The 72,089-nt window shown below is 47.3% G+C and overlaps 2 protein-coding genes and 1 long non-coding RNA gene across 4 annotated transcripts; all 3 read right to left on the bottom strand.

Moving 5' to 3' along the window:
- Window positions 1-4,426: 4,426 nt before the first annotated feature.
- LOC136538245 (hydroxyproline O-galactosyltransferase GALT5-like) lies at window positions 4,427-9,034 on the bottom strand. The gene is made up of 7 exons (XM_066530233.1): window positions 8,277-9,034; window positions 6,625-6,857; window positions 6,230-6,514; window positions 6,022-6,150; window positions 5,735-5,908; window positions 5,129-5,236; window positions 4,427-4,801 (listed from the first exon to the last, which is right to left on the bottom strand). Exons 1-7 carry the CDS (start codon window positions 8,971-8,973, stop codon window positions 4,586-4,588), a joined length of 1,842 nt encoding a protein of 613 aa, XP_066386330.1. The 5' UTR covers window positions 8,974-9,034; the 3' UTR covers window positions 4,427-4,585.
- Window positions 9,035-45,171: 36,137 nt separating this feature from the next.
- LOC136538244 (uncharacterized) lies at window positions 45,172-54,881 on the bottom strand. Of its 2 annotated transcripts, none has more exons than XR_010779241.1 (5): window positions 54,689-54,881; window positions 54,300-54,562; window positions 49,059-49,141; window positions 48,658-48,735; window positions 45,172-45,745 (listed from the first exon to the last, which is right to left on the bottom strand). It is a non-coding gene; the product is annotated as an uncharacterized lncRNA (long non-coding RNA). The 2 variants fall into 2 exon arrangements; XR_010779242.1 differs by having other exon boundaries at window positions 48,664-48,735.
- Window positions 54,882-55,407: 526 nt separating this feature from the next.
- LOC136538243 (uncharacterized protein At5g01610-like) lies at window positions 55,408-60,359 on the bottom strand. The gene is made up of 2 exons (XM_066530232.1): window positions 59,786-60,359; window positions 55,408-55,690 (listed from the first exon to the last, which is right to left on the bottom strand). Exons 1-2 carry the CDS (start codon window positions 60,290-60,292, stop codon window positions 55,685-55,687), a joined length of 513 nt encoding a protein of 170 aa, XP_066386329.1. The 5' UTR covers window positions 60,293-60,359; the 3' UTR covers window positions 55,408-55,684.
- Between the last annotated feature and the right edge of the window lie 11,730 nt (window positions 60,360-72,089).

The following is a 72,089-nucleotide window of genomic DNA, read 5'->3' as shown; positions in this document are numbered from 1 at the left end:
ACAGCTCAACCAAACAGGGCCTAAGAGCTTTAGCACACCCGTAAGCCGGAAATTCAGGCCTGGAGTTTCAGTAGTTAAACGCCATGATATAGCAAATACTCCATCCGTTCTTTAATATAAGCCATATAGATTTCTAAATTTTTTTCCAAAATATAAGTACATATCAGCTCCCACGCCGATTAGTTTGGAAATATTCCCACCGTACATAGCACATGTCCCAACCAATCTCTTTTTATTAGATAAATTTAATCAAATTTGAGATGCTTTGACTCACAAAAAAAATTAGAATAACTTATGATTTGGGATGAATAGAGTACTTAGAGAAAAAGAATATAGAGTAAAACGCATAGCCGGTCCTAAAAATGCATGGATGTATTATGCCAATTCTTATACTCGTGTTCTTTCGATACTTAATCTTTGTTCGTGTCCCAGTAACCATTTAAACGGGTCCGAGCTACCATGTCAGTTCCAATCTCTCCTTTCCCAATTCTCTCGTGGACATCACCAACTGCCCATGCACTTGCCGCTCGTAGGGTACCATGCCAACATCGCCTTGTGCTGTTGTGCACCCACCCCTACCGCAGCGCCACCATGAAATTGTAGTCGCCTCACCTCTGCCACTCGCGATGCGCCGACTCGACAAACACCCTGCCTTATGCGTCGTCTCACCCTCTCCACCCTATCGTTGCTGTCATCGTGGCCCTACGGCCGCTGCTAGCATGTCTTCCTCGTCGCTGCACGCTGCTTGGTGGTCTCCAGACAGCCGTCGTAGTAGCAGGATCCGAACAAAGATATTACATTTGAATAAGGACACCCACAACAGTTACCATCTTTAAGCCAACTTATTCAATAGTGCTAACTTTTAGCACGTAGCTTTTAATATGGATAACCTTACACGAGATTCTTACATTACCTTGAAATGTGTACAAAAGTTTAACTCTTGATTAAGAGGTATCTTTTTCCTCTGTTCTATTAAAATATGAGAAAAATACTTAGAACTAGCTTAAAAACCAATTCTTAGAGCTGCCCTAAATACTGGGATCCAAACAGAGCACATATCGTAATGATATAATTGATTAGTACGAGGGTCCGGTGACAAACCCACAGCCACACGAAGTCACCTACAACGGTGACTCTGGCCCTATTCGCTTCTCTTATAATCCGTACTCTTCAGCTTGTTTTTTCAGTTGGAATCGTGTTTTTCTCTCACGACAAATCAGCTGGAACAGTGTTTCGGCTTGTTTTTTTGAGCGAAACGAACGGGGCCTCTATGAACTAGTTGTAAGCATATTATTTTATTTTTTATTAGAAGAGAGAGAAGATTATCTCTTGATCAAGAGTTAGTCTCATATTCGCATTCAAAGATCATGTGATGTTGTTACTTAGGGTTATTCATATTAAAAAATTATGTGCTAAGAGTTAATATTATTAAAAATATATATTAAAGCTAGTAGCCAGTATCTCGTACTGTTAGGATGCCCGGGCTGGGGATTTTAATTTTGCGAGCAGCTTTCCTTTACCATCTCTGACCGAGATTCCATCATTGGAGCAGGAAATCTTCAAAACAGGGCCCTGGCCGCTGTGGCTGTGGCCTGGCGGAGTATCTGAGACTATGGGTCCATGGGCAAGCCCTGCTAGCCAATAAAATCAAGGACTATTTGCCCTTTGCCTTGGTCCACAAAAAAGTCAAAACAATAGCCATAGGAAACTGCTCCATTTCGACAGGTGTCAAATGCTACAATATACTGGCGCCACGTTCAAAAAAACAATATACTAGCGCCGCACAACATCACATACCATACTTCAACCCTTTCCTTCCATATATTTTGGATCGACCAATGACCCAAAGAAAGTTTGGTTCGTCTACTAGCTACTAAATTTAGTAGCTTTTAGTTACTTTAGTAATTTTTTAACCAAACACTATAACTAAAAGCTACTAAAAGGGCTTTAGTCCTCTCTAGTAACTCTGGAGTTACTAAAAATGACTAAACCGTTTAGTAGCTACTAAAGTTTAGTAACTCAAACCAAACACCCCCTAAACTCAGCATCCCTAGTAAAACGGTAACCACGGTTCTGTGTGTTCACAAAATCTGTAGGATTCGTCGTGGAAAACACCGTTCATTCGCTGAAAAGTAGTGTTGAAAAACATGGCCTATATATACTTCGTATGGATTGATGTATAATGCATGAACCTAACATGCATGAAATGATTCTCAAATCTCCCAGTGGCATGTAAGCATGCGAAGTCGAATTGATGGAACACTTAGATTTTTTACTGTCGTCCCTAAAGCTGTCAATTTACCATGATAAAATGAGAGATGTTTCAGCGAATATACTTGAAATTTTGGATCACAAAAATAGGAAAAGCATGCATTAAGTTTTTTTTTTTTGCTTCATGCCTTGAAAGACAACGTTTGGCTAGGCAGATGATCCTAACCCCAGGCGTCTGAAATGAAGATGTTGCTTAGACCAAACAATTTTACCATGCGCTCAACTAAATAGCCCCAACTACCCAATACTCCTACCTATCCATACCAATACCTAAACAAAACTTGTTTTTGCTGATCCGAGGTTTTATAAGTACTCCAACTATCCTACTCACTCCGTTTCAAATTATAAGTCGTTTTAACTTTTTTGGTACATCCATTTTGCTATGCATCTAGGTATAATATAATATGTCTAAATACATACAAAATGGATGAACTAAAAAGTCAAAGCAACTTATAATTTGAAACAGATTGAGTAAAATATAATGATTCAAGTGTTTGAAATTTATCTCCGATTACAAGGGATTTCATTTTCGTTAATTAGCATGTCCCTTCTTTCCCAAACCACATAGGACAATCAAAGAGTGCAATGCGCTTTAGTAATGATTTATATATGACAACCCCCCATCCCCCCCCCCCCCCCCAAAAAAAAAATCCTAGGATCCGTTCAATTTGGGTACTAAGGTAGAAGTGTAATATAATTACTCTCTCCATCCTAAATTATAAGTCACTCCAACTTTCTTAGAGAATTAAAGCATCTCAAGTTTGATTAAATTTATATAATAAAATAATAACATTTATGACACCAAACAAGTATCATTAGATTGGATGGGGGGGTCGGTTAATGCTGCTAAAGTTTAGCTACTATCACATTGGATGGGGGGTTGGTTAATGCTGCTAAAGTTTAGCTACTATCACATTGGATGTTTGACACATACATGGAGTATTAAATATAGACTAATTACGAAACTAAATGCATAGATTGAGACTAATTTACGAGACAAAAATTTTAAGCATAATTAGTCTATGATTTGACAATGTGTTGCTACAGTAAACATATGCAAATGACGGTTATTTATGCTTACTTAATTCGTCTCGCAGAGTATGACGGAATCTGTAATTTGTTTTTTTATTAGTATACGAATACCGCGTACGACACCCTATGATGTGAACTTTAGTCCCTGTACCAACGTCCAACGTCGCTTCCATGTTTAAAGATAGAAGCAGCAGTGGTTAGTACCGGACTTCGAGTACAAGAACAACAGCCAATGCTCTTGGCAACATTTCTTGCAAAGCACAGCTAGTAATTAAAGCCTGACCATAAATGTCAGGATATGAGCCCCTCATACATAAATAAATATAAAGAGATCTTTTCCTGTTTAAATGTTAAAAAAAAGCTGAATAATCGGTTATTGTCTTAGAAAAAACTCAGCCTGGCCTCCTAGGTTGCCACCAACTAGAATATACTCGTGTCCATACTCCATATTACTATATCACTATATGCCATGTGTATAATAACACAGTAAACAGGGTCTACACAACTGTTGATTTTTTTTTACAAAACATGCCACTGATCAGACATGGATAACCTTGCAGATGCACGCGTCTCAATAAAGCGTCCAGGAGGCAGCAACCAGTCTCAGCAAAGTGCCTAGTTACTTGAGAACGGGAAGGTTAACCACGCGTCTAACCCAAGTCACCCTGGGATTAGCTACTGAGCACGTACCTCAGTAGGAGGGCACGGCCACTAGACAGTGACGGGTTACGGCTGAGGAAGCCAGGAACACAGACGCGGACAGGACGTCGAGCAAACGAGGAGTCCAGGACAGGAACGCATGTTAGTAGGGTCGGCACCGGCACGGCCGGACCGACCAGGCCAGGCCACCAGTAGCCGTGCTCTCCGTCGCGGCGTGTCGCTGACAAAAGACCGATCGTCCGATTGCACGTCTGCATACCCTTGTCTAATAGTGATGGCCTGCAGACATTCCGATCTGGAGTTGAGCATGAGCCCCATGCCGCGAACTGTTCGGCTGGGCATTCTTTTGGGCTAGCACCGCGGGAGTACACTACTACAATATGTATACCGTTGATTATTATACTCTGGTACCGTTGATTTATGTTACAGATATGATGTGTAAACTACCCATCCTTCCAGACGTATTTTGTGTCCATTCGCTGCTTCCAATCAGTAGAAACACGAACCTCTGTATAACTCTATGTACCCTCTAATGTACAGGCATCTGTGGTTTGTTACCTTATCCCATTCCCATCCCAGCTGAAGTGAGCTCCCAGGGGCAGAGCCCCAGAGGTACGGACGGTCACCTTGCGTTGCAGCACTGCGTGTTGCCTCGCCGTAGCTTGTCCCAGAGGCACACCATCTGCGCCGGCGACTGGTAGTGCGCGGTGAGGTAGCCATCAACGCAGCCGGACTGGCAGAAACCGGCGCTGTGGACGTACGCCACGGTGTTCCCCGTCCCTGAGCGGTTGAATTGCCCCACCCACATCCCCATGCTCACATCCTCCATCTTGAACATCTGAGGAAACGCAATCATTTGTTGTTGTTTATTCCCTTGAAGACTCAGTATATGTAATCATTTGTTAAGCACCCGTGCACACAGCCACTGATTGCATGGCGATGGGCACGGCTTTTGACTTTTGGTAAATCTTTTCAGGGTCAGGCATGATTGGGTGGGTTCATGTTTTTTCTGTTTTCAACAAGAGTGGTATCATCCACGGGAACCAAAGTTAAAGCAGGTGGTTCTTGAGTGCTAGTGTGGATCCCATTTGGATTGCAGGTTGCATGCAGCTAATATATCCTCTGCTACCTGATACGAAAGGAGTGGAGTGGAGAGAGATCTTACATTTAGTCGACCATTCTCCATTTCAGATGCGATGAAGTTTGCAATGTCAGAAGAAACGACATAGCCTGCACCATCAGCATAAGGCGGGTACTCTTCTCTGGGCCACTCCTGGAATTTGAAACAACATTACAAAAGAGTTCAATTGATACACCTCAATCATGCGTGCTGCAGTGAGAGACAATTAGCCTACATGATTACATGAGACAATAATGTATTCACGTGGACATCTTGTGATGCTCATGAAGTGACAGCCAGTTACATGCTTAACAAATGTCTTTCAAACCATTTGTTCAGTCAAACTCAGTGCTGTAGCACTTCTGAAGGATACCGCATCCATAGGGTAGTGACAAGGTGTAAATGTAAATGGCAGATCTTCCACTTTAGCAATTGGAAAATACGACAGTACAATTATTTCACGACATTGAAGTTTCATGCAACTACCCTATACTAGTTACAAAACAGATAGTTTGATTTGTCATTCTGACAGAGACTCTCTGTTGTGTTTGTACCATGAATGTTTCACTACTTCTCATATCTAAAGCCATATAACTGGAGTAATAATCAATCTGTGTATCTTAAAAATAAGCCATGGAGATGACATTTTACCTCGTATGAGACAGCCCATTTTCCCTCCCGCAGTGGCCTGTGGTAGTAGTTCATGTTCCCCAAATAGAAGCTTTTGCCATCTTGGATTTTTTTAACTTCAGCCATTACTGAATCAAGTCTAACAAAGGTATCATCATCACACTTCATGACATACTTCGCCGGAACAACACGAGCCTTCGAAGTTCAAACAACAACATGAAAAAATGGGAGAGCATGTGCATACAAATTGTCAGAAAATGCACTTGAAATACTCCTATAATGTGTTTATACACCCTTGTGCTACATACCACATAGTCACAAATGGCAACAGTCTTCAGAACAACCAGATCATAGCTATCTGCAAAAGGGACAATGACAATGTCCCTGAAGAAATCTGCTTCTTTTATCAAATCTTCATTTGCTTCCTTTCTGCCGTTCTGCCCTAAAACATGTTCCAGTTATTTATGTTCCTATCAAGACAAAAACAGAGGAAGACAATTTTTTTCGAGGTATTACCAATGCAACAAAAAAACGTGTCACTATGCTTGATGAATTTCGCACCAAAGACATCCAAGATCTCCTCACGGCCATACGCTCAGTGAAATGGCTCCCCGCTGAAAGAACGCCTATGAACAGCTCAACATTCTCTTTGCCAAGAGGAGGGGTTTTTAGTTCTGTCAGCAACTCCAGATTTCTTTGTACAATGCTTGGATGAGCCGTTGGTAAAGAACCAGCTACTATTGATTTGATGTCAATATTACCATTCACAGAAAAGATTTTGGCATCCTCAAGAACAAAGCCCTTGAAATAATAAAAAAATTGCACCAACAGATTAGAACATTTTACCAATTAAGAAACAAGAACACATAAACTAAATCAAGTAAATGGTTTAGAAAGGAAGCTCAACTTACAACACGGTAAGGAAAGGATGTGACATGCTTCCCATCAACATGAAAATGGTAGCCTTCTAAACCAGCACTTAGTGTTAGAACAAACAATTCTTCCTCCAAGAATGGATATGGCCAATGTATCCAATTTCTGTTATTCTTTCCAGCAACACGGTTCTGCAACCACGATCTCTTCAACTCCTCTGATGCACCACCAATGTTTCCAGACCATTCCTCACATATCACTAATCCATCAACTGTGCCACGGGTTAGCAATATAAGAGATCTGACATCAATAATCTGCCAAATTTTTTTCATGATGTCAACAGTTCTCATTACAAACAATTTATGTAGAATACCATCCTGTTGTCAGGCAGGTATCCTCTAGGAATCAGTTATACATTTTAACTATGGAGATGTTGGGCAACATTTTGTAGAAACTAGAAAGGATGGTGTCCACCATCTCTATGGTCTATAATATCTACACGGGTGCATCAACATAAACATTTCGTACAATGTATATAGATTATGTAAGACAAAGAGACAGAAATCCTTTTTTTTAAAAGGAAAACAAAAAAGATATAGTATCCACAGCTATTCTGTATTGTTTATGATTGCACAACTGAGCGCTCAGGTACAAATGCTTGATGGGAGGTTCAGTTATACTGGGTTTCATGTGTTGCTGAGCTAGGAGGCTAGGAATAGCAACAACTAACAGACACACTACATCAGAAAATCAGAATATGTGCACTACCACTACAGCTAACAGATATGCTACAACAGGAAATGGTAACACGAATACTGTCATGTTAAAGGAAAAGAAACAAACCATGAATTGTTTCTACCACATGTGCCAACAGCTCTAGTAAAAATGGTGGCAGAGGATGAGAGGACTCCACTATGTATAAGCTGCTTGCATGGCATTGCTATTCTCGACAAGGAGGCATGTCTCCTTTTATAGAAGCATCAACTAAACGAAGGAAACTTATTGTTGGGAAGGACCAGAACGGGTTGTGCAGCAACATATTCTTGGGCTCATCCAGTTTGTCAAAGATCAACTAAACTGTCTTGCTGCCCTCATCAAAAGAACAATCACTACAGTACTCTTAGAACGACATTTTCATATCTACACTTCGTTAGGAGTTTCCCAATGTTGGAATGACATACCATTCCATCAATAAAAGTACGCTATGGCTATCAGTATCTTAAGTACTAGTAGGAATTGAGCAACACAGCCGGATGCAGCAATTTTCTCTTTGAATAGTTCCCTAGGATCCACTGGTACAGTCAGATTGCAAATCAATAACCCCATATGTCAAAAGCTACAATGCTAATTAATCGAACATCCCAAAAGAGCCGAGAGGCGGAGACTTTTGTGCACCAACCGTCCAACCGTACGATCAAAACTACAATCATAGTAACACCTACCCTGAAGGCGCGAACCACAGCTCTCTTAATGCAAAGTAACATCCTAATTTACTCTGTTGAGTACCATCACGTTTTTTCCCTACTATATAAACTGGTTCCTCACGGACATGGACCACCATTGATGATTAATCCTCCAGTTTATTTAACAGTATCACTATCACCGTGCAATCATGAAGAAGATGTTGACGGTAAAAAGTACCACTGGTACTGTCACAGCAAGCAAGGAAGAGACAGGGCCACCGACGCACCGGTCTCCTCGTCGGGGCGCGACCGACGGCCGTCGCACCGGAGCGCGGGTCCCCATTGTCCGCGGAAGCGCGTGTTCAGCTCGATCACCGGGCGGCGGCTCCAGTCCCCGCTGAGCCGCGGGTTGAAGTGCAGTATCCTCGGCGCCGCGTCCCCGTCGCCTTCCCCGCGCAGCTCCACCGCAAACTGCGCCACGCCAGCGGCGCCTCCACCGCCCCGCGGCGCGCCGACCAGCGTGACGTGTGACCCCAGCGCCAGCCCGCAGGGCAGGGGCAGCAGGACGCCGCCGCCGTCAGCATGGCGGAGACGGAGATACGCGCCCGACCGCGTGATCGAGGCCTGGCACCGCGTCGCGCCGCCGACACCCACGGCCGCGGGCGGCGGCGCGGGGGCAGATGACGAGGGGGAGGAGGAGGAGAGGACGTCGCGGAGGAGGCGCCCGCCGGACCGGAAGGCGCGCGCGGCGGCCGCGTGGAGCGGCGGGGCGGCGGCGTTGACCGCGCGCACGTCGAGGGTGGAGATGGGCAACCGATGCTGCTGGTGCCGGGACGGCGAAGCGGCCTGCTGCGCCGTGTCAGAGCTGGGGAGGAGGCGGTCGGCGGAGTGTAGGGAGAAGGTTGCGACCGAAACGAGCGCGGCGAAGGGGAGTAGCAGCAGCACTGGGCGGAGGCCGCCGCCGGTGCGGCGTTGCCGGCGCATGGGCGGCGCCGGCACGTGTTGGATTTTCTGGATGGTGGTGAGCGGTGACGACAGGAGGGAAACGGTGCGTTCGAGCCGAGCTTTGGAAAATTCGCGAGGTTTAAGGTGCAGGACAGCAGGAGAAGGGCGTGTCGTTTTTTTACTTAGGCCCTGTTCGTTTGGTACATAAACGGTTGATTTTAGCGGATTCAATAATATTTTGTGAGAAAAAATAAACTAAAATAAATTAACCCAGCTGAAAAATAGTTCAAATAAACAGGGCCTTACTTTTTTCTTTGCGTGCACGTCCTTTCAGAGTTTGTTAATTGCGGTTTTTTTTTTTTTGCTCTCGGGTAGTTTGTTTGCACTCAAAATGTTGCCATTCGCTTGAGATAAAGGATACAGTACCCGGGTACTATACAACTATCAAATTAGTTAAAGAAAATGTACAATTATCAACATGGTCAGTCATGGAACATGTGTTGTACTATCATCATAAAGACCTAAACCGGCTCTTTAACATTAGCAAAGGTAAGGGCAAGACTTGGCGGATTAGTTCTGGATTCATAAAAACTAGTTTTTCTTTTAGTTTCTAAAATCTTAATTTTAAGCGAAAAAAATTAATGGGGGTGTTTGAATCCCTTAGTTTTTAAAAATCTTGACTTCATTTATTGCTCTATGGGTCACACAAAACTGACAAAAGCTGGATATCATCAACTTCCTGATTTTTAAGAATCTGACAATATCTGGAAGCAAAAAATGGCCTGTTTGGATTCTATCCAGTTACCAAAAGTCAGATTCTTAAGAACCGACAAAAACTGGAGGAGTCCAAATAGGACCATAGTCGTCTCCGGTTTATAAATAATAACTACTCCCCTGTTCTAAATTATAAGACGTTTTGGCTTTTCTAAATTTATGGCTTTTGATATTCACTTAGATATACACTATGTCTAGATGCATATGAAAGCAATATATCTAAAAAAATCAAAACGTCTTATTTTGAGATGGAGTTAATAGTAAATATATCAGTGTTTTACTACCGAGTAACAATCTTACGTTAATAACTAGCAAACATATCCGTTTGAGTACTTGGTTGATGCACAACCTTTTTAAAAGCTAAATTTTAGGTCAATTTAGCTCACTTTTATAGTCTAATGAACTAATTCTATTTTTTAAGATTAGCTAAACTTTAGACACAACCTTGAACCACATGTTTAGAGCTTTAAAGAGTTCAAGTGGTTTAAAGTTTAGTGGCTCAACTTTAGACCATGAGATCTAAATAAAGACAGATATATTACTGCTCCCTCCTATGAAAGAATGTAATTCTAACGCGGTGTCATGGTTTTGTATCTTAAGTTTAATCAATTATGGATAAAAGTATCAATATTTATGATATCAAATAAATATCATTAGATTAATTACGAAATATATTTTTATAATAAATTATTTTGGAGTTGTAAATGTGAATAAAATTTACTAGAAATTTGATTAAACGTGAACTATTTTTGCTGACGCGGAACAGGTAGTTGCATTCTTTTGGGAGTACATGTCGGCAGCCTTAAATAGTTAAATATCATCTCATAAAATATCACATAGGATGTACCAAAACAGCAGCTGAGGCGCAGCGGGGTAGGCACGTGTGCTCCTACGCCTACGCCTACGCCACGTGTGCGACGGGCCTAGCAGGCGCGTGGTGGCGGCGGTCGATTATCACGGCGCCCTCGCTCCACCATCCGGCCCGCATGCTCGTCACACTCGAGAGTTCGAGCCGAGTCGCTCACGTCGCTCGAGCTGGCCCTCGAGGCGTGGACTGATGACGTAAACTTCAAATCTCATTTGTGAATTGTGATGTGTTTAACCCGCGTGGGTCTATTCCTTTTCAGGCCATGGTATGACTAGATTTTATACTAGTTTGGATTGAAATAAGGCTCCATTACTGAAAAGGAATAAATTTGTTCCATAAAGTGCTAGGAGAGGCGTATTGATTTAGATGCATCGTGACCACTAGGAGAACCGCATGAATCACTACATTTCGATCGTGGGTTTTAGTTAGGCTTATTTAATCAGTTAACAGTGTTTTTCTCTCACAAAAAATTAGCACCAGTCAATTCAAACCAACACCAGCACCAACCAGCAAACAAAATGATTGTATAAATCAAACGCTGACAAATTTTCGCAAAAAAAAAACACTGACAAATGACCTATAACTAGATAAGAAACTAACAGTTGACGGCTTGATGCTTATTTGAATAGAATATTGTAGAAATTAAGAATATGAATTTTTAAACAGCAGCTGAGGTAGAATAAAAACTTCCACTTTTAGCTTTGGGTTAGATCTGTCGTCGTCGTCTTCACTGGACAAAATACTCGTGGCTCGTTTACTTGCTCGACTCGTGTCTGGCTCGTCTCGTTTTAACTTTTTCACGAGTTGAGCTGGAAGTCTAGCTCGCTGTTTTAACGAGCCAACTTGCGAGCTACTCACGAGCTCAAATGAGCTGAGGCCTATCAGCCCACGACCATGTGTTCAGAAGATGATGATGCTGATATAGAAGTGAACACATATTCCATTGGTGTGTATCCTTATTTTTAGTTGTTTCATATGAATTTTAATTTTATAATTGTTGTGGTACTTAAATGTTGATTTATGAATTATTTTCTAGGAAAAAAATTAATGATGCTGACATTGAATTTATGTACTTTCCTAAATCTGTGGTGGCAAGTAACTAGTAAGTATGCTGAAACTGTATGGATCATGGATGGAGCAGATATGTTGCATGGTTGATATTTTTGATGAATCTGATATGTATTAATCATGTATGGTTGCATAATGGTGAACATCACCTTCTAGAATTATTATAGCATAAACATTATAAACACGTGTGTCCTATTTTTTAGTAGCTCGTGAGTTAAACGACTCAACTCGAGCTCGCTAACAAGCCGAGCTACCCCTTAATATTAACGTGCCGAGCCGAGCTGGCTCGTTAGCCTAACAAACCAACTTGAGTTGAACCAAGCCGAGACGAGCTAGCTCGATATCCAGAATTATCTTCGTAGGAGCCATTTAAGTACCGGACCTTGAACGTCGTTTGAACCTCGGCCTTCGTATTCGGTGTCACTAGTATCATCTTCGTTACTTCGAAGGTCGATTCATCACTATCATCACTACTACCATAATAAATCTCATCGCCGATCCTTAAGTTTGTTTATGAGCTCGTCAGCACGTGGAGGCTCAATATTTACCTTCTTGTGAGCAACGGGAGGCTTAATATTGTCCTCCTTGGGAGAAGGATTCGACTGCTCATTACGTGGTGCACGAATTAAATTATTGTCACTCTTCAAAATTTACCATGAATTGTTTCAGCTTGTGTCCACAACTTGTTGTAACATTTCACGTTGTCGCCAGTGCTCCCAGTACTCCTTGAAAGATAGACCTAGGGGCTTGGGCATGGTGGAACTGTGGATCAAACGAAGAAGATACAGAAAAACTAGGGTTGCAACAAAGAACAAAACCATAACACACTAGAGATGTGTTATAAATCAGAAGAAAAGGTTAACACATCTCTTGTGTTATCAGGTCTAATTGGTTGGCTTTCAAAATATGCCAAACCAAAGATTTGGCAAGCCATGATTTTGGTTATTGTTTGGTTTGCTACTAAAACTTGACAATTTTTTATATTTTGCTTGTCAAATCTATGGTAAAATTTTTTATCTAACTTTGGTTTGTCAAATCTTTAGCATGGTAAATTCTGGTCGTAAACCAATCAGGCCCATCGTTTTTACACTTTGTTACAGCTCTAATTTTCTCCATATCTTCGTTCATTTGATCCACAATTCCACCATGCCCAAGCCTCATGGCCTATCGTTCGAGGAGTATTGGCGACAACGTCAAATATTACGACAAGTTGGGGGATACAAGCTCAAGCAATTCCAGGTACATTTTGAAGAATGACAATAATCTGATTCGTTTGCCACCTAATGAACAGCCGAATCCTTCTCTCAAGGAGGAAAATATTAAGCCTCTGTCACTCCCAAGGAGGAAAATATTGAGCCTCGAGGAGCTGACAAGTTCATCGACGACCCCAAAAGGATCAACAATAAGATTTATTATGTCAATAGTGATAACAATGATGAACCTGTTAGATTTAATATGGGCTTGGTCTATATTTAATTTAATTAAATCAAATAAATCCTAGTCCATATTAAAATGTTAAGGTGCATTATAGTTTTAATCCCGTATGGGATTTTGACTATTTGTTGACTTAACTTCAATAGATGAACTACTTGTGCATCTATTGAGAAGTTGGGAGAGGTTAAGAGCATGCCACACGTGCGCGCGCCGCCGCCGCAGAGTCGTGGCGAGGCGTGCGCGTCATGTCATGCAGAGCATGGGCCGCTCCGCTCCACGACATGGTGCGGGTGTGATTGCTCGAGTAATGTATGGACTATCTTCCGAACACTCCTGCCCTCTATGAGGAGCCTCTCACACCAACACAACAGCGCCACAATCTTTCGGTCGAGTTGCTTCTGAGTTTCCCGTCCCAATCCTCTGCGTTGGTTGCTATGTCTTCTGAAAACTCATGCTATTACCTTGCTTTCCTCTATGACGAGCCTCTCACACCAACACAATAACGCCACAATCTTTCGGTCGAGTTGCTTCTGAGTATTCCCATAACTCCAACACCAATTGCTCCGTCTTCCTGAGAAACACAACAGTGCCACAATCTGTCGGTCGAGTTGCTTCTCTGTATTCCCGTAACTCCTGCACTGATTGCTCTATCTTCCTGAGAAACATGGTTGCTCTGTCTTTCAAACACAATCTTTTGTTCGAGTTGCTTCTGAGTTTGCCCATCCCAATCCTCTATGCGCATGGAGAGTTGGTTGCTATGTCTTCCAAAAACTCATGCTATTACCTTGCACTACTGGAAACAAAGCCTTTGTCGAGTGTAAACTGCTTTGCCGAGTGTCAAAAATTGGACACTCGGCAAAGAGTTCTTTGCCGAGTGCCGGGCACTCGGTAAAAAAGGGCACTCGGCAAAGGACTTCTTTGCCGAGTGTCAGGCTCTCGGCAAAAGCGCGGCACTCGACATAGGCTGCCCCGCGTAACGGTGTTCGGCCACATCCTTCTTTACCGAGTGCCTGCTGTTAGGCACCCGACAAAGTTTTTTTTTGAAAATACTTTGCCGAGTGCGCCTGACAAGGCGCTCGGCAAAGATTCAATATTTTTTTTTTGAAATATCTTTGCCGAGTGCCCCCGTGAAGGCACTCGGCAAAGAGGAAATTCCTAAAAAAAAAATAAAAAATCCTCTTTGCCCGAGTGCCATGCCCTGGCACTCGGTAAAGTTTTTTTTTTGTTTTTGGCCTCCAAATTTTTTGTGCAGCCCTTTTAAAGTACCAGGAACTCCTCGTTAGAATTTAGGGATTTTTGTGGCTTTTTGATATATTTAGTTACTTTATTTTGTTTACTTGAAATTTTTCGAAAAATATAAATTTGAATTGCACGTAGTACGAATAATGGAATTTAATGATTCAAAAAATAATAATCATGTTACTGAGTGTAGTGTGAGGCCGTATCCAGGAATGGACCCGAAATTTCGGACATCTTGTTCACAAAACATGACCGCGAACTTGCGTGCAAAGTGTTTTTAAATTCTATAAAAAAGCAAACGAAGTCCGAAAATCATGAAACTTATTGAGATGTCGTGATATCGTATGTGGAGGCTATGATAAAAATTTTAGAAAATTTTGTGCACGTTGTCACGTACTATGCTTACAAACCAGGACATCTCTACATTCGATATCACGACACATATAGAGATGTCCTGGTTTGTAAGCATCGTACGTGACAACGTGCACAAAATCTTCTGAAAATTTTATCATAGCCTTCACATACGATATCACGACATCTCAACAAGTTTCATGATTTTTGGACTTCATTTGCTTTTTATAGAATTTAAAAACACTTTGCACGCAAGTTCGCGGTCATGTTTCGTAAACAAGATGTCCGAAATTTCGGGTCCATTCCTAGATACAGCCTCACACTACACTCAGTAACATGATTATCATTTTTTGAATCATTAAATTCCATTATTCGTACCACGTGCAATTCAAATTTATATTTTTCGAAAAAAATTCAAGTAAACGAAATAAAGTAACTAAATATATCAAAAAGCCACAAAAAAACCCCAAATTATAACGAGGAGTTCCTGGTACTTTAAAAGGGCTGCACAAAAAATTTGGAGGACAAAAACAAAACAAAACAAAAAACTTTGCCGAGTGCCGGGACATGGCACTCGGCAAAGGCGGTCTTTGCCGAGTGCCTTCATAGGGGCACTCGGCCAAGAGGATTTTTTATTTTTTTTAGAAATTTCCTCTTTGCCGAGTGCCTTCACAGGGGCACTCGGCAAAGATATTTCAAAAAAAAAATATTGAATCTTTGACGAGCGTCGTGTCAGGGGCACTTGGTAAAGTATATAAAAAAATACTTTGCCGAGTGCCAGATCTGGAACACTCGGAAAAGAATTTTTTTTCAAAAAAACCTTCTTTGCCGAGTGCTAGGCCAGGTGACACTCGGCAAAGAGGCGGTTAAAAAAAATTAAAAAACCCATTTGTCGAGTGCCAGATCGGGAGCACTCGACAAAGGGGGGATTTAACCCCACCGGCTAGGCCGGCCCACACACCCCGCACACACGCACACACACACGCGCCACCGCCCGCGCCCGCGCCGCCACCGTCGCCCGCACTGCCCACGCCGCCCGCGTGCCCGCGCCACCGCGACACCAGGCCACCCGCGCGCCAGCGCCGCCCGCGCCACCCGACCTCCCGCGCGCCCGCCCGCCACCGGGCCGCCGCCGACGCCGCGCGCCGCCGCCCTTCCCCGTGCCGCGCGCCGCCGCCTGCCCCCACCCCCGCCAGCCCCCGCCCCCACGTGTGGCCGAGCATGGCCAGCTCGCCCACACCGGCCGCCCAACGCCGGCGGGTGGAGGAGGGGAGGAGGCGAGGAGGAGGAGGAGAATGAGGAAGAGTAGGAGTCGTCTCTGTCCCTGGTCGCGCACCGTGGACCGCCCACCCTGACGCCACCCATGCCCGACCCCGTTCTCGACTCCGACGACCTCGACCCTGACCCTGACGCCACCCGCCCCTACCCCCAGCGCCCGTCAGGTATGCCCTCTCTCTTGTTGTTGTCGTGGTAGTGATAGTTGTAGTAGTATTAGTTGTAGTAGTAGTGCTAGTGGTAGTAGTAGTATTAGAAATAGTGGTAGTAGTAGTAGAACTAGTGGTAGTAGTAGTAGCAATAGTGGAAGTAGTGGTACTTCTTGGATATATTCTTCTGCATGGATTGATACCCAAACTACATGGCTTCTCTTGAGATATATGTGCTTGTCGGCCATCGTGCCGTTGTTTTTTGCAGATTTTGGAAACCTCACCGTGCAGGGGAGGTTCTGCCAATTTTTTTTAAATGACAGTATTTTGTTCTATTTTTGTAGAGAAGAGCCCGTCGGAGTTCCCGTCGCCGTGCCGGTCTGCCTGCACCGTGTCGCCTCGCCACTGCACCGACCCGCTACGGCCCTGCTAGCCTGACTCCGCCACCACCCTAGGTATAACCCCTCTTTCCGTATCATGGTCGTAGATTGCGTAACCCAGTTAGGCATCTCCCGTTCGAAAGAGATACGGTTGGAGATATGCAGATCTTTGCATATCTATGACCGTATCTATTTTGGATTGTCCACATTTTTTGGACAGCCCACGAATGCATAGATGGGTTAGTTTTCATAGTCTGCTCCGGTCCGAGACAGAGTTTCAGCATCACTTTCCTGTTGTTCTCTGGATACGCACTCTTCTTTAGTAGGACATGTATCTGGAGAATAGCGGGGAGGTGCTACCGAAATTCTGTCTTAGATAGGAATAGAGCATGGAAACTAACCTCATCTACGCATCCGCGGGTGGGATTAGGACCTATCCTCACCTATTAGACAGTAGGAACACCATGTATATGCAATTGATGGTTACATTACTCGCTGATACATATGTTAGAGGATGGATGACCGTTAGTGGATGTACACGAGCTAGAGAAGTTAGAGTGATTACACCACAGAATGGATGAACAAGACCAATGCTTTCTTGAACAGTGCATTTGGCAAGGCTACTAAAGAACATTGCCTAGTTTTGTGTCCCTGCAGCAAATGTGGAAACAGGAGAAGAGTAAACAAGGTGAAAATGGGTAAACATCTTCTGAAGAATGGATTTACGCCGGACTATACCCGGTGGGTCTACCATGGTGAAGCCCATAGTATGAGAGAGGAGGTGGTGAGACAACTGGTGGAGGCTTTTGATGCTGATGCTGGGATAGCAGACATGTTAGATGACTTTCACTAAGGACAGTTCGATGAGGGACTGAGAAGGAGGAGATAGAGGCAGCCGCACAGGCGTTCTACGACATGATGGACTCGGCACAGAAACCCCTTCACAATCGGTCAATGGTGTCTCAACTGAATGCCATTGGACGCTTAATGGGGTTGAAGTCCGAGTTAAACTTGAGTCGAGAAGGCTTCGATAAGATGTTGGCCGTGATTGGCACCCTGCTTCCAGAGGGCCACATTCTGCCAAAGAGCATGTACGAGTCATAGAAACTCCTTCATGCACTTAAGACGCTGTATGAGTAGATACATACGTGTCCGAAAGGGTGCGTCCTATTTAGGAAAGAACACGAGCATGCAAAGTTTTGTCCAAAGTGTAAATCCTCCAAGTACCTGGAGGTATACTCTGATGATGGCCAGAAGAGGCAACTTACGATCCCCATGAAAATCCTACGGTACCTTCTGTTCCTACCAAGGATCCAACGGCTATACATGATCGAGGAATCCACAAAATAGATGACATGGCACAAATATGGCAAACAGTACAAACCTAACAAGATGGTACATCCATCCGATGGTGAAGCTTGGATCCGCTTTAATGACAAACATCCTGACAAAGCAGATGAGGCTCATAATGTACGTGTCGCGCTAGCAACAGATGGTTTCAATCCTTATGGAATGATGGCTGCCCCATACACATGTTGGCCCGTCTTCGTTATCCCCCTTAATCTCCCCCCGGTGTCTCCTTTCAATGACATAACGTATTCTTGTCGTTGATAATTCCTGGACACCTAGGGAGTAATATGGGTGTGCTCATAGAGCCCGTGTTTGATGAATTGGTCCATGCTTAGGATGAAGGGGTATGGACATACGATCAAGCTACAAAGACAACCTTCAAAATGCACGTTTGGTACCACTACTCCCTGCATGACTTCCTAGCGTATGGGATATTCTGTGCCTGGTGTGTTCATGGGAAGTTCACATGCCCAATATGCAAGGAAGGTGTGAGGTTCATTTAGTTGTAGAAGGGTGACAAGTATTCGTCGTTCGACAGACATCGTCAATTCCTACCTCTTGACCATCCATTCAGATAGGACATCAAGAACTTTACGAAAGATGTCAAAGTGACAAACCCTGCACCATGGATGATGACTAGTGCCGAGGTTCATGCGCAGATAGATGCTCTCATGCCCAATGAAGAAGGTGGTTTTGTGGGATATGGTGAGCAACATATGTGGACTCATATATCGGGCATGATGAGGCTCCCCTATTTCGATGACCTTCTTCTACCACATAACATTGATGTAATGCACACTGAAAAGAATGTCGCTGAGGCACTTTAGGCAACACTCATGGACACTAAAAAGTCTAAGGACAACCCTAAGGCTAGAGTGGACCTGACAACGTTGTGCGATAGACCAAATCAAGAGATGCAGCCTCCTAGTCGTGGCAAAACCTGGAGAAGGCCTAAGGCCGATTTTGTCTTGAAAAATGACCAAAGGAGGGAAGTACTTGAATGGATCCATATGCTAATGTTCCCTGATGGGTATGCAGCAAATCTAAAGAGGAGAGTGAACTTAGGCACTCTACGAGTCAATGGGATGAAGAGTCATGACTACCACATATGGATTGAGTGGCTTCTTCCGACGATGGTTCGAGGCTATGTCCTAGAGCATGTCTGGCAAGTGCTGGCAGAGTTGAGCTACTTATTCCACCAACTTTGTGCCAAGGAGCTCTCTCGAACCGTCATTGATGACTTGGAAAAAGCGGCACCCATGTTGCTCTGTAAGTTGGAGAAGATCTTTCCACCCGGTTGCTTCTTGCTGATGCAGCATTTGATTGTGCACCTCCCGTATGAGGCACAGATGGGGGGCCCATGCAGAACTATTGGTGCTATCCAATCGAGAGATGTCTGAAGACTCTTTACAAAAAATGTAGAACTAAAGCCAAAATTGAGGCTTCTATTGCAGAGGCATACATTCTAGAGGAGGTATCGAACTTCACAGAGAAATACTACACTGAGAACCTTCCTAGCGTTTATAATCCACCCCCTCGTTACAATGCTAGCGAAAATGAATCGAACCTCAGCCTTTTCCAAGGGCAACTTGGAAGCGCAAGTGCATCGACCACTAAGCAATTGAAAAATGAAGAGTGGCGCAGTATCATGCTATATATGTTGACCAACCTTGTCGAGGTGCAGCCGTTCATTGGGTAAGTTCTGAATGAACTTATTTCATTTCACCGTATGTCCTTGTTTCTTCGTCCAACCTCCTTGTTTCTCGTTGGTACAGGGAATTTCTTCATCAATCCTAGCATGGATCAAGGCAACCTACCCTGTAAGAAAATGATACCCTTCTTTCACAGGGTGTGGGACTAGAGAGCCCCAATTTTATTTGTTGGTTCAAACAGAAAGCCCAAACTGATGCGCCGAGATAGGTTGCAAATGGCCGTGCCATTAGGGTCAAGTCATTTACTGGTTATGACGTGAATGGATATCGTTTTCACACAGCAAGCTACGAGCAGAGTCAGCCCAATCAAAAAACCACAAACAGCGGAGTTGTTATACCCGACACTGATGGACTCGACTATTATGGAAGAATTGAAGAAATCTATGAATTATCATTCTATGGTTCCAAACCTCTTACTCCTGTCATATTCAAATGCCACTAGTTTCATCCTGGAGTAACGAGACGGACCCCTAAGCTTGGGCTAGTCGAGATTCAATAGGATTTTGTCTATTCAGGAAAAAATATCTATATTGTGGCTCAACAGGCTATCCAGATTTATTATACGTCATACGCATGCAACGATGCCGAGCATCTTAAGGGTTGGTCTATTGTACACAAGGTATCGCCATATGGTAAACTACCTGTCCCAAACGATGAAGATTACAACTTCAATCTAAACACATATGGTGGAGAGTTCTATCAAGAAGAGGGGCTACAAGGGAGGTTTGACATAGACTTAACCGAAGAGATAAGAATGAAAGTAGACAATGAAAGGGGTGATGACGAGGATGCTGGAGACGAGGTGCAAAATCTGAATGAAATACAAATGCGTGAGCGATTATGTTTAGACAATGACAATGAAGACAACATTCCTCCTTCGGATAGTGTTGATGAGTTGGACAATGTTGATAGTGATGACGAGACCTATGATCCAGCTAATCTCAATCATGAAGATTATTTCTAATACATGTAATACTATGTTTTTGTAATTATGTTTTGTTTATTTTTGCATATATTTCTAATACATGTATTACTATGTTTTTTGTAATTATGTTTTGTTCATTTTTGCACCTATTTCTAATTACGTCTTGTTTTTTTTATTGTAGGTGATTGAACAAAGATGGCGGGCGACCGTCATAGGTCCGTGAACTCGATTTACCAAAGAGCATCCACTCCCGTATCAGTGAGTACACTATGGTGGCGAGGTTGCTCCATAGGTCAGACCACGATCCGAACACCTAGGACTTTGATGGAGAGGCCGTCATGAGGGCGGGGCAAGGCAAGAAGCATGGACGGTTCTGGCTTGGCGACGGCGTCATCGATACGACCTCTACTCCCTCTCTCTCCCAGATCTAAGCATGGAGCACGAGCGAGAGCCCGACCATTTGCACATGGCCGACCGCTGCACAGCACCGGGTCGACGCACTCGAGGTTATTCCTGTTTTACTTGTCATACATTGATCTTTACACACCTTAATTAGCTTTGCATTACTAAAATATTGGAGTGAAATATTGCAGGTCTGGCTGGAACAAGAAATGAGGCAACGTCAGGAGCTGGAGGCTGGGCAGCAGAGGATGGTGGCCCAGCTAGAGGCCGAGCGGGCCGAGCGGTAGGCCCAGGCGCAGAGGCTGATGAACATTATGGAGTTCCTACAAGGGCTTGGGCAACGTGTGGGCTTCTCTCTGTCAGCTAGGCTATTGGTTCCACCTCCGCCTCCGCGTCCTGTAGCTGCAGCTACTCCTATGAGTATGAAAGTTTTTTACTTTCGCTTGAGCTTTGCTTGTATGGCCTCTACCTTCCTAGATTAGCTATCCAAATAATCTTGTCTCACATGTAATCTTTTCTCCTTTATGCAGTCTCCATCTGACGGTGGTTCGAATAATCCACCTTATGCACCTCTGAATGATGGAGCTGGGCCTTCACCACAGTCACAGTGGCCGAGATGAGTGCACGCTGTATTTTTTTCATTTGTTGTTCACTTAATGATGGACTTGTGATATACTTGTGATGCACTTGTGGACTTTGATAGACTTGTGATGGACTTGTGGATTTATTTGGATGGACTTGAGCACTTATTATTATATATGTGATATATATTGTGATGGATGTGATATGTGCGGATGGATGTGTGGATGGATGATATATATATATGTGATGGATGAGATATATATGTGATGAATGAGATATATATGTGATGGATGAGATATATGTTTGTATGAATTTATTTGTCATGATAGAATGTAAAAAAAATTAAAAATTGCCGTTTTGGGTCACTTTGCCGAGTGTTGCACTTGGCAAAGGACCCCGTTGCCGAGTGCCATGGTCACATCACTCAGCAAAGCTGGGAAAATGGGCGTCTGGAAAACCATTTTTCTAGCTTTGCCAATGCCATGACCATGGCACTCGGCAAATAATTTTTTTTAAAAAAAATTCAAACTTTGCCGAGTGCCGGCCAGAGGGCACTCGGCAAAGAATTTTTTTTTAAAAAAATTCAAACTTTGCCGAGCGCTGGCCAGGGGGCACTCGGCAAAGAATTTTTAGAAAAAAAATAAAGCATCTTTGCCGAGTGCCGGATAGAGGGCACTCGGCAAAGAATTTTTTTTTTTAAAAAAATAAAAAATCTTTGCCGAGTGCCTGCAGGGTTGGCACTCGGCAAAGCGACCGTCAACAGGTCCGGCGCCGTGACGGTCGCTTTTCTTTGCTGAGTGCCCCCGGGGCTCTCGGCAAAGCCTTTGCCGAGTGCTCGATAAAAGACACTCGGCAAAGAGGGCTTTGCCGATCAATTTTTTGCCGTGTGTTCTTTGTCGAGTGCCTCAGGCACTCGGCAAAGAACCTGAATGCAGTAGTGTTACTTCCCTCTATGAGGAGCCTCTCACGCCAACACAACAGTGCCACAATCTTTCGATCAAGTTGCTTCTCAGTTTCCCTGTCCCAATCCTCTACGCACGAAGAGTTGGGAGACCAGGCCTCTGGAACTGCTGTCTGCATCTGCAACACTTGCTCGGTTGTGTTGGTGATCAAGTTTTTGGGGAGCGTCGCCGCGGTTGCTTTGTCTTCCAAAAACTCCTATCCTTTATGAGGAGCCTCTCATGCTAACACAACAGTGCCACAATCTTGCGGTCGGAGTTACTTCTGAGTTTCCCCATTCCAATCCTCTGTGCGCATGAAGAGTTGGTTGCTCTGTCTCCTGAAAACTCATGCTATTACCTTGCTTCCCTATATGAGAAGCCTCTCACGCCAACAAACAGCGCCACAATCTTTCGGCCAAGTTGCTTATGAGTTTTCTCGTCCCAATCCTCTGCGCGCATGAAGAGTTTGGAGAGCGGGCCTCCAGAACCGCTATCTACATCTGCGACACCTGCTCGGGTGTGCGGGCGATCAGGTTTTTAGGGAGCATCGCCACGACTGCTCGCTGTTCGTGAGCGTCTTCTTCCTAGTGCTGCTGCTGATCTAATCCTCTTCTTCCTGGTGAACGCCTGAGAGACTGCACGACGAACACCTTCCTGCATCGACTGTGGTCCGCGACTTCGAGCAACACACGATGACGACTCATGTGAACGGAGCCACCGGTGCCTTGAGTATGAGTCGCTCCGTAAAGTATAATCCCTTCCTTGAATTTTTTTAATTCAACATCATTTCCGCTATGACCAACATGTTGTTCATGTACGTATCTGCTACTGTTGCGAGTAGTAATATTACACACGTGTATATACATGTTGTCACAAATTTGCTATGGTTTTTCTAAATTAAATTAAACATGAATTTGCCTAATTTGCTAATAATCCAAATACCTGATATTAGGCAATTTTCTGTTAGTGATTTTGTTGTCGTCCTGAGGACGAATGATTTTGATGGAATAAATTATAAGAGATGGTGTGCTAAGATGATCCTGTGGTTGATAGCTATGAACTGCTATCACGCCGCGTAGGGGAACGTGGACTCTTATATAACATGCACGACTGGCAAAGAATTATGGGATGCACTTGAAGAAAAGTTCGGTGTTTCTGAAGCTGGTAGCGAGTTGAATGTCATGGAGCTGATGTATGACTATAGAATGGTTGAGAACCGTTCAGTAGTGGAACAGGCTCATGAAATACAAACACTAGCTAAGGAACTCGAGCAGTTTCCATGTGTGTTGCCCGACAAGTTTGTAGCCGGCGGCATTATCGCTAAGTTGCCATCTTCTTGGAGGAATTTTGGTACCTCTCTAAAACACAAGAGACAAGCGTTTAGCGTTGCTGAGCTTATTGGGTCTCTTGATGTTGAGGAAAGGGCGAGAGCAAAAGACACATGTGGAAAAGGAGTTGAATCTTCTAGTGCCAATATGGTGCAGAAGAAAAATTCTAATGCATCTCGTAATAAAGAAGAAGAACAAGCAAGAGAATAACTCGAAGGCTAAGCAAACAACCATTTTTAAGAAGAAAAAGAACAAAGAAGGTGGTTGCTTTATTTGCGGGAGCGATAAGCATTGGACAAGTGCGTGCCAAGACCTTGAGTAGTTTGTTCCAACTGCTCCTTGTCCACTAAGATGAATGTCGATTAGAGAGCAAGCATGCATTGAACGAATGAGCTCTTTGTTCCATCTGCTCCTTAGTAACTTGGATGACTTGGTGCTCCCCTTCAGCACTGGTGCATAATCCAGCTCGGTTTGGCTTCTATTCTTAGGTGGCTTCTATTCTTTGCTATTCACTTAGTTCAGTTATTGAGCTCAATGCACGAGCGCATCAATAGTGAGCCTGAGCATGCATTCAGTACATGCAGTGGCTGTCATTGTTTTGCTCTTTGCTCTGACTGTTAGTGATTAGGGTGAGCCAAGCTTTCGGTCATGGGATGGCACGGTCAAGTAGGAAAGAATGGTGCTGTGATGTGTGGCCTTGAGCCATTGTGATCGTGTATATATCTGAATCAAATAGAGTATGAAAAGCTACGACATTGGTAACCAAACTCATTGTGTTCTCCAGTAGTTCTTGCGTTGAGTTGTGTGTGTGTTCGGTGATCCAAGGATCTTCTCCGTCTCCGGCAAGCGTCGCCAGCGAGTTAAGGACTACAACTGGTATCAGAATACTTGTTGTCTCTCGCTCACCGGCCCCCGCCGCCGGAGACGAGAAAGATGGCCGAAATTGGTGAACGCACACACACAAACACAGTGGAGACACAATGGCTTTTGGTGTTGTAACTCACACAGCTATTCTGATTCTATTGGCTGCGATATATACAATGCAGATTACAAGGCCGAAGCCACCACAGCCACTCACTTCGCGGTCCACACAAAACCCTACCTGTCCGCGCCATCCCATGGACGAATTCATCAGTGCATGCATCTGGCTGCTACTTACGCGCCTTGATCAGGCTCTCACTAATACAACAGCTAAAAATAGGAGCAATGACCAAGCCTGAGTTATCCAACAAGCGTCGCCAATCACATCGAAGTCGATTTTCCATCCACCGCTGTTTCCCACTATCCCAACGTTGCGCCTCCGCCATGATGAAGTGTTGGTCCCGCTGCGGCGGCAGGGCACGACTTGGAGGGCTTCTTCTTTGAGTTAGCGGACCTGGCGCCCACAGCCATGTAGGATGTGAGGACGGTCTTTGACAGCATCAATTGAGGAGGGAGGTGTGCCCGGGGATGTTCAAGTTGAAGTTCTTGGATGCACGAGAGGAGGACCGTGCGCGCGAGCAGCAGGGCATGTTGGACGGTGTATTGCCTACCGCCATGGCCAGGGCTTGGTTGGAGTACGTCCTAGCAGACACAGAGACACCGTATGGCCCAAGCACTTGGTCCTAGTCTTTGCAGCCACCGCTGTTATCATGCCTAGGGCATGGAGCTCAGCACGTTGGCGAGGATCATGCTAGTGTTATTAGTTATGGGAAGGTCGTTGCCCTATTCATCACGCTGTGACCACTTACATATGACAATGTCGATCACCACCGAGCGGTCTTCATGGTTGTGTTATGCATTGCAAACTTCAGCTTACCCTAATGGCATTGACCTCCGACAATCAAGCTAATCCTAAGATTCAATTCTTCTCTTATGTGACTACTACCTCCATTCTCTTTTACATAAGACGCACACGCATATCAAGATTCAAACTTCAAAATTTTTGACCAATAATTTGACTAATCATTTTTAATTATTATAACACAAACTTGATATGGTTAGATTATAATTAAATTTACTACAAAAAATATCATAAAATTATAAGTATAAATAATAATAAATAAAATAAATAGATGGTTAAAGTGTAATTTGGAAAACCGTGTCATGTCATACTATGCTTTATAAAAGAGAATGGAGGGAGTATTTTAATTTAGTTCATGAGCTTGTCATTCCTAAGCTGCAAGTATAAGAGCAACTCCAATAGCTTGGCTATTCTTGTTGTGGAGGCTATTTAAGAATTTATATTGCAAAAAGTAGGCTCCAACAGATGTGCTATCTGACTTTGTAAGAGCAACTCAAAAAGAGTTTGTAAAATTAGATGGCTAAATCAACGATTTAGCTATTCTCTAAAATAGAAAACCCCTTCTAAAAATAGATAACTCCAAGAGCCTTTATAAAATAGATAACTCCATGCTATATTTAGCTGTCAAGGGGCTCTACGGGACAAACATACTCACGGGAAAAGGCTCCACGCGGCGCACAGTAGAAGCAGATGGTGAGCCACGATGGCATGCTATATTCAGCGAGCGAGGATTCCGGGATAGCATACTTGTTATTTTAGAACACCAAATAAAAGAGCTGATGTGGGACTATTTTGGCTGAAAATACCGAAATATAGACTACATATCTGTAACATCCTAAATTTCAAATTCTGAAAATTAGAATTTATTTGGCTTTGTTTGAATTAATTTGAGTAGTGGTATTTATTTTTCTAGGGATGAATAAACATTTTACAAAATAAAATAAAAACAAATTGTCGGATATCTATATCTGGGTATCCGAGCCAAAGGATTTATGAGGGTCACATCGGCTCATCCGATGGTTAAGGATGCAACTGCGGCCTCATCTGATCCCCAGGGGCCGGGGCACGCCTTGTCCGACTCCGAGAATGAGGTTTCCGCCTCGTCCGACCCCAAGGCGTGGGCTCCGACTCCAAGGATGAGGTTTTCGCCTCATCTGACCCCATGGCATGGGCTTCGACTCCTCTGACCCTAGGGCGTGGGCTCCGACTCGTTCGATCCCACAGGGAGCGCTCCACCTTGTCCGACCTCCGAGGGTCAGATTCTGTCTCGCCCGGCCCCCAGGGCGAGATTTCCGCCTCGCCCATTACCTGGGGGTCGGATTTGCTACCAGACAAAAGCAGTGGCCCTAGGGTGGGACCTGAACCGCTTTAACCCCTACGGTGTGGAGGCACACGCTCAGGAGCACGTCTTGGGCGTGTCCTGATGCGACTGGCGGTCGCATCAGGCCATGCTGGGAGACACACGTCGCCCACCGCGTCAACAGGCCAGCACTGTGCTGCCAACGCCCTGCCTGACCACCGTCCAACATCAGTCAACCGATGTTAGTTGACTGGCACTGTACCACCAACCCCCTGTATGGCCTCATTCAGGGGACCCACGATGCCCACACGTATGTTGTAGAGGCCAATAGGACCCCGGTGCGACGCCGCTGCCACCATAATCTGCAGGATCAGCGGGACCCACGCGAAGAGGAGGACGGCACACCCCCGGAAGCCTTATTTCTCTCTTTTTCCCTCTTCCCTTCTCTCGGTCTCTGGTATCCTATTCTCTCCCCTTGGTCTATAAAAGGGAAGGCCGGGCACCGTTCAGGGGATCGATCGACTGATAGATCGAGTAGTAGAAACATTGAGCAATCGAACCATAGAGACTTGGGTGCTCTTCCCTCTCTCGCCAGTTTGTAACCCCCTACTACAAACTCAGTGCTAGTAACACGAGCAGCCCAGAACTAGATGTAGGGACATTTGGCCCGAACCAGTATAATCCTTATGTCCTCTAAGCACACCATCCGGGTTAGACGCGCAATATACAAATTTACTCAAAACACCTATAGTTGGCGCGCCAGGTAGGGACCTTTTGCGCATCTCGACATCAACACCAGGCCTCGGATGGCTAGTCATGGCATCAGCTAGGTCCTGGACGCACACGTGCGCTTCGGGGACCTAGACTTCATTGTCTCGGTGGAGGGAGAGCTGGCACGGGCGCCCATCATCGTTCAACCCCTCCACTCCGCTAGCCTTGATGCGATCATCGAGGCGCTTGAGGAGCTATGGCTGCGTGCACTGGAGGCCCGCACCCCCGGGAGCGGCCAGCTCCTCGACTTCGACTACGAGAGGTTGGAGCGTCAGCTCGGCATCTTCCTAGGACCCCAACCGTCCTAGGAGGGCCTACGCCACCTCACCTTCTCGTTCACCAACGTCATGGCGCAACTTATCGGGGGAGAGCCGCTCTCCCCGGAATACCTCATCCGGAGTGCCTCGACAGTGCTCCTGTTCGGTCTCCACAACGCCATAGAGACCGTTGGCCACCTTGTGGTGCAACACATGATTCCATCCCCCGTGAATGATGAGTTTGTGGGTGTGATCGAACACATCACAGAGTCTTTCCATGACCTTCTCGTAGAGGAACCAGAGTCGCCCACTGGCTCTGACTCCAGCAGGGGGAGCCATCACCCCTCTTGTGAATGCTTCATGACAGGTACCCTCGAGGGACACATCGAAAGCATCCATGAGGAGGAGGCTACCCCAACGAATGACCTTGACGATGAGGTTGAGGGGGATGTAGGAGCCTCACCCTGCCTATGGGTGGAGCAGCTAAAGGCCTGGCACCTAGAGCTTGAGGAAGCGTGACTACAGCTCAAGTAGGAACGCACGAAACTCGATCGTGAGATCGAGCACCACAAAGATGGGGCTGCGCACGTACCATGGACCATGACGGGAACCAGAGGATCATTGAGGATGATCAAGTGCTCCTGCACTTTGCTCGGGCCATCTAGAACATCGCTGCTGCGGCAGCCTTGCCTAGGGGGCTTCCGGCGCCTGCGATGCCCGAGGATTGATGGGCCCACCGTGAGATTCGCACACTACTCGAGCGTGTGGCTACACAGTAGGCTGAGAGCTCACTGTCTTGGCGATGGGATCTCGATGCTAGTCAGTGCACGCCCTCAGTCTGACCCAACAAGGACACATCATTCCACTAGGCGCCGCACGGTAGTAGGCCATGCATCATGGTTCCGATGTAGGAGCATCTTAGCCACAACCATGACACACGCGACACCCTCGATGCCCATCGGCATACCGCAGTGATGCGGGGGATGGGGCTAGCCGTGGTACCACCCTCGATGGGGTGGACGCTATGACCATGAGGAGGACCGGAGTCATAGCCCCAAACCAATGGAGCCCTAGGCCTTCGGTTGGTATGTCCTCAAGGTGGCGCACCTGCCCCGATACCGCCCGTCAAGTAACATCTAGAAGTACTCTAGGGAAACGAACCCTAGCTTGTGGCTCAAGGACTACTGGCTCGCCTGTCGGGCCGACGGGGCATTCAGTGATGACTTCGTCATCCGTAATCTCCCCCTGTTCCTGGCCGACTAGGCGCAAACATGGCTAGAGCACCTTCCATCCAACTGCATTTAGAGTTGGGCGGACCTAAAATAAATCTTTGTGGGGAACTTCCAGGGCACTTACGCATGCCCTGGGAACCCCTAGGACTAGAAGAACTACCAATAGAAGTCGAGAGAGACTCTCCGTGAGTACATCCAACGCTTCTCCCAGTAGTGCAATGAGCTCCCCAATGTCACCGATGCCGACATCATCGGAGCCTTCCTATCAGGGACCACCTGTGAGTCCTTGGTCCATAAGTTGGGACGTAAGGGCCCATGGACTACCAAGGAACTCCTCGACATCACGACCAGCCATGCTTTCGGTGAGGAGGTGGTTGGAGCAATTTTCGATTGCTCTAGAGGCAAGGCGAAGTGGGACGAGGATGCCAACAAAGGCCCCTCCGACCATTCAAATAAGAAGAAGAACTAGAAATAAAGTGGGGGCTCGCTTGTGGCCATCGCCAAGCAAAAAGCCGGTCGAGAGCCGGTCGAGGGCACCCCCGATCACTTTGACAAGCTGCTCGAGGGGCCATGCCCAAACCACACCTTCCCCATCAAACACATGTACAAGGACTTCTCCCTCATGAAGCGTTTCTTCATCGGTGGCTCCAAGAAATGGGAGCAGAAGAAGCCCGAGGAAGAAGCTGACGACGCCGTAGAGAAGCACGGTGACTTTTTGTTGTCGGATGGCTGCCTCATGATCTTTGGTGGGCTAGAGGCATATGGCTCCAAGTGCCGATAGAAGCTTGCGCACCGAGAGGTCTACGAAGCCGAGCCTATCATGCCCACTTTCCTCAAATGGTCAAGGTCTCCCATAACCTTCGACCGATCTGACCACCCAGATAGCGTCACACACCTAGGCAAGTACCCGCTCGTGGTTGACCCTATCGTCAGTATGAAGCGGCTCACCAAGGTACTAATGGACGGGGGCAGCGGCCTCAACATCATGTACGCAGAGACACTTGATGCCATGGGCATCAACCGATCGCGCATCCGGCCGACCAGTGCGCCTTTCCACAGCATCATGCTAGGAAACTAGGCCATACCAATTGGGCAGATCGACCTGCCCATCACCTTAGGGAATCCATCCAACTATAGGATAGAGACCCTCACCTTCAAGGTAGTCGGTTTCCCTCCGGTCTACAACACCATTTTGGGGCGACCATGTTACACGAAGTTCATGGCCATCCCCTACTACACCTACCTCAAGCTCAAGATGCTAGGCCCATGCGGGGTCATCACCGTTAGCACTTCCTTCTAGAGGGCCTACGAGTGCGAGGTCGAGAGCTGTGAGCTCACTTCAGCAACCCTCACTTCTGAGGAGCTCGCAGCCATTAGGAAGAACATCGCCGAAGGAGCACTCGATGCAAAGCAAGTGGCTAGATCCTTTGAGCCTACAAAGAACATAAAGGAGGTCCTTGTCGACCTCGACAACTCCACCGAGAAGATGGTGTGCATCGGCACCACCCTCTCCCCCAAGTAGGAAGGTGCGCTCATCGACTTCCTCCTCGCCAATCGAGACGTCTTTGCATAGAAACCCTTGGATATGTCAGGAATTCTGAGGAAAGTCACCAAGCATGCCTTGAAGATTAGGCTAGGTTCTAGGCTGGTCAAACAACGGTTGTGCCACCTTAATGAGGAGAAGCGGAGGCTCAATGGCGAGGAAATCGCTAAGCTCTTGGTGGCTAGTTTCATCAAGGAAGTATACCACCCAGAGTGGTTGTCCAATCCTATTCTGGTAGAAAAGAAAAGTGTGAAATGGAGAATGTGTGTTGACTACATGAGCCTCGATAAGGCATGCCCAAAGGATTCATTTCCTTTGCCATGCATAGATTAGGTAGTTGACTCGACCTTAGGGTGCGAAACCCTATGCTTCCTTGATGCGTACTCCAGGTACCATTAGATCACGATGAAAGAGTTTGACCAGCTCATGACCTCTTTCATCACCCCGTTCAAATTGTTCTGCTACGTTATGATGTCGTTTGGACTTAAGAACACTAGGGTTATGTACTAGCGTTGCATGACCAAATGCTTTGGATACCTCATCGAGCAGACCATTAAGGCTTATGTGGACGACATCATAGTCAAGTCCAAGCAGATCGACCAGCTCATGGTCGACCTTGAGTAGACCTTAAGGAAGCTCTGAGAGAACATCATCAAGCTCAACCCTGAGAAATGCGTCTTTGTGGTCCCAAGGGGCATGCTGCTCGGATTCATCATCTCCGAGCGTGGCATCAAAGCCAACCTGATAAAAATCTCTACCATCATGAATATGGGCCTGATTTCGAACCTGAAGGGAGTTTAGAAGGTTATCGGGTGCCTCATAGCGCTTAGTCGCTTCATTTCGTGCCTTGGTGAACAGGGGCTCCCCCTTTACCGTCTCTTGAAGAAAACCAATAGATTCACGTGGATGCCTAAGGCTCAGGAGGCGCTTGACAAGCTCAAAGTGCTCCTAACGAAGGCCCCAATTCTGATCCCATTGGCTAAGGGAGAGGCACTCCTACTCTATGCCATAGCTATCACTCAGGTGGTCAGCGCCGCCTTGGTTGTAGAACGAGGAGAAAAGGGACACACCCTCAAGGTATAGCACCCCATGTACTTCATTAACGAAGTCTTGTCTGACTCAAAGACATGCTACACCTAGATCCAAAAGCTCCTATATGCCATCATGATCACCAAGAGAAAGCTATGCCACTACTTTGACTCACACCAGGTGACTGTCATGTCATCTTTCCCCCTCAGCGAGGTTATCCAGAATTGGAAGGCCATAGGGAGAATCGTGAAATGGGTGCTCGAGCTGATGAATTAGGGCGTCATGTACGCCCCATGAACGGCCATCAAGTCTCAGGTACTGGCTGACTTTGTGTCTAAATGGACCGAGATCCAGATGCCATCGATGGCTGTCGACCAGGAGTACTGGATGATGTACGTCGATGGATTACTAATGAAGAAGGGCGCTGGGGTCAGGCTAGTTTTCATTTCCCCCTTGAGGTGTGCATGAGGTACGCAATTCATATCCACTTCCTAGTTTCAAATAATGTGGCTGAGTACGAGGCACTCGTCAATGGCTTGTGCATCGCCATTGAGTTGGGCATTCGACGTCTTGACATCCGAGGCGACTAGCAACTGGTCATCGACCAGGTCATGAAGGAGTCAAGCTACGACAATGCCAAGATGGCTGCGTATTGTCATGAGGTCCGATAGTTTGAAGACAAGTTCGACGGCCTCAAGCTCAACCATATCCCAAGGTGGCTCAATGAAGCAGTCGACACATTAGCGAAGATGGCATCGAGCCGAGAGCTAGTCCCCACTGGCATCTTTGCTAGCGACCTACACAAGCCCTTGGTCCAATATGAGGAACCAGAATAGATAGGCAATGAGCTGACAGTTCTAGGCTTGGGGGCTGACTGTCCCTTAGTTCCATTTGACCCTAAGGTCATGGAACTTGGCAAAGGCCTAGTGGCAGAGCCTGACCCTCCAACTGACTAGAGAACACCTTATCTCTATTGCCTCCTCCATGAGGTGCTCCCTGCTGATAAGACGGAGGCCTGACGGCTCATGCATCGCGCTAAGTCCTTCGTCATCAACAAAGGGGAGCTCTACAAGCGTAGCCACACCAGAATCCTACAGCGTTGCATCCTCATCGAGCAGGGGAAGGACCTGCTAGAAGACATCCATGGAGGGGTCTACGGACATCACACCGCACCTAGAGCCTTGGTTGGAAACACATTCTGGCAAGGTTTCTACTGGCCAACCACGATGGACGACGCCGAGCAGGTCATATGCACCTACAAAGGATGCTAGTACTATGCTCAGCAAACTCACCTGCCAGCCCAAAAGCTCTAGATGATCCCCATCACGTGGTCGTTTGTAGTCTAGGGGCTTGACCTAGTAGGGCCCTTGAAGAGGGTGCCCGAGGGCTTTACGCACTTACTTGTCACCATGGACAAGTTCACGAAGTGGATAGAGGCTTGGTCGATCACCGTGATCAAATCCGAGTTGGACGTGTTGTTCTTCACAGACATCATCCACCAATTCGGGGTCCCAAACTCCATCATAACCGACAACGGCACATAGTTCATGGGGAAGAAATTCCTCCGGTTCTATGATGATCACCACATCCACATTGATTGGGCTACCATAGCGCACCCCTGCACGAATGGGCAGGTCGAGCACGCAAACGACATGGTCCTCTAAGGCCTTAAGCCCATGATCTTTAACCGGCTCAACAAAGCCAGCGGACAGTGGGTCGCAGAGCTCCCCTTGGTACTCTAGAGCCTAAGGATGTCTAGCAGCCGGGCAACTGGTTACATGCCATTTTTCATGGTCTAAAGCCATCCTCCACGTCCGACCTCGACTATGGAGCGCCAAGGGTCAAGGCCTACAACAAGTAGGGAAATGAAGCATCTTTGGAAGACGCCATGGACCTACTTGACAAAGCACGCGACATCACCCTGCTCCGCTCGGCCAAATACCAGCAGGCGCTACGATGGTACCATAGCCGATGCGTGTGGGGTCACGCCTTCATCGTAGGTGATTTAGTCCTTCGCCGCATCCAGAGCAACAAAAATCGCCACAAACTTTCGACGCCATGGGAAGGACCGTACATCATCGCAGAAGTACTCTGACCCGGCACCTACAAGCTCAAGACTGATGACGGCAAAGCCATCACCAATGCCTGGAACATCGAACAACTATGTTGCTTTTACCCTTAGTCTTTCCATTCCAAAGCTTCCAATATGCTTATCAAACTAAGTAATGTTTCTGCAAAAACCAAAAAATATTACCTCCTATCAGGTTCGCTTCTGATCTGATCAGTCTTCAATAACACCCAACCCCGGCAACTACCTAGGCTCGGGTTTTACTTAGGGGCTGATAGGAGTACATAGACTCAGGAACATTTTCCCATCCAACCCTTCTTTTTTATGACAAGACCTAGAAATAAGAGTTGTCAAAAACTAATGATGAGTAAAACTAGTCAAAATGCAAAAAGCCTATGCCCCGGCGGCTATGACATCGCTTGCTCACCAGCGTGATCATTACTTCTTCGCTCGCAACTTAAGTTTCTAATGCCTTAACATAAAACAAGGGTCAGATCACAACAAACTTTATATATATAGGAGTACATATACTCAGGAACATTTTCCCATCCGACCCTTCCTTTTTATGACAAGACCTAGAAATAAGAGTTAACAAAAACTAACGATGAGTAAAATTGGTCGGAATATAAAAAGTCGACGCCCCGGTGGCTACGGCATCGCTTGCTCACTAGCGTGCTCATTACTTAGAAGCTCGCAACTTAAGTTTCTAATGCCTTAACATAAAACAAGGGTCCGATCGCAACAAACTTTATATATATATAGAAAGGACAAACAATGTTTCTGGCCAAAATAAAATTCTTTACAGAAAGACCGATGCCAGACTTAGCTATCTAACTAAACACCCTTGGGCATGATTTCGTCTCTGACCTTCTCCGCTAGGTCCTGCGCCGGGGGAGCCGCTTCCTTCTCAATTTCATCTAGCTCGACGTCAGTGTAGCCAGGCACGAAGCCCTCACTGATGACCGGCAAGTCGATATTAATGTAGTGGGAGTGGGTGATGGTGAACGCGCATTGGACGCCGGTGTACAGGGCCTCCCTTGCGAGTACGCGTGCCCAATCTGGGATCTGGGTAACCCGGACTGCGAGCGAGTGTAACACCCTCGGTGTTACACTATACAATCTTTTGCTAAAACACTGCATGAACATCATATTTATGTGTAAATGTATGTAATATAGGGTGTAAATTAATGTATGTAACTTAAAACGACCAACGGAAATGCCTAACGAAAGGTTGTTTGTGATGCATGGAATTATCAAGTATGGATGTTTGCGAATTTTTATTGAATGAAAACGCTATAGAATGTATATATGGAACTTTAGTAAAGTTAGAAGTATGAACTTTGTAGATGGCGATGAAATACCAGTGATCAAAAAATGAATTCACTAGCTAACAATCCTAATAGTTTGGAAATCGAGTTTGACGCGAATCCGATCAAGGCTTAGCCAATTTTGTAAGTCTGGAAAGTGGTTGGACAAAGCCATGTTTGATAGTTTTTGTAGGAGAATTAGATTAAGTAGTGGTGTAGTTTAATGGCTTGTTTTAGTAGCTTATTATGCCCTCTTAAGAATTGCATAGGTGGCTTGGCGATTAGATCAACGTTTTAGGGTTTTTCAAAAGCTTTAAAAATCATGCACATAACGTTCTCGGTCGGTTTTATCGCATGGATGCGGTCACCGCGCTCCTGTGCCGTCGTCGGCGCATCAGTCGCGTGAGCGAGCGTGCGTGCTTGGCCGAGCTCGATTGGTTACGGTGGCCGGCAGCCCTAGCTGGCAGCGGGCCCTCCTTTCCATCGTGATGCACGCTACTGCTGGTGTAGTTGTTGGTGCCCTAGGGCCGCTCGCGTCGCGCTGTGCTTGGCTTTGCTCCACTAGACACCATCGTCGTTCCACTCAGGTGTAGTGGCATCGCATGGCCATAGCCATCGTCACCAGCATGCAGACATTTCTTCTAAGTCACGACGTCACATCGCGTGCGCCCATGCTGCTCGCATCACATCGCCGCTACTGTTACTGCGCGCGCCTGCTGCACCAGCACATGGTCGTGTCGCCGTCAGCTTTCCAATTAAGGCGTGCAGCCACACGAGTCATGCCAACTCGTACACACATGTGTAGCCTTCCCTGTGTGCCCTTGTCCGCTTCTATTAAGTGGCATGCGCCACTCTGTGCTCCCCAGCCACCTCTGCTTTTAATGGCGTCGCGCCGGCGTCACCAAGCCATGCCAGGGCTGGCTCACAGCGCTGGTCCAATCCAAGTAATCGTGCATGCCAGAAGCACAATTGGGAACCTAGCTACATGCCAAGTTCACCCACTACTGTAGCAGTACTGTGTCGAGCTTCAATTTGAAGATTCCCCGCCGTTGACCACCTTAAGACCGAATGGCTATGCCCAACTAATTCGCCTCGCACCATCCACCTCCATTTAATTTCGTGGCACTATGTCTTTGCCCTGTTACCCTCCATCCCGTGCGCACCCCATTTTCACCACCATTGCCTTCTCGGCGCCGCTGACACTGTCGCGCCATAGCCATCTGTTGTGAAGCTTGCTATACGCATGTGGCCGGACACATCTGGTCTGTCCCCGGACAAGCCATCACCACATGTAGCTTTGGGGTGAGTTGCTGATGCCCATCCTCTAGTCCTTTCATCTCGGTTGTGCCTGGGCTCACAGGAATTGGCCGTCGCCGCCGCATGGGGTCCGCCACCATGGAGGGAGCTCTGGACAGTGTCTCTGTTCACCGCTTCACCGCCCACCGCCTCGTGTTCACATCTAGGTGAGCATCGGCTCGCTATCAGGGGCGGGGAGGGGCTAGGCTAGCCAGCGTGACTGTCCTGTGCCAGTGCCACCACGCTGGTGTGCGCGGGGGTGGCTAGAGGACCCGCCCATGGTAAAGAAGGAAAGGGGGAGGGGCGTATTTGTAAAATAGCTGACTGTAGGAATAGTGTTGTGGACTGTGGATGGATTCGGTATTAGCGCGAGGATGTTTTCACAATTGTGTCGGCGCGCGCGGGCCTCCCCATCGTGGGCCGTTGTCTCACGGTTGGGCCACACCCGCATGGGCCACGTCAGTGGGTCATGCGTGTGCGCGTGTGCTATGCAGGAGTGGGCCACATCGCTCGCTCATGGGCCGTGCGAGTTAGAATCCGTTTTCCATTTTATAAAGGATAGAATTAGCTTTATAATTTACATTCTAAGTTGAAGTTTGGAAATTAATATCAATTCACATAAGTAGCCAAAAATTGGGAAATAAATTCTGTTGAGTTCCTAAAAATGTGATCTACCTGATAGTATGATTAGTTTATGTATGCCTGTGTTGCTGCTAAGGTCTATTAAATGATTTGGAAGTGCTAATATCATTTAGATTAATAATTGTAGGAATTCTTGTGGCAAATTGGTAATAGCTTTGGATATGAAATTTTTACAGTAGGTTCATTAGATTATTAGGTGCTCACTGTAATTTTTGAAGCCTTAGAATAGGGCGATAAATAGAGTAGCTAGCACTCCTTATTTTATCATATATAGAGTAAATCGATATTAAGAATAGGGATGCCTTTAGTTGCTAAGATAATGCATGCAATGTTTCATACCTGTTAGTGGTAATAATAGGTAACTTAGCATCTTAGTCGGTAGAGCTAGATTAGTATCTTGATAGATGTATTTTATTTTAAGAGTTGTTGTTATCGTATTACGAAGTGTTGCATCATCATTTCATGCATGTAGATAACGAGTTGGTATAGTTTGTGCCTACGGCGAACAAGAGTACGAGGAGATCATTGAAGAGTACAAGGAGGAGATTCTTGTTCAGGAGGGAGCCCTAGAGCCATCAGTTGCTAACTTTGTTAACACCCCGTCTGCCCAAGGCAAGCCTTGGTGCATAACCCTTATTTTGAATGATCACTGAATATATATATGATGTGCATTTACGTTATAGGCATTTTATGGAAACTATATGTATAGATATACCTACCTATGAGTCCTACTAGTATGAGTCATTTCTCTCCGACTGGAGTTGACCCCACACCTCGGAGAGTTGCCTCTATAGGACTGCCCAAGTCGAACATCAAAGAGCGTCAGAAAACCAACTACAAACGTCAAGCAAAAAGGTAACCAAAGCCTCACCTTTCACTTGTTCCTCGAGGACCACCTTCTCCCTCTAGAGCATGCCAACATCCCTGGCCAAGGTGGTGGCCAGGCCCTCAGCTTCTTCCTTCAACCTCTGCTCCTTTTTGAGCATGCGTCGAGCATCGACGCTCTCTTGATAGGCAAGGTCGAGTGCTGGAAGGAGTCATCCAAGCTCTGTGGCATCTTCCCCGGCCTTGGCCACCATAGCGTTGAGCTTGTCCTCGGCCTCATTGGCATGTTGACAGGCTTCCCGTTCCTTAGCCTAGAGGCTTGCCACCTCCTCCTGTAGCCGTGGCACTTCAGCAACAAACCCCTAGACCTCCCTCTTGCGGTGGAGGAATAGGGACTTCTCCTGGCTGCGCATCACAAGGGACTACGAAAAAATCAGGTTAGAATTATATAAACAGGGCATGAAAGTACAAAACATGAAGACATGACAAACCTAGCCGGCCGGGATGACATCATCCTTCAACACCCCCAACACGTCGGTCAGAGAGCGGACTACGGACTCAAGTCCCGAGCGCACCCTCGTCCAGTCCTTCACCTTTGTTGGGTTGTTGAGGGTGAACACCGGGTCACTCTATTCTAGCCGCCTGGCCCAATGGAGCCATTTTCTTCCCACGCAAGCAGATCGTCACTCAGCCAGACAAGGGACTAGGAGGGCCTAGCCCCAACTGAGGGGTCAGCCATTGTAATCATCGGCGTCGGCCTGATGGGAGCCGATGGTACCTCCTTAGTCACAAGCGCTCCCTCGGGAGCAGACCCTCCAATGGTAGAGGAGGCTAGCAGCTCGAGCTCCAAAGTCTGAGCCATAGCCATGTCTACAAGGGACACCTTGGTCGTGTGCTCCTCTCATCTGCCCCACCACGGGCGCGTTGACCGGTGTGGGCACCAATTCCAAGAGTGCCCCCTCTGGCACAATTGGTGCCTCCGCCTCCCCCGCGACCTCAGACGGCCCCGTGTCTACCTTAGCGCCATCACAGCGTGCCCCTAGCACCATGCTAGTTAGATCCTAGGGGATTGGCTGATGCGCTAGGATCTTCTATGTGCCAACGCTAGGCGGTTGCTGGGGTAGGTCCTGTGGAAAGCACCAATGTCACACGATGAAATATGAGAACGCAACGAAAGGGCGAAGAAGTCATTAACTCACCTCGACGCCATTATCCGAGAACGTTTTGGGGGTTGTTTGTTCGACTCCGACTCCCCACATCGGCAATTGGCCGCTTCGATCCCCCGGTGGGGTTGGTCAGAGCGGGGCAAACTTGCTCCTCTGACCTCGGGGGCGCATCCTCCCCCACCAAACTTGGAGGCGCATCCTCTTTGGTTTGCGTCGGGCCATGCTGCGGAATCAGGGTTAGGTTGGCCTACCCCATGTCAGCCTGATCATCCTCATGTGCATGCCCCATGGGATGTTGGGGTTAGACTCATCCTCCTCCTCTTCCTCCTCCTCATCGTCATCGCTCCCCTCTGAGCCTTGCCGGTGCTTTCTGCGCTGTAGCTTCGCTCACTCCTTCTTCGTCTTCTTCCGCTCCTTCTTTGCCTTCGCCGCCTCAGCCATGGTGCGATTCGCTACCCTCTTGGTCGTGTCCTCTAGCAGTGGTAGGTTGGACACATGGGTGAAGAGGCCAGGCTACAAATCTCAGTGCTTAGAATATGAGAATAGAGGAGGGTCGACCAAGGAAAGAAACTTGAGGAAGGCTTACCAGTTCAACAAAACCCATGTCTAGCCACATCGTAGGATGCCACAGGACTAGGTACAAAGGGACGAGATCCACCGATGGATCCGCTAAGCACTCCATCACCTCCTTGATGCGTTGTGCTGCTTTGCTAACGCTGAGGGCCTCACCGGTGACCATCACCATCCCTTTAGGCACGGAATCTGGTGTCATCTGGTACATTAGAAGAGCACGCGCCATCAGCGGTGCCAGCCTCCTGATGTGGTACACTTTGATGATGCCATCCCATGAACACCGTGGCCCTTCAAAGTTATGATGGCTTTGAGAAGGTCACCGAGCCTCTTCTGCTCCTTCGTGATGGGCTCGTACCTCCATGTGTCTGGTGCCTCCTTGATCAGGTGGCCAGTGAAGATCAGTAGGGGGCAGTGGCATCGTTCCTTAGATAGAACCAGAGCTTATGCCACCCTTGTTGGACTTCGACAACGGGATGGACATGTACTCCAATGACTGACTGCCTCAAAGATAGATGCTCACACATCCCATCGGCACTGCCAGGTCTGGCTTCTTCCTCTCCTTCTTCTTCTATGGTTCGACGATGAAGAAATACTTCCACAACTTGAAGCAGGGCTCAATCCCCAGATATCCCTCGCACAATGTGACGAAGGCCAAGATGTGCTGAATCCTATTGGGATTCAGGTGTTGTAGCTCAAGCCCATAGTAGTGCAGTAGCCCTCTGAGCAATCAGTGGGGAGGATTCATGAACCCACGCTTGTGGATGGGGATGAAGGAGATGACGTAGCCATCGGGCAGCGACGGCTCATCCTTGCCACCAGGTACGATCCACTCCATCGCTGTGGTCCTTGCGCGAAGAAGACCCTTCTTAACTAGACCCTCCATGCGCACATGGAGAACATCGAAGCGAGGCCACAGCTCCATCGAGGAATGGGGATGGTGATGTAGAAAATCCGGCGGTGGCGTAGGGCTAGAGAGCAAGAACTTCACCGATGGTGGAGCAGAAACAGGGGAACAAAGGCTAGAACTCGAGAGTGAAACACAAAAAGACTAGAGGGGCAAGGATGCGGCTGCGCATACGAAGGCTGAGGAGAAATGGCTCTATTTATAAGGTAAGGGCGGAACGGGCGAGGGGCGAACCATCCGCCTAAATTAACACACCCCACGCCTTGCCAGATCTGCTTCCTTCGGGGGTCGTGCCCTCATTGTTCCATGCTAAATCAGTCGCATCGCTACCTCAAGAGATGAGCTTATGCCTATCCAAATCTTCCCCATGAAGGATCCATTGAGCGACGGTTCACCTTCAAAGGCTATGGGGCACCGCAGGTAAGCGAGATACGGAGCTAAAAATGCTCCCACGGCCCATTAACGCCCAAGAGTTCAAAGGCTGGCCCACCAGTGGGTTCACGACCGTTCTAGGGCACCCTAGAGTGAGGGGAGGTTAAGGACAGGCCTGTTAGTGGCCAATACCCAAGGCGCGCAAAGCACAATGGGCATCTCGACCCTTATTTCGAGTCTTGGATTATGCAAGGTCCATGGTTTTTCCCTGAAGAAAGAAATCGAGCCCTCAGACCAGTCGAACGGATCCAAGAACTATATGGACCGGCCACCAAGAATCTAGAGTCAGTCACCAGCTGATCTCAAACCAGGACCCCATGAAGGGGATGTCGAGGATCTAGTGGAACAAGCCTGTTAACAACTCACCGAGCACCATGCTCCGTCTAGCAAGGAAAGCACAGCACGGCTCAGCCCCTCCGTTCTAGTGAATGGACACGTGAGGGACGACGATCACAAGACGAACCGACCCCCTGACCGGACCCCTACTACATGTGGGGGCTCAGGGGCTTAGCATCACAAAGAGACCAAACATGCGGTCATAGACAAACAACAAGTCACCTCCGGTTGTGGAAACCGTGGATGGACTGCAAAGCGACAGTAACGAATAGTACTCCCGTGCACCCTCAAACAACGGATGGCAAAAAGCCTTTGCAGGTGTGTCTCACTCCTCCAAAGGCTCTGGGGCTACTATCGAATATCTACATCTATGCATCCAAGCCAAAGGATTAACGAGCATCATGTCGGCTCATCCGATGGTTAAGGACGCAACTGCAGCCTTGTCCGATCCCTAGGGGCTGGGCCACGCCTCGTTCGACTCCAAGGATGAGGTTTTCACCTTGTCTGACCCCAAGGCATGGGCTCTGACTCCGAGGATGAGGTTTTTGCCTTGTTTGACCCCAAGGCGTGGGCTCTGACTCCTCTGATCCTAGGGTGTGGGCTCTGACTTGTCTGGTCCCACAAGGAGGGATCCACCTCGTCCAACCCCTGAGGGTCAAATTTTGTCTCGCCTAGCCCCTAGGGTGAGATTTCTGCCTCGCTCGTTCCCTGAGGGTCGAATTTGCTACCAGACAAAAGCAGTGGCCCTAGGGTGGGACCCGAACCGCTTTAACCCCTATGGTGTGGAGGTGCACGCTCAGGAGCACGTCTCAGGCTTGTCCTAATGCGACTGGCGGTCACATCAGGCCATGTTGGGAGACAAACATCGCCCACCGCATCAATAGACCAACACTGTGCTGCCAACTCCCTGCCTGACCACCGTCCAACGTCAGTCGACCGGCGTTAGTTGACTGGCACTGTACTGCCAACCCCCCGTATGGCCTCTGTCAAGGGACCCTTTGACCATTCTGTCCGCTCGAATGGGATGGAAGACAAGAACGCGTCATGACGCCTACACGTATGCTGCAGCGGCTAACAGGACCCCAGTGCGACACCGCTACACACCGCTAGGAGCCTTATTTCTCTTTCTTTTTCCCTCTTCCCTTCTCTCGGTCTCTGGTATCCTATTCTCCCTTTGGTCTATAAAAGGGAAGGCAGGGCACCATTCTAGGGATCAATCGGCCGATAGATCAAGTAGTAGAAACATCGAGCAATCGAACCATAGAGACTTGGGAGCTCCTTTCTCTCTCGCCAGTTTGTAACCCCCTACTACAAACTCAGTGCTAGTAACACGAGCAGCCCAAAACTAGACGTAGGGACATTTGGCCCAAACTAGTATAATCCTTGTGTCCTCTTAGCACACCATCCAGGTCAGACACGCAATATACAAATTTACTCATTGGTGTTTACTCGAAACACCGACACAAATATAAGGTAAAAACAATGTTTGTTGCATTCATGCCGCTATACAGTTTTTATGGTTGCACTTCGGTGTTTAGTTCGTGTTTATATCAAATAGGATAGAAATCATTTCCAAAAATCTCTTTAGAAAAATGAAAAGCCTTTCTTTTATCCCCCACTTCCTCTTCTAGGCTTTTGGCCCACAGCCACTGAGGCCCGGCCCAGCATGTCCTCCCCTCCCCTCCACCTGCGCCTAGCCAAGCCACATAGCCAGCCCAACCTGCGCTGCCAACCCAGCCAATAGTGGCCTGGTTGTGCCCTCCCCTTCCCTCTCGCTACCACATGGACCCCCATGGCAGGGTCACCGATGGGTGGGGCCCACCCATCAGTGACCCTGTTATAGGGCCGTCTCCCTCCTAGCGTCTCGCGCTCGCTCTGGCAGCGCCGCCGCTCCAGCGAGCGCCGCGTGCCCCTCCCACGCCTTGCCATGTAGGGCGTCGTTGCCGCCCTCTCCCGCAGTGCCATCGTCGCCCTAGCTCGAGAGACTCCCTCGCCTTGACTTCGTGCAGTTGTGCCGCTGTCGCCGCCCCTCCGTGCCTCATGCCCACCCGCTCACATGTGAGGCCAAGCCCCTATAAAGGGCAACCGCCGCTGCCTCATCACTCCCTCCCACTCACTCTCTCTCACTCACTCACTCAGTTTGCAGCGCATAGGCCACTGCAGTTCCGAGCTTGTTGCCATTGATCTCCTGCCTCGTTGTGCCCTAACCTAGCCGAGCACACCGACGAGCTCCGCCTAGAGGTGAGGAATCCACCAGAGCCCTCCCCTTCCTTCCTCTCTCCTACTACGCTAATGCTCGTCGGAGTTGCTCCGGCGAGGCCGAGCCGCCTCGCCACGCACATCGCCACCTTCGTCCGCTCCTAAGCACCGGCGAGGGCCCTGCCGGGTCTGCCACCTCACGTGCAGCATGCCTACGCCCTCACCTCGCCCCATCGTGCACCGCACTGCCGCCGCGCCCCAGCACCCCTGGTCCACGGTGGACCCGTGGACTCGCCTCCTTGGGCTGGTCCACCGGCCTCGCCTAGCCGCCGCGCGCCACATGGCGCCTGGCCGACAACCGCTGGCTGTTTTGCACCCAGGCCCTGACTTTTTCTTAATTCAACCCGTGGTCCTGATTTCAAAATGAATTTCTATTTTTAACTATTTAAAACCCAAAATTAGTTCGGTGTATTAACGGTTTTGCCACTGGAGCATGAAATGTACTTAACTTCTCCGTTTTAGCTCTGATTTCAGCGGTTCTTGAACCCACGAGTTCCTCTCGACGCATAGAATAGCTTGGTAGATTTGTTTTCACCTGATCTATGTAATGGTGTAATGTTTCTAATTAAGTTCATATTTGCTTTGTATGTATTGTTTGACGCGGTTAGACGGGGAGCCGTTTGTGTGGGAAGGAGAACCCGATCAGCAGGATCCCGAGCAGCCAAACCTCGAGGAAGGCAACTGCAGGCATATTCCTTGAATCATATTGTTTACTTATTTAACTTTAATTACACTCTACTTTTATGCATGTGTCATAAACTGTTAAACCCTAAGGACTCTGACTAGCCCTTTTAATCCTTCCTTGCACCTGGCGTTTTACATGGGTAAATATAGTTGTGCTTAGCTGCTCCAACCTACAATGACACTTGGCATGTACTTCATGATGAAATAATCCTGACTAATGGCTCACTGCAATTGATGGTTAATTAAAAGTTAGCTTTTAGCAACCTAGGGGGAATAAGTGCTTGTGGTTTTTGGTACTTATGTCTGTCCTCCCTAAGGACCGGTTTGTGGAGCGACCACTCAGGATATACCATACAACCCTAAGCTATTATGGCTCTAGCTTGACGTATTAGTAGACCTTCTGCTAGTAGTGTGGCAGCTTATCGAGTAGGCGCAAAAGGGGGGTCTTGATGACTAAGTATGGTAGCCCTCGCTCGTGAGGGATGCTGCGGGTGGCTATTTGGGCTTCCTGTGGGGACAACTAACCATGCGCCAGACGGAAACCTAGTGGGTTGCTTCCTACCAGTAGAAACTGTGAAAAGTCTCATAGTGAAACTCTACCCGCTCACCTTGGAAGTGTTAGTGGGTCTTGCAAACCCTAGGTAAATGGGAATCACGACTTAGGGTGAAAATGTACAACCTCTGCAGAGTGTAAAACTGATATATCAGTCGTGCTCACGAATACGAGTGGTCTAGACCCTCACATGATTAGAAATGGACCTCATAGGTTTAGAAAGGGAAATTTTGTAAAACTTGTTGGGCATGGCTATGCCCTATGATGATGAGGTGGCTACCTCGGTTTTGTTTTGCGCATGGCTATGTCGTACGGTGATGGAGATGGCAACTTTGGAATTGTTTTATAGTTAATAATAATACTCTCAGTTAATTAAGGGTTTGGGATATCTCTTTACTCGCTTAGCGAATATATGTTGTTTTAATAAAACTTTGGCAACTAAAATGCTAACCTGCAGTAAGCCTGAGTCAGCTTTATCCTTGTTTTTAAGCCTTGCATATCATATTTTACCGCATGTACTTGCTGAGTACGACAAGTTCTCACCCTTGCTATTCCTCAAATAAAATTAAAGGCTGCTCAGAGAATGAAGTTTGGGATGAGCATCCGGAGGACATTTCCGGGTGTTAGGCGCGTGTTCTATCGTCGACCTACCTGTGGAGGTCATCGATGTTTTGACACTCCATGCACCCCCTAAAGCCCAATGTTGTGCACCCCCACAGCCAGCGGCCCAGCCTGCAAGCTTAATTTGACTGAGGAAGTCCTACGAGAATAGATTGTTCTGGTAACCGTCCGCTGCGTGACTGCGTTGTTCCGCTTCCTTGACTCCCTTGTCGTTCTATCTTCTACATTTCTGCGGCGCTCTTGCGTCTCTCTCGCCCATACAGCGTCTAGCTGGTTCTTGCAAAATTGACAATCGTCGTCACTAGAGGATGGATCCGCAGCACACAGCTATGACCACCACTGTACTTTGCTGCCTCAGCGGCAGCACCAGCAGTCAAGTCCACTCACGCCGATTCACCTCCCCTTTTTGCTTCTTCATTCGCAGTCCACAAGTGAGCCGTGACGTCATCACCCTACAAGCATCAAGGATTTAATTAATATATAAGAACCAGATGTTGTGCTTCTTTTTTCTCTTTCTCAATTAATCTGATTTTTTTTTCTACAAATTAAGGTCATACCGGGTTATTGTTTTACATATTATACGGTTGCCGACAATTAGCTAGATAACAATAAACCCTATGCATCAAAACATACCATAGAGAGCCATTTTATGATTTTAATTTATAGAACTTGATGATTGTAGCAAAGCTTTGTCCGCATGATTTTGACACTTGGGATTTGGGGACCTTAGCCATCACCTTGGCGCTTTACATATCTGATGTGAAAGATGATATGTTCTCTAACCTACAAAATGACGTTGAGTTTTTCCAGAGAACAGAGTAAAGTTCATGGCTGGTCCCCTAACTCACAAAGTGTGTCGGCCTTGAACTTTTCTCCAAAGAATAATAGAGATTAAAAACATGATGATATCCATCGGTTTTGCTTTCTTTTAGGCCATCTAGTAGGATATTTTACTCGAAGTCAAATGCTGCATTTTTCCTATGTTAATATTCTTTGGCCATGTTAATATCTTTATCTTGATAAATTATTTTACCACATCAATATAGTCGCCACCCCCTCTATTTTACTCTAGCTTTGCCACTATTACCGGGTTCTAATCATCTTTCTCTCTTTGGTGGAGCTTACCCCTTTTTACCACATAACCTTTATCTTTACTTTACGGTAGTCTTAAATATATTCATCTATCTTGAGCATCCTTTGACCTTTGCCATGTTTTCTTGTCAATAGATGGCCCGCCAGCTGTTGACATGCCGCCGAAGCTCCGTCCGCTACCACCGCAACCGCCCGATAGAGTTCCCCCTCACGGGCGAGACCTCTCACTTTCAATTCCGCGGCAGCCAGTGTGTGGACGATGGGGCTAGCCTTCCTGTCGGGGGACCAGCGGAGGAGGTGCCTCCCCAAGAACAGCCCCAAGGGGGAGAACCGGCCACACAGGGGGCGCCCCAGCCTGCTGTAGGCAGGGACCCTGGTGATGACGGGGGTGACAATCCCGACGATGACGACGACATTGGCGATGACCTCGAGGGCGGGGGAAACCATCCCAACATCCCTAGGGGTTGGATCGCCACCCACTGCTTCAGGGACATTGGAGACGACTTCTTCCACTGGATGCTCTGCGACCTCCTGCACCGCTAGTACGGGTTCAGGATGTTTTAGCATCTAATATGAGTGCACCCACTACTACCACCCCCGGCACGAGATGTACTGGAAGGCCTGCGTCCACATCGGCAGGCCAAACCCGTACCTCCGGGCTCTCCGGGTCATGTCCACCCACGAAGTTCTATCTCCTCGCTCCACCCAGATGGCAGCCCTCAGCGATGCTGCCCGCCGGGCGCTCTTCACCTATCGGGACTACTTCTTTGACTCCATCAGCGAGGACGAGGACCGCCACTACCCCCGCAGGCGCCGGGGGGAGATTGCGGCCCAGATTGCACCCATCACGGGTTGCATGCAACTTAAGGATGGCAACAATGGCGGAACTCCTAGCCATCCTGAACACGGAGCTCAATGCTTCCCTGCTGGAGGTGAGGTGGGTGCGTCTGCAGCAAGAGAAGGATTAGGATGCGCTCGACGATCTCCAAGCTATCCTGAATGAATAGGATCAGGTACAGGGTCCGTATGGCCTGCCTCCTCTCCGCCCCGTCATGAGGACCCCCCCCCCCCCCCCCCCCCCATACGGCACTATCCTGGGCCGAACAAGGATCGAATAGACGTGAAAAAACAATGTAATAAGGAATTTAGTAGCACACATGGATCGTTAGATTTTGGATATGCAGTGCTTTTTGAATGTTTGTTTGTTTATTATGATGATCATGTTTGATTTGCTTCTTTTGTAATGATTGCTGGAAATGTGGCGTTTTGTCCACATTTTTCCTCTTTATAAGTTTAATAAAAAGTTGAGTTGGGTTTCCTTTATCGTGTTCTATCGTTGACCTTCCTGTGAAGGGCATTGATGTTCGCCTTTTTATTTCAATAAGACGCTGATGATTTTGTAATTCAAACTCTGATGATTTTGTAATAATATACTCTTTTTCGTACACTATTTTTTTATTATCACTGATGATGTCAAGTCATGTGTGGAAAGTGATCATAGCACACATGTTATGTGCACCCGATTTTGGCTCTACAAAATCGGGTGTGACAATAGCACATATAGCTTCTCTCTTGTAGATGCTCTAAAATAGAAAGCTAGCTATTCTTTGATTTTTTGTGGCCATAGAAAGCCAACCACGAGCACTCGCTATCTAACTTTGTAAAATAGCAAGGTTGTTGTGAACCTCTTTTTTTTTTAGGACTTTTCTATTTTATAAATGGCTAAACAATAAAATTTAGCTACTAATTTTAACCAAGCTATTGGAGTTGCTCTAACAGTGTAATAACCAAGGTAAAAAAGAAAGCTGAACGATCAAAGTCAGGTAGTGTTTGGTTCCACCTTTGGTTCCACCTCTGCAAATGCTAGCGCTAACGATATCATATCATGGAGCGGATGGGAAGAGAATGAGTCAAAACGAGATTTGTTTGGTTTGAGCATGTAACGGTATCGGTTGCAGTATCCAGTCGCGATCTGAGCCACCGATCTAATTACGCCAGGGTGGGAGGCGTAACAACTTTATACGTAGCGGTATCTGATTATGTAGGAAGTGAATACGGCAAGCACCGAAACAAACAAAATTTAATGGAATCAGCTAACGGTGTTATCCGTTTGCCTTACAAATAACTGAACCAAACACCTCTTCCGTATTATTCAGAGAGCAGCTTTTATCAATTGGTCACCTATCATATCGTCTAAAAATAGAATTTCGTGTACTAGTAAAGCAAAGACCATATATGAGCTGTATCAAAAACCAGAATGGGATTGACGCACCTCTACCTTTGTGTTTCGTTTTCGCTGCCATTGTGACCGGGCGAGTACTGCAACGCTTCTCTAGTTGAAACCGCAATGCTGCAAGTGAAGAGTTTTAAAGAGAGATTAAAAATGGCCACAAGAGAGCCAAATGGGGTTTCTGTTAAACTAAAGTTCCGTTTGACACAAACTGGAATGTCAAATAAATTTTCAGATACGATATTTATGGAAGGAGAAAGTTCTTTCAGTATAGAAGGCGCATGAGAGGGGTGATCAAACCTGGCACGGCACTGAAATAATTTTTAGATTAACAGGAGGCCAACTGATCATACAACATTAGCATTTGGTTTTCTTACGGGTGATATGATTGGGTTTTCAGTTTGCACCAGACGTGCCATTCTCACTAAAAAAATCTCACTTACTGATGATCATCCCCCCGAAGAAAACAGTGAAGTTGACGTTGAGCCGGCAACTGAACGTGCCAAACAGGAACCATTGCGATACCCTGAAAGCAACAACATATCATATCAGAACCAGCTTCGCGATGGGTAACAGAGCATCTTGTGTTAGGATGATCTCCATCAGTTAGCTCAATAGTTAATTGGGTCATTGATCCGCGTCTTGATCGGAGACGCTTAGCCGGTTCTCCTGGCTGATGGGCTCCCGTCGCGCAGCGCCATAAAAATATGGTGGGGGCTGGGGCACAAGACACAAGGTTCACCGCAGCCACCAGCCCCTCACCGATGTCATATCTCTAGACCGATCGAGAGGGGCGTTGTAAGCGATGGGAAGCTCCATCGCCTTCACCGCCGCCACAGCACCGTGTCTGCACTACTACTACCTACAACGACCTAGCGGGCGCGTCACGGCTACCTCGACTCCGACCCGCTGTGGCTACTACGTCACCGGCGCCTCGGCCGCGACACGGTTTAGTGAGGTACATCAGCAAGTCATCCCATCTAAGTCAAGTTTTACCCACTGATCTACGCCTAGAGGTCCAGTAAATTATATCAATGGTATCGGAGCCAGGTTTTCTAGGTTTCTAGCATGTAGATCGTAGATCGGGGTAGAAAAGTGAAACAGGATTAGAACCGAAACCCTAACCCTAAGGAAGAAGACCGCCGTCGCGCGGGAAGAAGATCGCGTCGTCGCTTCGACGGCGCGCGGGAAGGGAGCCGCACCGCGCGCGGACTCAGTAGAAGGAGGGGATTCGTTTTTCGAATCGGATCAAAACCCTAACCCTAACCCTAGAAGAAAATTGGACAGAGAGGGGAGAACCTACCCGGTTTTCTCGCCGTCGTCACCACCGCCGTCGCGCGGGTAGAACGGGACGAGCCACCGCTCGACGCTGGGTCATCGGCGCGTGGGCTCAGGGCTCCGACGCGAGGCCACTCGACGGCGGCGCGCTCACCCACTGGGCAGTGCGCGCTCTGGCGAGGGGGCCCGTGGCGGCGGCGCACTCTCTTCTCCGACAGCCTTGAGTCGCCATCGTTTCTGTGGCTGGTGCGCTGCGGCGTAGGGAGAGAAAGGGGAAGACCAAATGGAATTAGAGTTCAGGGGAGGGCTGACCGCGGGGAGTTTTGATCTGCCGAGAACGACGGACGACCGTCCGATTGCGATCGACGGTAGGTATTCGCTGGACCGGCTTTCAGCCCAAGCGAGTTGAGGAAATCCTGGCCCAGACCCAGGTTGCGCCCTAGGCGCGGGGGAGCGGGCGAGCGCGCCGTGTTGGGCTGTCGCTGGGCTGTGACCGTGGGCGCGCAGGCGGTGTTTCGCTGCTGGGCCGCGTAGTGTTTCAACGGGCTGGGCAAAATGAATAGTAGATACTGAGTCATGTTTATTCATTTTTAGAAGCAAATTTTGATGTTTTTGTCTAGTTTAAATGTCTGTCAAAATTTAAACCAATGGGATAATTTTTGCAGAGAGTAGATGAGTACAGTGAAATACTTCTGACAAGTAGATAAAGAATTTTTTCATGTTTCCGCTACAATGATGTTGATTATCTTCTAATTAAATTCGAACCAACGCGTGAATTTAATTTTGAAGATTAGTTATATGTCTTTCAAGTTAATTTATGAGTTTTATGCATTAATTCTATTTTCTGTCCAATGGTGATGTAGAATTGATGCAGAGGCAAGTTTTATTTTTTAACCGACAAGATCACTCGGCTGCATGCCAACGGGCTGCAATGCTGGGGTATGTGAATAAAAAGGCTTGAGTCAAGCCAGTTTGGGACAATTTTTTGTTACTTTACTAATTTCCTGATTAAATTGGAACAAACGGAAAGATTTAATTAAAAAATTAAGTATAAGTGAATGTTTTAGTCATCATAACTAAAATTTTTGTTACGGTAATTTGTATATGGATGTATCCTGTATGGGGAGAAGTTTGGCATAATACTTATGCTAGTCAATTCTGCATGGCGGAAGAAGTTTTGTGATGACTCATGTTTTTGTATCCCGCATAGCAAGAGAAGTTTGGGTAGCTCTTATGCTATCCTAGTATTGACCATAGCACAATAGAAATGCGCTGTCATGGTCAATACTAATCAAAGGATAAGAAAAAGATACAAGCGCGACTTGCAAAAGTACAGTTAATAAAAGACCTCGTCGAGTTCTTGAAGTAGAATGAGGAAAGTGTACTCCTATACGGATCAAGAAATAACTTTATTTACATGGCATAGTCATGTGAATGAAGTAAGTCATAAGTGTCTCCTCGTTCACATTTTTCTAAATAGTTCTCAAAATTATGGCAGTATAGTTCATGCCATATTTCGAGTGGGGAATTATGAGTTGAATTAAGAGTAAGAATTAAGATCAATTAAGAAACTACTCTTTATTAAGAGTGAGATAAAGATATTGATGAATATGTACTCTTCATTAAGAATGAGATATAGATTTTATAAGAAACCGAGTGAGATAAAGATTTTGATGAATGTGACCTTCAGTCATAACAATGATACCCCTAAACAGAGAAACAGCTAAATTTCTAGATTTTTTAAAGTTCTGAGAGAAAGATAGCGTAGTCACCATCAAAGATATTAAAGCGGTGCTTAAAGTGTCATATAAGGTGTTAACAGATTGAACCCAAATAAAAAATTGAAATATACACTATCTTTATAAAAGATTGGATGATCTAGGGGATCACGGTATGTAGAGACCTATGACTTAAAGAGAAGCAGGACTGCGTGTCCACTTCAGTGATTCAAAGCAACGAATTTCTCGAAACCTGTTGATGTTGTATGACTTATACAACACCTATTGTTGGCTCTTCGAAGAAGATGAATAATGTAAACAAGGATCTTGTAATACAGGAGCCTGTAGAATCAATTGCCTCTTAGCAATGAAGAGCAATAACAGCCCCACATGAAAGTGCTAGTAGTTGAGGCCCCAGAAGGTCTCAAAGAATTAGTAAACCAATTTTCTGATGATTATGAAGTCTATGTTAGTGAACAAATTCAAATAGAGGGTGATCCCACCTCATTTGAAGAATCCATGAGAAGCGTTTACTCGTTTGAATGGCAAGAAGCTATGGAAGTTAAAATGATTTCGATAAATACCAACGATGTTTGGGACTTAGAAGAAATTTCTAATGGAGCCAAAACAGTAGGCTGTGAAAGGGTCTACAAGACAAAATATGACTCCAAAGAAAATTTGGAAAGATATAAAGCATGACTTGTAGCAAAAGGCTTCACGCAAAGAGAATGAATAAATTATGATGAGAGTTTTCTCTCTAGTCTCATATAAGGATTCTTTTAGAATTATAATGGTGTTATTGGCACATTACGATTTAGAGTTACATTATATGGATGTAAAGACGGCATTCCTCAACGGGGATTTATATGAAAACGTTTACATGGCACAACCCAAAGATTGTCATGGAAGAAAAAAGAACGTATGGGATGCCGCCTGTAGAAATCCATTTATGGGTTAAAATAAGTCTGTAGACAGTAGTATTTGAAGTTGATGAAATGATAAGAAAGTTTGGGTTTAAAGAAAATGAGAATGACAATAGCGTTTATACGAAGTTCAAGAATGGAATTTTTTTTCCGCATTCTGTGTATAGATGACATCCTACTCACTAGTAGTGATGTTAATCTGTCATTGGAGAAGTTCTTATTCTCAAGTTTCAATATAAATGATTTTGGTGAAGCATCATTGGTTCTAGAAATTGAAATTCACCGGGATAGAAAAAAATGGGGTATTAGGACTATCGCAAAGGCATACTTAGAAAAGATTCTAAAAAAATTAAGTATGCATGCGAGTAAACCTATGCCTACTCCTATAGTCAAGGATAATAGATTTGGGAACTTTAAGTGTTACAGGAACCGATATGAGATTGATCAAATGAACATGGTTCCATATGCTTCAGCTGTTGAAAGCTTGATGAGTGTACAAATACAAGTAAGAACTTACCCTAACGTAGTTTACGTATCCGGGATATTTTGGCAGAAGTCCAGTCCAGATATAGATCACTGGAATGAAGTTGAGAATGTCTTGCAATTTTGTAAAGTATCATAGGCCTCATGCTGAGTAAGAAAGAACAAGTACTCTCAAATAGTTGAGGGTACCAACGAGATGTATAGTGAAATCCATAGTAATCGCTAACACTCGCAATTAGAGTATTATTGTGGAAAAGCTCCAAAAAAATAGTTATGGTGTCATCAATGATGCATACCATAGTATAGCTTGACATGAGGCTTAAGGAACAGGCAAAAAGAGGTTAAGGGAATTAGTACCCGGATTTAACAATGGTAGTCAACAGCAATAACCATTTAAAGTAGTTAATTCCTAAGACAGCAAGTTAAGTGTGTTGTCAAACACATTGACATTAAGTTATATGTTGTAAAGGAGAAAATCCAGAATCATTTTGAAAGCATTGAGCATATGAGTACCAAGCAAGTACTTGTGGATCCGCTTACCAAAGGCTAACCATCCAGTGCATTCAAAGGACACACAGTCGACATGGGTTTACAGAAAAGCCTATGATTTCTGGATACTAAGGGCCTAGTTGAGAATCTGTTTCAAAACAGAGGGGTGCATTGTAGCTGTTTAATCTAGTGGTAACTGACCGTGACGATGAAGCACGCTCTATGCACTGATCTGTGATGGAATGGAAAAAAGATAAAGTAAGTTGAGTTTAAGTCATAAGGTGAGATCAAGGGGGAGAATGTTAGGATGATCTCCACCAGTTGGCCCAACGGTCCATTGAGCCCTTGATCCGTGCCCTGATCGGGGGCGCTCAGCCGGTTCTACTGGCTGATAGGCCCCCGTCATCGCCATAAAAGGACGGTGGGAGCTGTGGCATAAGACGCAAGGTTCACCGCAGCTGCCAGCCCCTCACCGATGTCCTATCCCTAGACCGATCGAGAGGGGCGTTGTAAGCGACGGGAAGCTCCATCGCCTTCACCGTCGCCATAGCACCGTGCCTGCACTGCTACTACCTACGACGACCTAGCGGGCGCGTCACGGCTACCTCTACTCCGACCCGCTGTGGCTACTACGTCACCGACGCCTCGGCCGCGATACGGTTTACTGAGGTCCATCAGCAAGTCATCCCATCTAAATCAAGTTTTATTGACTATCATCTTGATCTTGAGTCCTGAGTACCAATGAAGTGCTACTAGTCTACTACTTTGGAAAGTGAAGTGTATAGTTGCATACCTGAGGAAACAACGAACGTGTAGATCGTGTTGCAAGCCCTACACTACATCCGTTGCCGCAGGATGTCCTGCATGAAAAAAAAAGTAGAAACGTGCCAGAGAGAAGGATCACGGCGTGGCTGCATTGTTTCGATGGAGCGGGGCAGACTTGCATAAGTACATCTAGATCTGGAACCACAGCGCCGCGTTAGGTATTGCCCCGTCTCGGCACGTCGCCAGCTGATTGACGACGTACGGCGCTCATCATCTCCAGTTCTCTTCCTGCTGCGAGACAACGATCGAGATCGAAGACAGAAACCCGATGGATCAAACGCGGTATCAATCAGGGATCAGATAGCAAATGACGAATCGTCTCCGGAGAGGAATGTTCGGTAAGGCGTGGAAACGAACCTGTGTTACCGGCTCGTCAGTAGCCACCGCCGATCGAGGTCGCCATGGCGGCCGCCCAGAGCACAAAACGTTTTTGGATCTATACACTCTCGATTGCATTGGTGTCGTTCGGGCTGGGGGCAGCTGAGGCCGTATATAATATGGCGTGTGGCATTGTGGGCAGAGAGTGGAGCGCTACACTCTGTTCACTTAGATCGTATCAGTCATACTTATTAGTTATGATACGGTATTTTTCTTTTAAAATAAAATAGCATTAGTCAACTTATAAAACACACACTCGATCAAGCGAACAGGTTGTTGGACTCGACTCCGTCTCAGTACCACCGTGGTAGGCGCGGAGCGGAACGGCGAGAGTGACGGTGGGCACGAGGAGATCGCGTCGCGCGCGCCCGCGTCGCACGGCTTCCGGGTAATTCTGTTTTGACTAACGGCTTGCGAGGACTCTTCTGCTAGGCTCCTGGGCCTTTTGGGCCAAATCGGGGGACGGCAGAAAATCACCCGCCCAACCAAACAAAAAAAAATCATGCTTTTTTTAGCAAACATTTTTTTTCATCCTTTCCTCTTTTTCTTTTTTTCTTTTCGCTAAAAAAAACCAAACTTTTCATGCCCGGTTGACAACAACCGCAGTTACATATATTGTCCAAACTCTGCAGAACCACGCATACGTTACACGCTGGCATCGTACTATGCTCGTGCCGCTACGCTTCTGGAGCAGCTCATGGTTCCACACATGATGACATGAATATATGATAATCCAGGACTACAAGAGACTGAGGACTTGACTTCATCCTACGCAGGTTCAGTAACAGTAACAGCATAGGGATATACATTTCTACATTGCATCCATCGATGTCCATTGAGACCGGGAGCAACAACCAGATACTGGTACAGGCAGCAGAACACACCACAGCTGAACGTCCTGCACTCTAGGGCTCAGGCGACAGCAAACTGGAAGGTCCTGCGGTTCTCTGGGAGTGTGGATTCTCAACTCGAGGTTCAGGCCTGGAAGGACAAGAACACATAGTCAGATTTATTAGCACTGAGCTAAAAACTTATTCATGTGAAGTAATTACGGGTTTTTAAATAATCACGCGGAGAAAAAATGTTGTGTCCAACTTGATTGACACAAGCATGTTCAGTGGCAGAGAGGAGACAACAGTGCCACAAGTATATGGCACAGGCTGAAACGGCCAAACATGACAGAAGGCATCTATAACTCATGAGTTATAATCAAGGATATATGTCTTCACAAAGAAACTCCCTTTCATCGCTCTTGTCATCTTAACATATCCTCCCAAACAGTTCATCCAAAGCATCAGAATATTTAAAGGCCATAAAAAGAAACAAGGATGGGAAAATTATCCTCAAGACAAATTAGCAAAACACAACACTGCAAGATTAGCATGTTAACAGACATTTCGGTGAGATGCAACAGAATTTGCAACACGGCAGACAATAATAGGGCTAATCCCCATCCCCAGTCCTCAGAGCAACTCACAAGACTACGCCGAATATCTGTTGTTCCAAGATCCCACGATAGGGAAATGGGACCAGATATCCATGCCAAATTGCCAATACTACTCAGCCGACATTTTTTATGAACGCAACAACAGTGATTTGGACTCTGGAGCAGGATGCATAGTGGACTAGGAAAGTCAGTAGGAGTTGCTGTTCGGGCACAGTACTACAGTAGAAACAAAATTACTAAGGTTTTGGGGTTTTGGGTATTCACTTAACTTTGTTAGGTCTAGGTGGTTTTCATCTAGTATTCAGCTCAAGGATTTCCTATTCTTGGCAGATCAATAGCTCAAGGAATACTAAAGTGCACTAAATAATAGTCAGTGCCTTTATTGCTGCAAATAAAAATCCAAATACAACGAGGAATTACTCTAGATCACAGTTCCTAACAAGAAAATTAAAATGTGATGAATTCTGTTATGTCTTATGGTTTGACTGCTTGGACATTCGGATATTTCCAAAATATTACCCCTATCGCGGCCACGGGGGGTGGGGGGTTGCTATCCTCCTACTTAGCCCTAAAATTGAGGCACCATGTTGCATATTAAATTTTGGTAGGTAACAGTAAAACATACAACATGACAAGCAAACCAACTGTTTCCGTGAGTACGAAATATCAAGTATTAAACAAAATATTTTAAAAGTTATGTGTGTGCTACTGACTGTCAGTTTCACTAAAGCACAGGATACTAAAGGTGTCCCTTTTCTCTCAGAATCGTTTTCAGCCCAAATGAATTGGATTACCAAACTAAAAGCTCGGTGCCCATGTTTGCAGACAACAAATGAAGGAAATTCACATAACACATTCCTACCGCTAATGAAAGATGCAATAAAAAAAAGGGCAGACCCAGTGCCGGAGGCTCCCACATGAGTGGAGTCTGGGAAAAATGACAAAAAATCCAACAGTGAAAATGACAAAAAAAAACTATCAAGGTCACATTTACAGAGCCGGACATTTTCAACACTTTGCAACTCAAAGGAGTGTCTTCTTCATCTAGTACTATAGAACAATGTATGAGTGAGATCATTAAAGCTATGTTGTCTTAATGTAAAATGAACAGACTGGGACAGACCTAGTCACTGAGATATAATATTCTTTCCACTGAAACATAAGAAAATATCTAAAATTATATAATTGAAACAGACAACAAATCATCCAATATTGTTACGTTAGATGCCAAAGCCCAAGTGAAACTACATATTTTCAGTACCCCTGCAAGAGCCAAGTCAGCCGCTACAGCCTCCCTCCCCCTCCTTTGGTTTAAGCACCAACAGATGGTATCCCCTCTTTCTCCGCTACTATCTAACGGTTACTTTAGATGCCAAAAGCCCAAGTGAAACTACATATTTTCGGTACCTAATGTCCTCAAGAGCCAAGCCAACCACTAAAGCCTATAGGTCCCTCCCTCTCCTTTGGTTTCAGCACCAACAGAAGGTATCCACTCTTTATCCCTATCTAACTTGGAACATGATCAGAGAAGTTCAACCAATGGAACCTACTAGCGGATGTTAAGCTTATGGCCCATAGCTTACCTTATCTCCAAAATATAGCCACTGCCAAGTAGCTCTAGGTGAGAAGATCACATTTTAAGTAAGATTTAAAATTCCTATATGGGAGGTCACGCCATGAATTCATGGCACGTGCCGTTTGGCAGTACAGTTAATAAGGACGACTGGTGGCTGGCTCCTGTTGGCTCAATTGTGCAGCACCCATGAACAGTGGCGGAGCTCGTCAATTTTGACACCTAGGGCCACTATCAAAGCATACATACTGTCTGCGCCGAATCAAGATATCACCCGCACCAGGTCTAATACCGATAGATAACAAAAGTAGCTTATAAATACATAGGTTGAGATCAATATCTCAATTTCAAACTTAAATCCACAACATAATAGATGGAAACATGAAAGTGGATAAAAAAATCCACTCGCGCTCGGCCATCTAGGGTCCGTTTGGTTGGAGAGCGTGGGAGAACGGAATCGTTCCATCCCTAGTTGTAGGGATGGAATGGCTCTATTCTTGTGTTTGGTTGGAAGGATAGAATGGTTCTGTTTTTGCGTTAGGTTGGAGGGATAGGATGGATGGATAACAAATCAGTTGTCACCGTTAGTAATAGGCCCACATGTCATATATGGATCTAACGCCAATTCCTATGCATCTTCATCTGTAGTCCTTTTAAATCTAGGAGCTAATTTCAGATTGCAATGCCATTCACCATGAAAATACTGATGCATCCACCATATCTGCGCCAAGTTAAGTTGCACTGTTTCCAATGTCTGAACTTAACAGTTGAGTAGCAAACAATGAAAAAGGGTTTTAGTTCCTGAGAGACCCTTTTTTATAAATTTTATAAGGTCAGTACTTGTCTCCTTTCATGTTGAAGCTAACAAAATGAGGCCATGAGAGGCAGATGATGAACTGCTGATGCATAAGCCAATGCCAACAGATGGAATAAGAATAATAAAGTGTTTGATCCATGGACCGTAATAGCCTCCCAATAGCAGTTTTATCATAGCCAAATATACAGTCAAATGCATTGATAATCAAAAGAACCATTTAGCTCAACAAATATTTACACAAAACTCATTAAAAAAGAACACCTTCAAGAATTCTGAATTTTTAAACTTGAAATGGGCATCCCTTGGTCTCTTTAGTTAATACTCCTCCATATTAGATTCTTAGAAACCAAGTTTAGTATAAGATTTACTGCATTAGAGCTACCATATGTGTCATCCTTGTAAATGATGCGACTGATTATAGGAAACCCAAAGACTAAGCTTTGGAACTCTGTGGTAATTGCCTAAGGGTAATTTAATTGATTGGTAAAGAAGAACTAATGGCTTGATCAGAAGTAATTAAGTCAGTGGAAAAGGACTAGAAACACAAGCAAGGATTGATCTTTCTGTTATTAAATGATGTGACTCATGCGAACTAAGTAGACAAGTTATTTTGTAGGATACCTAAGATGGAAAAGAATGTCAACATTTATAAGCCCAAATACATCCACAATCTATTTTCACACCCAACCCCCCCCCCCCCCCCCCCCCCCTCGAATACGCAGGAGAGATCTTCACAACCTTCCATAAACAACAAATGATAAGTTCTGTCGCATTTAAACTCTCAAGCAGGCCCTCTGGAACCACATAACCAAGCCAAAAAAAAAAGCGAACAACATCACATAAAAATTTATATGCATCATTGGACTTGTGAGAATGCTCACAGCAAGTCAACAACTGTAGGTAAAGCTAAAAGAGTGCTCAAGCTAAAACTAGACCTCCAATTTCAAGTGTTCAGGATGTGAAGGTCGAACTAGATCTGCAAGTCTCAGTGTGAAATCCAAGCACCAAGAACTAACTGATCAAACTCCTAAGGCAAATCTCTATGTATCAGAACCGCAGAACTACTTAAACATGAAAGAACATGACTGGCAGAGATCAAAATTCAGCTAAAATTTCTATCTTACGATTTCATCAATCAAGTCAAGTAAACAAAAAGTGGGACTAATTCCCATCCATCGCCAAACTGATTCGATACCAGACGAGCAACTTAAATAAGAGTTAATTAAGACGTAAAAATACCTGCGCAACGGGGAGCAGGCCAAGCTCTCCGATCACCCCAGCCGCGCCGCGCAGCTGCGCGCCGACGCTGGAACCGCAGGTGGGCACCTCGTCGAACATCGAGGCCGATAGCGACTCCGAGATGAAGCCGGCCTGGAACTCGATGGTGCCCTGGTCGGGGTGCGCGACCATCCCCGTGACGTAGACCCAGAGAAAGAGCTTCTTGGCCTGGACGCCGGAGAGGTCCGAGATGGCGCCCTCGGAGAGCTTGCCGGTTACGGTCCTCTCGTAGTAGACGAGGTGGGAGCCGAAGTGGACGTAGCAGGTGCTGGCGAGGTGGATCTCGAAGGCGCCCGTGGCCTCGTCGAAGCTGTAGGAGGCCACGGAGTCCGGGATGAGCCCCTTCGGCAGGCCGTACTTGGGGAGCAGGTCGTTCGCCTCGCCGTTGAGCGATGCGTCGGACGCCGTGACCGCCGCCGCGGCGGCGGCGAAGAAGAAGAGGAGGATGAGGCGGGGCAGCGGAGACATGCCGTTGCGGGTTTGGGAATTTTTTGTGTTTTCCTTGTTCTCGCTTGTGTCTTGCGTTTTGGGATGTGGAAGGACTGACTATGGCTTTAAAGTGCTTCTTGACTTGTGGATTTTAGGGGATTTTTTTTTTATCTTTAGAGACAAGCTATTTGGATTTTGGGCCAGTACAGTTTGTTTATATTATTAAAGGAAGTAGTTAGGATTAGATACAACGATGACGATCTCTCAAAATATGTTCACACACCACATCGTGATTATGAGCCCGTTTGTTCCGGCTGAAACGATCGTGTCGCTGGCTGGTTTGGTGTAAGAGAAAAATAATATTACAGCTTATAATCCATGATTTTATAAGTCGAAACGAACAAGCTGTATATCAAGCAAAATCATAAGGTCGTTGTACACGTGTACTGCCATGTTATCATTATTTTCCCTCTTGTACTTCTAGATTTGTAGGAGTTGTATATAACAGATAATCAAAAAATCTGGAGACATGTTACGATTTTCCATGGGACGTTAAAACTCTGTTGATCTGGCTGACCAAGATTTAGCGACATTCCTTGTTCACCCCAAAAGAAATTCATGTCTTGTTCGCAGTTGCATTAACACTGGTTTGAGGTTCCCTGTGAATGAAAGAAAAAACGAGTCCATGGATGGGAAATTCATGTCGTCATGCGAGCCTCTCAGTCAATACGCCGACCCACCCACCACACATTTTCCCTTTTTCAGTGCACGGTTTGGTCCCTTGCTTCCTTCCGAAGCATCGTTATGCTGACCATGAATTATTATAGTCCTGATCATGCTTCCAAAATGTAACAATTATTAAACAGGTGGAAGAGGCAATCGATAAAACTTCTCCAGGGTTTTAAATGTTATTGAGGCTCGGATATTAGCAGACACGTCGAAAAAGTATTCAAAAGATGATAATACTGGCGCTACCTGCAAAACGAACATTTCAGTATTACGATAATTTCTTCGCATGCGATCAACAATACGATTTCACTCAGTCTGCGAATGCTGATCTCATCGCCGACAGTTAACAACCGACGCTATAGAGTAAGCAGCAAGAAAACATGCTCCCAATCAACGTGTAAACAAAACAAATACTTTGACGTTAACGCACGATCAGACTGCCACAACCACCATTTTCTGTTTGACTTAGAGGTATATATGCTCTAGATTGATATGATATAGGACTGGAGAAACACCGGACAAACCCGTATCATTTTTAATCAGGTTTGGCATAACTAATCAAACCTCAAATTCTTAGCTTTTTTTTTATTATGAAGTGCTACTATCATCGCTGACGCACCCAAAACGTGTTCCATTTCGCATTGCCAACACAAATGACAAATAGACTATGAGGTTAAGGTAAGATGAACAGGCTCTGGCGCTACCACTTCCCATGCGATTTTGTGGAAGCTGGATAGATTCAGAACTACACGCTGAAATGATGTTTTCGTTTTCTAAAAATTCGTCAAGCAACCACTCATCAGACTATTTGTCCGGTCCTTTGCTATAATGTTTAGCTTAAAAAGGCTCGAAAGGGATAGAGCTTAGGATAATTCTTTGGTTTAGAGGTACCAGCTGAACTCACCGCATTTCATCCAAACTTGTCCAAGGCTGTGTTTAGTTGGATGAAATTTGAGAATTTAGCAACTGTAGCACTTTCGTTTTTATTTAGCAATTAGTGTTCAATCATGGACTAATTAGGCTCAAAACGTTCGTCTCGCGATTTTCAACTAAACTGTGCAATTAGTTTTTTTCGTCTATATTTAATGCTTCATGCACGTATCGCAAGATTCGATGTGATGGTTACTATAGCACTTTTTAAAAAAAATTAGGAACTAAACAAGGCCCAATACAGAAATCAAAACATTACCTAGAAAACACCAAAATCGTCAGAGCCAATTCTAGGTAAGCAAACAAGGCCTACTACTGCCTGATCTCACCTTTGGTGATACTACTCACCTTCAAGATCTCTTCGTCGACCAGCGGCAGCGGAGGGCGACGCAGGAGAACGAAGACAGCTGCGGCGGCGGCGTGACGGTTCACGAGAGGTGGATAAGGAGAGGGCGAGGCTGACTGAATTTTTACATTTTAGCTTATTTTTAAAAGTTTCTCACAAACAGGCCTCTAAAGAAAAGATTTTAGAATATGGATCCTTAGCTCGGCGCCATTGATGCTGGCGCCGAGCTCCTGGGCTCGACGCGAACGTGGAAGGTGACATGGCAGGGAGCTCGGCGCCAGTCACTCTGGCGCGGTGACTGGCGCCGAGCTCGACGTCGTAGATATTGGCGCCGAGCTCGGCGCCGTAGATCTTGGCGCCATAACATAACTACATACGTCTAGATTTGCTAGTTTTTCCACGCCTTAGCATCATCCTACGTTTGTATAATACATGTATTGAGAGATAGAATGAAACCCTAAGTGATGACGATTATTACGTTCAAAAATCCAACTAATATATACCGAATCAATGTGAAAAAAAACTAGGAGGAGAGCGATGATACCTTGCTCTCGAAGATCTACGGATCAAATCAAAATTTCCAAGGTTCAATATACCGATTCGTGAGGTAGGGTGAAGTGGGGAGAGAAAAAACCCGAGAGAGAGGAGAAAGAAGAGGAAGAACGCTTGGGCACGAAGCTTGGGCCGGGTTAAATGGCAGGGAGCTCGGCGCCTCATCATCTCAACATCACATTTCGTCAGCTCTCCAACAGGGCGATCATCATCAGAATCAAGAGCCCTAGCCATCTCGTATGGCTCCGAATCATGCATAATTTCAACACTATTGGAGCCACGGAATCCATCTCCAAAGTGCACTTACGTAGCAACAGGGGGCACATCCACATTCTTAGGAATGTCTCCTGCAACATAAGTAGAGAAATAAGGAAAGAATGAAAGAAATAGATGTAAGAAACAGGGTAAGCTCCAAAAAACCTTGCATTAAGATACTTACTCGGATGATTCTGTGTCAAAGGGATCTCATGAGGAGGATCTGCCACGGAAACATAAGTCTGACAACCATCTCCAACTACCACATTGGGGGCAGATTGAGCATCGGGAACCGTAGGTGCAATCTCCACATGCATATAAGGTTCCAGAACTGGAGGGTCGATGTGTGCCTGCTGATCCATTGCTGGGGAAAACCCATGATGGATGGGATCAACTAACACCCGATGCACAACCACGTCCAAACATTGCAGCTAGCCCTTCATAGCCGATCTCACATAGTTCTCCCACTGATCCACACAACCAATTGAGATCATTCGCCTAAAGATGTTGGGAGGAGAACCTAGGTGCAGTACACCATCAACTGCAATGCCATCATCTCCAAGGCAACGCAGCTCCTCCCGAGCCCTTGTAACCATCTCACTAAATAAAGCCATATCATTGAATAGCACAGGCACGCTTTGTATGTCAACAAACTCAATATATCCATAGCGATCGCTTTCAACGATGTCTCCATGATATATGGTCACTAGGTTGTCCATCTAGTTCAAACATATAATGAAACACATGTCCTTTAGTCCAAATTAGACGATAGATAGTACCTAACAAGTACATTCTAACTACAAACTAAGTAAATAAGATAATAACTACGTATATATATACAGTGTACTCACTAAATAGCTAGATCATATTTAGTTAACTAAATATGTAACTACATATCTAAGTAGCTATCTAACTATATCTATGTACCTATGTATGTATGTTTCTATCTATCTACCTATATATCTTACTAGATCACTAACTAAATCATCTACCTGAGTCATCACATTAACTAGTAAATAACAAATGTCAACTAAGTAGGTACATTGCATATTCATAATTTTTACCTTTCCGACTGATCCGCGGACGTCGACGAAGTCGCAGCGGATGATGGGCGTGGGTCAGGCCAACGATTCGGGTCGGCGGTGGCACGGCCGGTCGCTGCAGGTGGCAGGGTCGGCAGTGGCGTGGCCAACGACAGCGGTGGTGCGTGGTGGGCGCGGGATGCACGGGGCTCCGCGCGGTGAGTCCGGCTCGACGGGTGCGGGAGGCACGACGGTCGCGACCGAGGCCGGCGGTGGAGGGCAGCAAGGCGGGGTGAGGCCAAGGCAAGGAGAGGGCGCGGCGCGGGCGCAAGAACCGGTGAGGGGACCGGAGCGCGGGCGGAGGGGCGCTGGCCGCGACGCGGGCGGCCAGCCGCGGGGCACGGCGCTCCTGCACGCCAAGGCGCAGCGGCCGTGGGGGGTGGCACCGCCGCGGGGCGGCCTCAGGGCGACCACGGTGGCGCTCGGTGGGCTCGGGGTGCGGTGGCACGGGCGGCGGCGACGAAGCTCGGCTCTGCTCTGCTAGGGCGAGGGAGGGAGAGGAAGAGAGGGGCGGGGCCCATAGATAATAAAGGCTTAGCATCAGTCACTCTGGCGCCGAGCTCGACGGCACCGAGCTCCCTACCATGTCACCTTCCATGTTTGCGTCGAGCCTAGGAGCTCGGCGCTAGGAACGCTGGCGCCGAGACATGTTAGCTCAGCACCAGCATCAATAGCGCCGAGCTGAGGGTCCATATTCTAAAATCTTTCCTCCAGGAGTCTATTTGTGAGAAAATTTCAAAAAAAAGCTAAAATATAAAAAATTGGGCGAGGTCGAGCAGGCTCGTATAAACCCTAGTGTTGGGTTCTGGGGCCACCCACAGCCCAGCACTCGGGCCCCTTTCGATGGGATGGGATCATGGGAGCCAAAGCCCAATTGGATGCTATAGGTCATAGGGCTTTCTCTCTCTCTCTCTCTTTTTATCATGGGTTAATTGGATTGGTGCCATTATAATTCTCACATTTCTTAGAAATACCATTACTATTCAGCTTATTGTAAGAGTGCCATTATAATTACACTGGAGTCTGAAAAATGCCATTATGTACACTTGCCGCGATGTTTGGCCCACGTGCAGGTGTATACAGGGGTTAAGTACATGCGTATGGACCGTGTTGCCCACAGTACATGTGCCCTAGGGTTTGACTCAATCGACTGAATCCATCCAGTCCCCACCGCCTCCTCTCTCTCTCGCGCGAACCCTAGGCAGTTCGCCTCGAAGGTGACTACGACCGGCGGCGGCGGCGATGACTGCTTGAGGCGGCGGCGACCGCAACTACCGAGGGCCATGGTGTGGACCACGACTACTGCTACTCCTCCCCCACCCCATCTGCTAAGCAGAGGCGACTACGACCGGCGGTGGCAGCGACTACTGCTCGAGGCGCAGCGACCGTGACTACCGAGGGCGTCGGCGTCGGCGTCGACAGCGACAACTGCTGCTCCTTCCCCGCCCCATCTGTTGACCGAAGATGGCATCCACAGCCACCAGTTCAAGTGCTGCAGCAATGGACGATAGCATACTGAGGTATTTTTGATCTGACATGACTTTCCCTCGACGAATAGGCTAGTTGTTAGGTTACCCTAGTTGTTACTGTAATTTGTTGTAGAACTCGTTGACTTGATCTGCTTACTTTCTGCTAGGACCGACCTCTTCTCGCTAGAGATTAAAGTTGAAGGTTTCAATACAACAGATGCGTTGGGTAGAAAAGTTTACACCAAAGGTTCAGTGATTAAGTGGAATGTCGAGATAGGGTCGTTTTCTTTAGACTTGTTGATGGAAAGCTTGCGGAATGAAGTTAAATGGGCCTCTAACCAGTCTACATCTGTGTGGTTCTTTGACAAGAATGCGCAAGAAGATGTTAGATTAGTCAGTGACATTCAGATGATAGATTTGTTTGACATGTATAAGTCTAAAATGTGTTGCTATTTGTTGGTAGGAGTCTTTGAAAATGCTGTTGCTGATGCATTTGAGTATGAGTTGATAGAGCCTTTATGTGTTATTCCACCTGATGATGGAGCAGTCAACCCTTCTAATTTCAATCTTGATGCAAATGCTTGTGCTTCTGCCATTCCAAATGCAACTAATGCTTCTACTGCTGTAATTCCAAATGCCCAAGTGTCGGGGACCTAATACCGGGGTACCCTAGAAGGTGAAACCAATAACCACCGAACGTTAAAAACTTCTGGACGCATAAGAGCATCGTTTCATCCCTTGTTCGAATGACAGGAGTTTGGTTCTGCCTCGCCCGACGCCTTTTGAGATAGCTCTGCCTCGCCCAAGGGCTCAGGGTTAGTCTCCATCTCGCCCGACGCCTTTGGGACGGGCTTGGTCTCGCCCGAGGGCCGAGGGATAGACTCTGACTCGCCCGACGCCTTTGAGGTGGCTTTGCCTCGCCCGAGGGCTTAGGGCTAGTCTCTGTCTCGCCCGACGCCTTTAGGGCGGGCTCGGTCTCATCCGAGGGCTAAGGGATAGATTTCGCCTTGCCCGACCCTGGAGGGGCAGGGTCGGTCTCACCCAAGAGATAGGGATTAGTCTCCGTTTTGCCCGACGGCAAGGAACGAGCCTCACCCTGCTCCATATCTGAAGACTAGATTCATCTTACCTGACAACTTCTCCCCGTTCCCTCAAGATGATAGGGACAGGGCAAGACAAGATGTTTAGGTCAACCATAGCTCCAAGAACCATACCCTGCGCCCTGGCAGGAAAAGTACTGCCAGGGGATGACAGGACGGGTGCTTTAGACCCTTCTAGGCACCGCAGGGCCCAAAAGGTTGTATAGGTGCGTGCTCCTCGCCCTGTAGAATTGTAGGCGCCGCCTTCAGCCCTGGGACATGGAACCTGACGAAGATATATGACAACCGCTACGCTCCAGAAAAGGATTTGCTATCTCCACGAACGATAGGTATTCCGTCACCACGCTATGGACCCGAGGGAGCGGCGCCCGCTTCCCGACCCCTCAGGTCCGCCAAGTCAGAAGGCCTTGACCATGACGTTACTCTGGACCCCAACCCCTCGTCCCTCCGACGAAGGCTCACAGCAACCAGAAGGCGTGCGGAGCAAGGTTGGGAAAGGCTAATAAGTTAAAACCACTATACTACAGCCCATACCCTGCGTAGGGCAGTATTCTATAATCAACCTGACATTCTATAGAGACATCGACAGTATTGTAGGAACTTATCTTTCTTCGCACTCATTAGAATGAAGGACCAGGCCGGGTAGACATGAGCCACAAGATTAGGTAAAGCCCTCATCCTTGTAAAGCCAGCCCCTTCATCTATAAAAGGGGATGCGCTTCTCCCATCAAAGGGACGGACCTTGGACCAAACAAGACAACACACACACACAGTCAAGCTGCTATGAAGCTCTTGACCTCCTTTCAACCCTTTCATCAGAGACTTGGGACCCGTCCCTCTCTCGATCGATTGTACCCCCTACTACAAACCGTTCATGGTGCTAATAACACGAGCAGCAATAAACTAAACGTAGAGACATTTGGCCCGAACCAGTATAAATCTTGTGTCCTTTAGCGCACCATCCGAGCCTAACGCGCATTACTATAAATTTACTTGCCAGTGCTTGTACAAAACATCGACAGTTGGCGCGCTAGGTAGGGGAGCTTGCGCGTTCCAAATCAGGCCTCGAATGGCCACCCATGCAATTAGCTAGGCCCCAGGCGCACACGTGCATTTTGACGACCTAGATTTCATCATCACACTAGGAGGAGAGTTGGCGCTGACTCACACATCCGCCCCATCTCTTCCTTCCATCAACCTCAGCCGCCTTAGGCTTGAGGGCCCGCCGGGCAACTCCCTTGGACCCTAGTCATCAAGGGAGGCCTCTCACAATGGTGGGCGTGAGCGGTGACACTTCCGGTGAGCTGTTATTGGGTAAGTCCGAGTGGAGGCCCGTGCCCCATTCGATAGGGGTCGGCTAGCGGTCCAAAGATGCACTCCAAAAGTACCAGAGGGCTTCTCTAGTAGGTGCCAGGGCCGTTCGATGGGCCCTGGTGGCTCGATGCCTCCCTATGGTGGGATCCCATTCGAAGACCTCCCTGCTGGTCTTGGACATGACTTAGGGTGTCCCGAGCGATCATTTACTCGGGCCTTGGCCATGCACGGGCTCGCCCATAGTTGTCCCCAACTCTGTTGCCCTAGGGCGGCTATCGAAACTCTCGGGGGCCCAGCCTTTGAACCCCTAGATCGTAACAGGCTCGATGCCCTTTATCGTGTTTTTCTGAGTCTTCAAGTGCGGGCTTGGGTTGGTTGTCTTCATCCTAGGTGCAGGAAGAGCCCTCGAGCCTCCGCACGGAGTGAGAGGGCGGTCAGGAGTTCCCCTGGCTTTTTGTGCGACCCTCGCGCATCCTTTTCGTTTGGACAAAGGGGTTGCCTAGGTCGTTGGGTCTCGGCAAGGTTGTAGGAAGAGCCCCTGAGCCTCTGCATGGAGCGAGAGGGCAATCGGGAGTTCCCCTAGCTTTTTGGGCGCCCCTCGCACATGAGGGTTTGTTTGCCGAGCCCCCCTCGGGTGCGAGCCTAGGTCGCGGGGTCTCGGCTTATTTGTAGGAAGAACCCCCTAGCCTCTGCATGGAGCGAGAGGGCAGTCAGGAGTTCCCCTGGCTTTTTGTGCGACCCTCGCACTTCCTTTTCACTTGGAAGGAGGGGTTGTTTGCTGAGCCCCCTTGAGTATGAGCCTAGGTCGCTAGGTCTCGGCAAGATTGCAGGAAGAGCCCCCAAGCATCTGCACGGAGCGAGAGGGCGATCAGGAGTTCCCCTGGCTTTTTGTGCGACCCTCGTGCTTCCTTTTCGCTCAGAAGGAGAGGTGGAATATGCTAGGCTACCCTCGGTGGGCGCGAGCAGTGACACTTCCGGTGAGCTATTATCGGGTAAGTCCGAGTGGAGGCCCGTGCCCCATTTGATAGGGGTCGGCTAGCGGTCCAAAGACGCACTCCAAAAGTACCAGAGGGCTTCTCTAGTGGGTGTCGGGGCTGTTCGATGGGCCCCGGTGGCTCGATGCCTCCCTACAGTGGGATCCCATTCAGAGACCTCCCTACCGGTCTCGGACATGACTTAGGGCGTCCTAAGCATTTCGCTTGCTTGGGCCTCGGCCCCGTACGGGCTCGCCCGTAGTCATCCCTAACTCTGTTGCCCCGAGGTGGCTGTCGAAACCCTCGGGGGCCCAGCCTTTGAACCCCTGAACCGTAATGGGCTCAGTGCCTAGTTCCTTCGTTTGAAAGGAATCAGGTGGGGGATATCCCCCCATTGGCTTGACAACGACAGGCACGCCTTTTGAGGTGATTTTCTCAGGGAGGCGGAACGACGCCTGCTGCTGCAGCGGTCGGATGTGACGCTGTGTCAGTGGATGGAACATAACTGTTCACGCGATTAATGAGGAAAAGGTGGGTACGTGGGTGGTAAAATCGGATCTGGATTAACTGTGCTAGATCTGAGAGAAACTTTCCCAATTTCATCGTCCGCCCATTTCGCCTCCTTCCTACATAAATACGCAACGAGCCTCGCCCCTCCCCTCCTTACCTTGCCTGGATTCGCCTTTGCCGCCCTTGAGCCGTCGCTAGAATAGAGAGCACCAGGGAGAAGAAGGGAGAAGGGCGAGGCAGAGAGAGAGAGCGAGAGAGGCTTACCGCTGTAGCCGCATTCTCCATCGCACTCATGGCCGGAGCTGTTGTCATCGAGGAAGACCCTTAGGGTCAGTCCGATGTATCTATGGAGATGCTCTAGTCGCTCGTCGACAATGGTCTTCTCTGTCCGGTTACCGACCCCCATAGGCTAGAGTGGATTGCTCTGTTGGGCGAGCCGAAGCCGAGGCCCCACGATGGCTATGTTGTGAGCTTCGTGTCCTTCCACGAGCGCGGTCTCAGCCTGCCGGCGGACCGGTTCATATGGGCGCTCTCGCACTACTATGGCGTGGAGCTTCACAACTTCAACCCCAACTCCATCACGCAGGTGGCCATCTTCATTGTCGTCTATGAGGGGTATCTGAGGATTGCTCCCCATTGGGAGCTATGGCTCCACCTCTTCCAGGTGGGACATACCACCAAGCCGACGGGCACATCGGGCATGAGGAAGGCGGTGAGGGCCGGTGGCTGCACTCTCCAAGTGCACCAGGACCGTCAGCACCTTTACATCCTAGTCCAGCTCGCATCAACCAATCGCCGCTGGTACACCAACTGGATCTATCTCCATAATGATGACGGCAGACTTCCCCCTTACACTGGGTGGATCGTGGAGAGCTGTCCGGAGAAGTGGAAGTATGGCATCCCAAGGGAGGATCAGCCCAAGCTACAGCCGCTCCTGGAGGGGCTGGAGAGGCTGTGGAGCCGCTGCCTTACGGCGGCTGTGGTCGTGGCTGCCTTCCACCACCAGAGGGTGCTACCGCTGATGGCTCAGCGGCGGTGCCTGTTCGAGATAAGACCGGATGAGCCGATCGAGGGCATCCGGATGTCCACCTCTGCCCTCTCTGATGAGGAGATTCTTCGTCGGGTGAGGGAGATGGTGGAGGCGAAGCTGAGGAGTGGTGGCCTGACCCCCATCGCGATGCGCCCGTCGTGGGGGTTCCTCTCACTGGTAAGTCACGCGCCGCTACAGCCCCTGAGGCCTCCCCGTTCCTCACCATTTTCCTGTTCCCTTACCCATGTTCATTGTTCCTATAGGGGATGAGGGATGTGCGAGACTCCCCACCGCCCATTCCTGAGGACGTAAGGCGACGGGCGGTCAACCGGGCGCATGCTGAGGCACAGAAGAGGCAGAAGGACGCCACAGTGGCGAAGTGCACGAGGAAGATCCTTAAGCGCAAGGATCTGGAGAAGCACCACCGGCAGTAGAGGCAGGACGGTCTCCCGATGGAGTCGTCTCTGTCGCCGTCACTGTCGATGGACTCTATGGGCGAAGACGATGAGAGCGAGAGGGGGCGAGGTCCTCTGGACCATCTCCCTGACATCGGGGAGACAACACCTAGGGCATCGGCGAGCAGCCCGGCGCTCCTAGGAGAAGGAGGAGAGGGTGCCTCGGGGCCAGCGATCGCCCGCCCTAGGGCCAAGGCCAACACGCCCGAGGCGCAGGCGTTGGGAAAACGCGCCGTCAGCCCGGTGGGCTCGATGGCAGAGGTAGAGCAAGTGGCGGCGAGGGTGACGCAACTGCCCCTGTAGGGGACTAAGGGAGCATTGCTACCACCGCCGCCACCGCCGTTACAGAGGAGGGCCACAGTGCCGAAGCGGTTGCAGCCCCGCTCGAGGTAAGCGTTTTTCGGCAATGTTGCAGCATTTCCCGTTCGTTCTTCGGTCGTATGCTGACCCCGTAAGTATTTTGTCTTTGGTCGGAAGCGACCTACGGAGGTGCCCGCCTTGGCGCCCCTTAAGGCGCTCAAGGTGAGCCCCAGCTCCATCGCCCACTAGGTGGTAGAGGCGCAAGCCACCATACAACGTGGCGCGGCGTCGGCGAGGGCTGACCCGAAGGAGTCGGTTGCCCAAGGAGAGGCTGCCGAGGTGGCCCCAACATAGGCAGAGGAGGGAGCACCTATGCCCCGTGAGGCCGAGGCCGGTGGGTCAGATGGGGCCGAGGCGCTCTTGGTCACTGAGGCCACCGAGGCCGAGGCCCCTCGGACCTCTGAGGCCGAGGCGACGGAGGCCGGGGTGCCCGGGACCACCGAGGCCACAGTGGCAGAGGCCGGAGCCCCTGGGACTACCGAGGCCGGGGTGGCAGAGGCCAGCATGAGCATAGCGAAGCCAACAGCCTAGGAAGTGGAGATGAAGGCGGTAGAAGCCTCAGTACCACCCCCGGTCCAAGGCCCACCGCCGTTGCAGGAGAGCACCCAGGAAGTGGAGGTCCATTCGACCTCCTCTGATGATACTTCCTAGGGGAAGGAGGGGGTGGATGCCGAGGCGGCCAGCATGCGGGTATGACCCAAGCCCCATGGGTGGGATCACCCACGTGTCC

This window comes from Miscanthus floridulus, chromosome 2 (assembly GCF_019320115.1).
Source record: "Miscanthus floridulus cultivar M001 chromosome 2, ASM1932011v1, whole genome shotgun sequence".
Classification (NCBI taxonomy): Eukaryota; Viridiplantae; Streptophyta; class Magnoliopsida; order Poales; family Poaceae; genus Miscanthus; species Miscanthus floridulus.
This window is presented reverse-complemented; position numbering and strand designations above follow the sequence as displayed.

What these genes read in the sequence shown, in the direction of transcription:
- LOC136538245 (XM_066530233.1), bottom strand. Translation starts at nt 8,973, where the DNA reads ATGCGCCGGCAACGCCGCACCGGCGGCGGCCTCCGCCCAGTGCTGCTG. An exon ending in CACGTTTTTTTGTTGCATTG is followed by an intron (nt 6,151 to 6,229) that starts GTAATACCTCGA and finishes GTTTTAGGGCAG; the next exon opens with AACGGCAGAAAGGAAGCAAA. An exon ending in AATGGGCTGTCTCATACGAG is followed by an intron (nt 5,237 to 5,734) that starts GTAAAATGTCAT and finishes TTCAAATTCCAG; the next exon opens with GAGTGGCCCAGAGAAGAGTA.
- LOC136538243 (XM_066530232.1), bottom strand. Translation starts at nt 60,292, where the DNA reads ATGTCTCCGCTGCCCCGCCTCATCCTCCTCTTCTTCTTCGCCGCCGCC.